This window comes from Hordeum vulgare, chromosome 1H, assembly GCF_904849725.1.
Source record: "Hordeum vulgare subsp. vulgare chromosome 1H, MorexV3_pseudomolecules_assembly, whole genome shotgun sequence".
Lineage (NCBI taxonomy): Eukaryota > Viridiplantae > Streptophyta > Magnoliopsida > Poales > Poaceae > Hordeum > Hordeum vulgare.
The window spans coordinates 481,452,857-481,524,630 of record NC_058518.1 but is presented as its reverse complement, the minus strand read 5'-3'; the positions used below and the strand labels follow the sequence as shown (position 1 = coordinate 481,524,630).

General features: G+C 45.4%; 4 protein-coding genes across 5 annotated transcripts; 1 reads left to right on the top strand and 3 right to left on the bottom strand.

The window, feature by feature from the left end:
- The first annotated feature begins 13,862 nt into the window (after positions 1–13,862).
- Positions 13,863–15,108, top strand: LOC123447570 (protein LURP-one-related 5-like). Its single transcript, XM_045124181.1, has one exon. The coding sequence runs from the start codon at positions 14,186–14,188 to the stop codon at positions 14,876–14,878; it is 693 nt and encodes a 230-aa protein (XP_044980116.1). The 5' UTR covers positions 13,863–14,185; the 3' UTR covers positions 14,879–15,108.
- Positions 15,109–15,569: 461 nt separating this feature from the next.
- LOC123447555 (outer envelope protein 39, chloroplastic) lies at positions 15,570–21,077 on the bottom strand. Of its 2 annotated transcripts, none has more exons than XM_045124165.1 (11): positions 20,911–21,077; positions 20,738–20,804; positions 20,602–20,637; positions 20,266–20,410; positions 18,849–19,007; positions 18,698–18,768; positions 18,539–18,617; positions 18,344–18,459; positions 18,124–18,271; positions 16,943–17,012; positions 15,570–16,205 (listed from the first exon to the last, which is right to left on the bottom strand). In XM_045124165.1, exons 1-11 carry the CDS (start codon positions 20,942–20,944, stop codon positions 16,042–16,044), a joined length of 1,089 nt encoding a protein of 362 aa, XP_044980100.1. In that variant the 5' UTR covers positions 20,945–21,077; the 3' UTR covers positions 15,570–16,041. The 2 variants fall into 2 exon arrangements, with proteins under 2 accessions (XP_044980100.1, XP_044980107.1); XM_045124172.1 differs by having other exon boundaries at positions 20,602–20,634; positions 20,911–21,023.
- Positions 21,078–52,915: 31,838 nt separating this feature from the next.
- On the bottom strand, positions 52,916–56,434 carry LOC123447545 (protein FAR1-RELATED SEQUENCE 3-like). The gene is made up of 5 exons (XM_045124154.1): positions 56,277–56,434; positions 56,039–56,140; positions 55,830–55,904; positions 55,377–55,439; positions 52,916–55,266 (listed from the first exon to the last, which is right to left on the bottom strand). The coding sequence occupies exons 2-5, from the start codon at positions 56,090–56,092 to the stop codon at positions 53,140–53,142; spliced, it is 2,319 nt and encodes a 772-aa protein (XP_044980089.1). The 5' UTR covers positions 56,093–56,140; positions 56,277–56,434; the 3' UTR covers positions 52,916–53,139.
- A 5,086-nt stretch (positions 56,435–61,520) lies between these two features.
- Positions 61,521–62,429, bottom strand: LOC123401317 (E3 ubiquitin-protein ligase ATL6-like). Its single transcript, XM_045095100.1, has 2 exons — positions 61,760–62,429; positions 61,521–61,705 (listed from the first exon to the last, which is right to left on the bottom strand). Exons 1-2 carry the CDS (start codon positions 62,427–62,429, stop codon positions 61,521–61,523), a joined length of 855 nt encoding a protein of 284 aa, XP_044951035.1.
- Between the last annotated feature and the right edge of the window lie 9,345 nt (positions 62,430–71,774).

The following is a 71,774-nucleotide window of genomic DNA, read 5'->3' as shown; positions in this document are numbered from 1 at the left end:
CAGTTTGATTGCGTTAAATCTTTTGTTGAAACAAACACTTTTAGAGATTTTAGCGCTAAGTATGGACTTGACTGTGAGATAGTAGCTTCTCTATGTGAATCTTTTGTTGCTCATGTTGATCTTCCCAAAGAGAAGTGGTTTAAGTATCATCCTCCTGTAGAAGTCAACATAGTTAAACCCAATCTAGTTGAAGAGAAAGTCATTGCCTTCAGTGATCCTATTGTTCCTTGTGCCTACGGTGAGAAACCACCTTATCCTGCTAGGAAAAAGGATTATTCTAAAGCTCCAACTATGATACGTAAGGGTTACATTAGACCACTTGCACCCCCTGAGGAAGTTAGAGTTGAACCTAGTGTTGCTATTATCAAAGATCTCTTAGCCGAAGACATAGACGGGCATGTTATCAAATTATGTGAGGACTCTGCTAGAATTGCTAAACCTCACGCGAAAGACAAATACGGACATGTAGTAGGCATGCCCGTTGTTTCTGTCAAGATAGGAGATCACTGTTATCATGGTTTATGTGATATGGGTGCTAGTGTTAGTGCAATACCCCGGTCTCTCTATGATGAAATCAAAGATGAGATTGCACCTGCTAAGTTAGAACCCATTGATGTCACTATTACGCTAGCTAATAGAGACACTATCTGCCCTATGGGAATTGTGAGAGACGTAGAAGTCATGTATGGTAAGACGAAGTATCCTACTGATTTCCTCGTCCTTGCTACTGCACAAGATATCTTTTGTCCCATCATATTTGGTAGACCCTTTCTCAACACTGTCAATGCTCATATTGATTGCGTTAAACAGACTGTCACTGTTAGTTTCGAGGGTGTGTCTCATGAATTTAACTTCTCCAAGTTTGGAAGACAACCCCATGAAAAAGAGACGTCTGGTAGGGACGAAATCATTGCTCTTGCCTCTATTGACATACCTCCTACGGATCCTTTAGAGCAATATCTGCTTGAGCATGAAAATGATATGCATATGGATGAAAGAGATGAGATAGATAAAATTGTTTTAGAACAATATCCTATTCTCAAGAATAATCTGCCTGTTGAACTGCTTGGGGATCCTCCCCCACCAAAGGGTGATCCTGTGTTCGAGCTAAAACAGTTACCAGATACTCTTAAGTATGCCTACCTTGATGAGAAGGAGATATATCATGTTATTATTAGTGCTCACCTCTCGGATCATGAAGAGAAGAAGTTATTAAAAACTTTGAGGAAGCACCGTGCGGCTATTGGATATACTCTTGATGATCTTAAGGGTATTAGTCTCACTCTATGTCAGCATAAGATTAAAATTGATCCTGATTCTAAACCAGTTGCTGATCATCAAAGGAGATTAAATCCTAGGATGAAAGAGGTTGTGAGAAAAGAAATATTAAAGCTTCTGGAAGCATGAATCATTTATCCTGTTGCTCATAGTGATTGAGTAAGTCCAGTACATTGCGTACCTAAGAAGGGAGGTATCATCGTAGTTCCTAATGATAAGAATGAACTAATCCCATAGAGGATTATTACTGGCTATAGGATGGTGATAGACTTCCGGAAACTAAACAAGGCAACCAGGAAAGACCATTATCATTTGTCGTTTATCGACCAAATGTGAGAAAGGCTATCTAAACACACACACTTCTGCTTTCTAGACGGTTATTCAGGTTTCTCGCAAATACCTGTTGCACAATCTGATTAGGAGAAAACCACTTTCACCTGCCCCTTCGGTACCTTTGCTTATAGACGTATGCCCTTTGGCTTATGCAATGCACCTGCCACCTTTCAAAGATGTATGATGGCTATATTCTCTGACATTTGTGAAAAGATTGTTGAGGTTTTCATGGATGATTTCTCCGTTTACGGTTCTTCCTTTGACGATTGCCTCAGCAAACCTTGATCGAGTCTTACAGAGATGCAAAGATACCAACCTCGTCTTGAACTGGGAGAAGTGCCACTTCATGATTAATGAAGGCGTCGTCTTAGGACACAAAATCTCTGAGAAAGGCATTGAAGTTGATAAGGCTAAGGTTGATGCAATTGAGAAAATGCCTTGCCCCACAGATATCAGAGGTATACGAAGTTTCCTAGGTCATGATGTTTTCTATAGAAGGTTCATTAAAGACTTTTCTAAGATTTCTAGGCCTCTTACCAACCTCTTGCAGAAGGATGTTCCTTTTGTTTTTTATGAGGATTGTGAGGAAGCTTTCGAAATACTTAAGAAGGCCTTGATAACCGCACCTATTGTTCAACCACCTCATTGGAACTTGCCCTTTGAAATCATGCGCGATGCTAGTGATTATGCTATTGGTGCTGTTATAGGACAAAGAGTTGACAAGAAGTTGAATGTTATTCACTACGCTAGTATAACTCTAGACAGTGCCCAAAGAAACTATGCCACTACGGAAAAGGAGTTTTTAGGAGTCATGTTTGCATGTGAAAAGTTCAGATCTTATATAGTTGACTCCAAAGTCACTATTCACTCTGATCATGCTGCTATTAAGTACCTTATGGAGAAGAAGGACGCTAAGCCTAGGCTAATCAGATGGGTTCTCCTGCTACAGGAATTTGATTTGCACGTTGTTGACTGAAAGGGTGCTGATAACCCTGTAGCAGATAACTTGTCCAGGCTAGAGAATGTCCTTGATGACCCACGACCTATTGATGACAGCTTTCCTGGTGAGCAATTAAATGTCATTCGCACTTCACATAGTGCACCGTGGTATGCTGATTACGCAAACTATATCGTAGCCAAATACATACCATCCAGTTTCACCTACCAACAAAAGAAGAAATTCTTCTTTGATTTGAGACACTACTTTTGGGATGATCCTCACCTTTATAAGGAAGGAGTAGATGGTGTTATTAGATGTTGTGTGCCTGAACATGAACAGGGACAGATCCTGCAGAAGTGTCATTCCGAGGCCTACGGAGGACACCATGCTGGAGATAGAACTGCTCATAAGGTATTGCAATCAGGTTTCTATTGGCCCACACTCTTCAAGGATGCCCGTAAGTTTGTCTTGTCTTGTGACGAATGCCAAAGAATAGGGAACATCAGTAAGCGTCAGGAAATGCCTATGAACTATTCACTTGTCATTGAACCATTTGATGTCTGGGGATTTGATTATATGGGACCCTTCCCGAGTTCCAATGGGTATACTCACATCTTAGTCGCTGTTGATTATGTCACTAAGTGGGTAGAAGCTATCCCCACTAGAAATGATGATCATCACACCTCTATTAAGATGCTTAAAGAAGTCATTTTCCCAAGATTTGGAGTCCCTAGATATTTGATGACTGATGGCGGTTCACACTTCATTCATGGTGTTTTCCGCAAGAAGCTTGCTAAGTATGATGTCAACCATAGAGTTGCATCTCCTTATCATCCTCGGTCTAGTGGTCAAGTGGAGTTGAGTAATAGGGAGATCAAATTGATCTTACAAAAGACCGTCAATAGATCTCGAAAGAATTGGTCTAGCAAACTTGACGATGCACTATGGGCTTATAGGACTGCTTATAAGAATCCCATGGGCATGTTGCCGTATTAAATGGTTTACGGTAAGGCCTGTCATTTACCTCTTGAGCTGGAACACAAAGCTTATTGGGCAATCAAAGAGCTCAACTACAATTTCAAACTTGCCGGTGAGAAGCAGTTGTTTGATATCAGATCATTAGATGAGTGGAGGGCCCAGGCATATGAGAATGCCAAGTTGTTCAAGGAAAAGGTTAAGAGATGGCACGATAAAAGAATACAAAATTGAGAGTTCAATGTAGGTGATTATGTCCTGCTATACAATTCTCGCTTAAGATTCTTCGCATGCAAGCTTCTCTCTAAATGGGAAGGTCCTTACGTTGTCGAGGAAGTATATCGTTCCGGTGCCATCAAAATCAATAACACGAAAGGTAATTTTCCTAGAGTGGTAAATGGGCAAAGAATCAAGCATTATATCTCTGCTACTCCCATAAATGTTGAGACCAATATCATCAATATCATAACTCCAGAGGAGTACATAAGGGATGTTTATCAGCCTGTTTCAGACCCTGAAAATGAAGAGGTGTGTGTTTCGGTAAGTAATTGGACTCTGAAACTATTCTAGTAGGAAATTTTCTCTGTTTTGGAATTTTTGGAAAAATAGAAAAATAAAAAGCAGTCCGGAGAGCGCACGAGCTTGGTAGCCGACACCTGCCGCCCTGGCGACGGCTACACGGCTTGTGGGCACCTCGTGTGCCTCCCAGACTCCGTTTTCTTGCGGAGCACTCCTTGTGGTCCATGAAAAATCATTATATATACGCCCGAGGGTTTTGATCTCCGTATCGTGCAGTTTTCCTTTGTTTTCGTTTCTAGCATGTTTTCTGCCGCAGATCTAGGTCAAGATGTCTTCTCAGGATTCAGAGGGGGAGAGCTATGTGGCTGATTACCTTGCTAACCCCAAGGTCTATGGGGACTTGGAACCATATGGCTGGACCACTGATGAGGAAGAGGACTATGATCCAAAGGGGAAGGAACAAACGAGTTCCGACGAAGAGGAGGCTCCTCTACCTCAACCTGGACGCACTCATGTGGAGTTCAAGAAGTCAAGCCTCCCTGCCCAAAGGAAGAAGCCTAAGACCATGTTTATCCCTTCTCGTTTCTTGCAGGAGAGTAAGCAGGAACTTTGCCATAGAGTGTTGAAGCTTGAGGAGGAAAATGACGATCTGAGGGAGCAGAACTTTATGCTCAAGTGGAAATTAGACAAGCTCAAGACTGCTTCAACAACTCCACCACCATCACCACCAAAGGAATACAACTAAGCATCGGTATGGGCAATCCCCTTGGCTTGTGCCAAGCTTGGGGAAGTTGCCCTGGTATCGTATCACCTTTATATCTTTTGCTTTTACCTTTGTTTTAGTTCTTTCCTTTTCAGTTTTTATTTCTTCTCTTAGTGGAATGAGTCTTTAGTGTTTAGTTTGAGTCTTTTGCCTTGTGTCTCCCCCGATGTATTTGAGCTTGCGAGTTATATAATAAAGAGTATCTTAGTCAAGGGCTTTGTTTTGTGCCATGATCAAAAGTATTAAAAGAACGATAGCATGAAAGATCATAAGATGATCTTATGGAAAGTGATAGCTTCACATATAACAAGCATGATGATTGAAACTTGTTGAGAATAGACCAACATAGACCCCAGTCATTGTTGCAACTAATAAGAAGTGATAAGGAAAGAGAGGTTCACATATAAATATATCATCTTAGACACTTTTTACAATTGTGAGCATTCACCAAACTATTACATGCTTAGAAGTAGATGTTGGACAAGGAAGACAACATAATGAATTGTGTTTGCTTGGTTCCAAACAATGTTATATGCTTAGAGATCCCTTAGCATGTGACGATTGCTTCCACCTCATATTAGCCAAAACTCCCGCACCAAGTAGAGATACTACTTGTGTATCCATAAACCTTCAACCCAGTTTTGCCATGAGAGTCCACCATACCTACCTATAGATTGAATAAGATCCCTCAAGTAAGTTGTCATCGGTGCAAGCAATAAAATTTCTCTCTAATATGTATGATCTATTAGTGTGTGGAAAATAAGCTTTGTACGAACCTGTGATGAGGAAGACATAAAAGCGACAGACTGCATAATAAAGTTATTTATCACAAGAGGCAATATAAAGTGACGTTCCTCCGCACTAAGAGGACACGCATCCAAATCTCAAAAGTGCATGACAACCTCTACTTCCCTCTGCGAAGGGCCTATCTTGTACCTTTACTTTTTGCCCTTGAAAGAGTCATGGTGATCTTCACCAATTCCTTATTTTGCCTTTGTCTTGGCTACCGTCACATGCTAGGGAAAGATCTATATTCATATATCAACTTGGAGATGAGTACTTATGCTTTATTATTGTTGACTTTACCCTTGAGGTAAATGGTTGGGAGGCAAAATTATAAGCCCCTATCTTTTTCTGTGTCCAACTGAAACTTTGATACCATGAGTACCACGTGAGTTGTAACAATTGTGGAAAACAAAAGAGATGATTGAGTATGTGAGTTTGCTTTACAAGCTCTTATTTGACTCTTTCTGATGATATGATAAATTGCAATTGCTTCAATGACTATGGACTGTTGTTGGCTACTTCTCGGTAAGGTTTTCGTTTCATACTTTGCTTTGTGAAGGAATTGTTACTTTCCCATAAGAATCTTTATGATGTATTGTTGTTCTATGTGTGATCATGATGCCCTCATGTCCGTATAATGTTTTATCGACACCTTCATCCCTAAACATGTGGACATGTTTATGGATCTTGGTTTTCGCTTGAGGACAAGCAAGGTCTAAGCTTGGGGGAGTTGATACGTCCATTTTGCATCATGCTTTCATGTTGATATTTATCGCTTTATGGACTGTTATATTACTTTGTGGTACCATACTTATGCCTTTTCTCTCTTATTTTGCAAGGTTTATTTGAAGAGGGAGAATACCGGCAGCTGGAATTCTGGACTGGAAAAGGAGCAAGTTTGAGTCCTCTATTCTGCGCAACTCCAAATGCCCGGAAAATCAACGTGGATTTTTTTGGGAATATATAAAAAATACTGGGCGAAAGATGTGACAGAGGGGCGCTACCAGGGGCTCACAAGCCTCGTAGCCGCCCCCCCCTGGTGGCGGCTACAGGGCTTGTGGGCACCCTGGTGGCCCACTGGCCCCCTTTTTTGCTATATGAAGGGTTTCGTCCGGGAAAAAATCAGGGTGGAGCTTTTTCGTGGATTCTCCGCCGCCACGAGGCGGAACTTGAGCAGAACCAATCTAGAGCTCCGGCAGGACGATCCTGCCAGGGAAACTTCCCTCCCGGAGGGGGAAATCGTCGCCGTCATCAGCACCAACACTCCTCTCGTCGGAGGGGAGTCATCTCCATCAACATCTTCATCAGCACCATCTCCTCTCCAAACCCTAGTTCATCTCTTGTAACCAATCTCCGTCTCGCGACTCCGATTGGTACTTGTAAGGTTGCTAGTAGTGTTGATTACTCTTTGTAGTTGATGCTAGTTGGATTACTTGGTGGAAGAGTTTATGTTCAGATCCTTGATGCTACTCATTACACCTCTGATCATGATTATGATTATGCTTTGTGAGTAGTTACTTTTGTTCCTGAGGACATGGGATAAGTCATGCTGATAATAGTCATGTGAATTTGGTATTCGTTCGGTATTTTGATATGTTGTATGTTGTCTTTTCCTCTAGTGGCGTTATGTGAACGTCGACTACATAACACTTCACCATATTTGGGCCTAGAGGAAGGCATTGGGGAGTAGTAAGTAGATGATGGGTTGCTAGAGTGACAGAAGCTTAAACCCTAGTCTATGCGTTGCTTCGTAAGGGGCTGATTTGGATCCACTAGTTTAATGCTATGGTTAGACTTTGTCATAATTCTTATTTCGTAGTTGCGGATGCTTGCGAGAGGGGTTAATAATAAGTGGGATGCTTGTCCAAGTAAGGGCAGTACCCAAGCGCCGGTCCACCCACATATCAAACTATCAAAGTAACGAACGCGAATCATATGAACATGATGAAACTAGCATGACAGAAATCCCCGTGTGTCCTCGGGAGCGTTTTTCCTCTTATAAGACTTTGTTCAGGCTTGTCCCTTGCTACAAAAGGGATTGGGCCACTTTGCTGCACCGTTGCTATTCTTGTTCCTTGTTACTTTTCACCTGCTTCGTTTCACCTCAGTACACCATCACTTGTTACCGCTACTTTCAGTGGTTGCAGTTATTACCTTGCTGAAAACCATTTATCAGAGCCTTCTGCTCCTCGTTGGGTTCGACACTCTTACTTATTAAAAGGACTACGATTGATCCCCTATACTTGTGGGTCATTAGTGTGGTAGACTCTAAGTTTCACATACAATGGGTGCAAGACAGTTTTGCACACGCGGAACACTCGGGTTAAACTTGACGAGTGTCATGGTATTTTCGGAAAAATGCCAGGGGGTGACTTAATTCATGGACTGGGGCCGATGGGCGCCGACGGCGTCTCGGAGCAGGTTTAGGCGTAACACACATGACGCCGATATACCCAGGTTCGGGGCCCTCCAGTGAGGTAAAACCCCTAGTCCTGTCTATGTGACTATAAGAGAATCACAATACAAATGGTGCTCTTTGAGCTGTTTGGGAGGAGGGAGATGGAGCACTAGCTGCCTGTCTTGGTACCTCAGTTGTGTTCTACTGGTGTTGTGGGTGTGTTTGCAGTAAGCGTATGCCTCGGTGAATCTATTTGTGCTTGCCTCTCTCGATGGGCAGAAGTGATGATTTATACTGTAGCCATGGGGGTACAGTAGTATGCATGGGAAAGAAGGTGGGACCCGGCTACCAACCTCTCGGCTGGCTGTTGGGCCCACCGGCTCTCGAGTCTTGTCGCGGGGCCCGCTGACCGTGTGCATTAGCGGCTAACACGTCGAGTCGTCAAGGCGCATGCGCATGAGGGATCGTGGCTACAGGGCCGCCCCGCATGGTCGGTGTCGGTGTCGTCTAGGTACCCCGTAGCCCCGCTAACCCCACCATCATCATGTCGTGGCCATGCCGCATGTCAGCGCGTACTGCTGTCGTGATGGGCTCTGAATCATCTATCTTGTCTTGTCTCGATACGATGGTACGGCCCGATGGGAAGGGGCCGGCCGTCCGGCTGGCAGTGGGCCAGCCAGCCGGTCGAACCCCGCCAGTCGGACGAGGTGCGTCGAATAGGTGGGTCGGTTATCGCCAACTCGCTGGGGTGCATCAGTCAAGAGGGTCGGTTGTCGCGAGCTGGCCATGTGCACGTGGGCCAACGGGGATGGCTATCGCCAGCCGACCTGGGGGGCAGGCGTCCCTCTAATGTCTTGGAGACGGCTAATCTTTAGTAGACCCCGAAACCGTTGGGGTCCTGAGGCCTCTGGGCGAGGGGGGCCAGCGGTTTTACCCCCTACACCCGAAGGAGTTTGTTGAGGTCGGCCGGCTGGAACCGGCAGGCATCGAGGTGTCCTTTGTTCCGCCGTGGCGGCAGCCTGGCGAGGCCGCAACTGGCCGTAATTCAGCCGGCCACGACGCCTCGGGCTCCGTGATACGTCCATTTTGCATCATGCTTATATATTGATATTTATTGCATTATGGGATGTTAATACACATAATGGTACAATACTTATGCATTTTCTCTCTTATTTTACAAGGTTTACATGAACAGGGAGAATGTTCGCTGCTGGAATTCTGGACCGGAAAAGGAGAACATCTTGGAGACCTATTCTACACAGCTTCAAAAGTCCTGAAAACTTAAGGGGAATTATTTTGGAATGTATAAGAAATTTTGGGCAGAAGAAATAAGCGAGGGGATCTGTATGTTTCATGTTATGGTTAGATTTATCTTAATTCTTCTTTCGTAGTTACGGATGCTTGCGAGAGAGGTTAATCATAAGTGGGAGGTTTGTTCAAGTAAGGGCAACACCCAAGTTCTGGTCCACCCACATATCAAATTATCAAACTAACGAACGCGAATCATATGAGCATGATGAAAACTAGCTTGACAGAAATTCTCATGTCTCCTCGGGAGCGCTTTGCTTTATATAAGAGTTTGTCGAGGCTTGTCCTTTGCTACAAAAAGGATTGGGAAACCTTGTTACACCTTTATTACACTTGTTACTTGCTACCCGTAGTTTAACTTCAAAAAATTGCATATATGTAGTTTGCACAGTATGGTCCTTCTCAAAAAGCTATTGTTTATGGTCTCATGCCTCCGTGTCATGATTCTTCGAATCTGAAAGACGTAGAGAAACATTACTTGTTTTGACAGGGTTTTTTTACACTCATATTTAAGGCTACAACACGTAAGTCTCAGGGAGGAGTGAAGATGATACCTAAGTAATTGAGGACATTGCTTTGTTAGGGGTTCTCTTTGTACAACAATGGCACGTTCTTTCTCGTGTAATATATTGTCATTTTTCTGCTCAAACACCAACTGGACTATGTATCTTTCTCTCGAAGTAAACTGTAACCTGCCTTTTGGTTTGAATCTCAATGCTTGACCATGGTGCTAAAAAGGGAGCCGCGCCCCAAGACCTATTTGGAATTCCAATATACTTGAAGAACGAAGCAAAAGTTGAGGACCAACAAGTATGTCGTATCGTGGACGTCTCCCTTTATAGCATTGTTTTGTGAAATGCATTAACGCTTCTGAAAGGTGGCTTTGAGTACATTTGCATAATTGTTAAAATAAGTATGATTTGATATATTTGTTACATTTCTTATGAAATTTGCCAACGACATGCAATGAACCTTGATGTTTTGTACTCAACCATTAGGAAGTGTTTAGTACCTCGTGCTTTTTGAGATGCTTCCTTTGTAGTGAGTTTGTTTTTGTTAGGACTTTAGCCTATATTGGGTAGCTGTCATATATGATATGCTAGAAACTTTATTTTAGACTAGTGCTTGCTCTTTCATGTTTGCACTCTTAGTAGTAGACTTAATGTCAAGAGGTTACCTTTTATGGTCTTGTGAATGCATTGACCTCGATGTTGCCTTATAATCTCATGACTTTGAACTCAATGATGTATATTTTTGTTACAATTGTTGTCCTATTTAATACGTACGCGGATTCTGACTAACTTGAGCATTATCTGCTTGATCACGTCGTTTGGACCGACGCCCTTGCGTCAAGACGCATTACTGATGAGTATGTTACTAGTTTATGTTACTATCTCTATAGCTTATAAACTCATTTTATTTTGACATGTTATGTTATTTAATTTGTTTTTCAACATTACTTAAGCTCCGACGTCATTTTTTTACTTAGGTATCATCTATATTCTCCTTCCATGGGTAGGTAGTCTTACACGTGGTCACCCGCGGTAGAAAGTGGATCAAAACCTGCTTAGAATGGGTGTAAACTTTTATATATGTATTTATTTTACAGATGTAAATTATTGATCATTTTTTTATTTTCTGTCTGAAATGAAAACAACGACGCCAGGTATGTATCCTAAACCGATGAGAAACGGAGCACAAACATTGATCCAAACGCGGCCTTAGGCCAACTCCACCGCGCGACCCCATCTTGTCCGGGTGCGTCTTTTTGGGGGAGAACGGACGAATAGCGCGGCCCAACATGCGGACCCAAACGGACAAATATCCGGATTTCGTCCGTTTTCAACCCATCCCCGGCCCAAACTTGTGCCTAGTTTGGGGGAAACGGATATCGCGTGGACGCGCTCGCCGCACGCCCTTGTCCATCCGTGGCCCGCGTGTCAGGGACACAAGTATTCCCATTCGATTCCAACGCCTCCACCCCCTCTCCCGCCCCGCCCCGCCGACAGCGCCGTCGCTATTCTCTGGCCGCCTCAGCCCCCAGTCATTCATAGCAAACCACGTCTCGACATGGCCGCCACCACGCCCGCGCTTTCGCCGTAGTTTAGGCATCGATCAGAGGAGGTTTGGTCCTCGCCGTCGTAGCCGGCGGCTGAGTGGATACGACCGCAGGCGACGTACCACGACGGCCACGGCAGCTTCCGACGAGTGCTCCAGAGCGGCCAGTAGTCGGTCACCAACCACCCCTGCATCGAGGTGATCATCGCGGCCTCTTTGCCACCACGATCGCAAGGTGTTCGAGACTTTGCCCGCAAAGGTATGGACAGTGGTGATGAGTTTTTCTTCCACCGCTTCATTTGTTCATCGGACGATTCGTCGTCGGATGATGAAGATCTTGTGGTGGCTGCACTGGTGGTTCACAACCACATTCAACGGCATCTTCCTTGGTACAGGGGGTCACTCCCTGGTCGTGCTCCCAACCTGAACCGCAACAGGGAGAGAGGCCAGGCCCTGCTCTATGTCGATTACTTTGTGAACACCCCGCTCTTCAAGCCGGATAAATTACATCGCCGTTTTCGTATGGCAAGGCATGTGTTCAATCGTATCCGAGAGGGAGTGGTTGCTCATGACCCATACTTCGAGTGCAAGACGGATGCCCTTGACAAGCTAGGATTCTCCTCTTACCAGAAATACACCGCGGCCATCTGCATGCTTGCATATGGAATTCCAGGCGATCTGGTGGATGAGTATGTGTGTATGAGTGAGACAACATGTCTGATGTCAATGTACAAGTTCTGTCAGGCTATGATCGAGGTGTTTGGCCCTGAGTACTTGAGGCAGCCAACTGTCGCTGATACAGAGAGATTGTTGGCGACCAATGCAGCTAGAGGCTTTCCAGGCATGCTTGGCAACATAGATTGTATGCACTGGGAGTGGAAGAACTGTTCATTTGCTTGGCAGGACCAGTACAAGGGGCATGTCAAAGCGGGCACAGTCATATTAGAAGCGGTGGCTTCGCATGATCTTTGGATATGGCATTCGTTCTTCGGCATGGCAGGTTCTCACAATGATATCAACGTGCTGCAGCGTTCTCCAGTCTTCGCAAGGCTTGCAGAAGGCCACTCCCCACCTGTCAACTTTGACATCAACGGCCACCAGTACAACAAGGGATACTATCTAGCTGATGGTATATATCCTCAGTGGTCAACTTCTGTGAAGACAATCTCGAACCCCCAAAATGAAAAGAGAAAGAGATTTGCCCAAATGCAAGAGAGTGCTAGAAAGGATGTGGAACGTGCTTTTGGTGTGCTTCAATCCCGATGGGGTATCGTTCGAAACCCTGCACTGTCATGGGATGAAAGGAAGCATTGGGAGGTAATGATTGCTTGTGTGATCATGCACAACATGATCGTCGAGGACGAGCGTGATGACAGTATCTTCGACTAAGGATTTGATTATCAAGGTGAAAATGTTGAGCCCCTGCATCAAGAACCGGCCACGTTTCAACAATTTGTCCAGTTCCATCATGAGCTGCGTGATTGGCACACTCATTTGGATCTTCAAAATGACTTGGTTGAGCACATGTGGAATCATATTGACAACCAATAGATGTATTGGTTCATTTTATGTTCATTCAAGACAATTTCGATTTGGTTGTAAAACTATTTTATTTAAAGACAATTTTGATTGGCTTGATGTGCAAACTTGCTTTGATACGAAAATATGGACAGGCCCCGACAGATAGGATAGGTTAAAGGGATGCGACCACGCGCTGGACGCACGGCCAGCGCATCCCAGAACAGGCCCGGACACGACCTCATCGTCCTACCCAAACGGACAGAATCTGTGTAAAATGAACGACCGTTTGGGATCGCGCGGTGGAGTTGGCCTTAGTCTACACCGAGTCTCCGAGCCGAGAGACAGCACCCAACCCAAGGTCCGTCCGGACCACGCGGCCGCCGTGCCGAGTGCCGACGGGGGCGGCAGCTGATCGGATCCTTTGCGTGGGTCTCACCGTCTCAGGCGTGTGCGAAGAAGAAGCTGTCCTTCCGAAGCCTCCGTCCGCCCATCCATCCATCCATCCTCGCACCCAAAAGGAAGAATCGAATCGCCGAGCCGAGCGTTGCGGTGTCGCGCGCACTGCCCGGCGTCGGCGTGCTAGCTAGCCCGTCCATGCACACGCGTCACCACGGCCTGGGCCTCGATAGTTTAGTCAGTTGGCATCGGCGATGAACCCTACTCGTAGGCTGATGCGCAATCTCACCCGCGTCATACGTACTTACGTGCTACAGTGATAAACAATCTTATCCGAACATCTCTCGCTCATACCTGGCGCCCTTGCACGATGCGATACGGTACGGTGCCGTACGACGAGGAGGAGGAGGAGAAAAGCAAAGAAACATGATATTCCAGCTCCAATTACGTTGTGGTTTACGATCGCGATCGCCTCCTAACTACGTTATCTTTCACCATCCCGCCGACCCCATTATTCCTTTGCTTGCTTTCTCCCACGGTTCCAGTCGGGCTCGGGTCCCTTTCCCTCCCTTCCAAACCCAAACCCAAATCCAAAACCAAAAGCTTCGACAACGAACTTGCCCACCGCCCCCGGGCGCACGGCGCACGCCCATCGCCTCCTCCCTATCCAGCCATCGCCGGCCTTCGCCTCCTCCCTCCCTCTCCTCACCCGGCCACCACCTGCCTGTGGTGCCCGTAGGCTCCTGGGGTGGGGCCGCGGGGGGTGTTGACCTGACCCCACTAACCCGTAACCCGCGCGCCCCACCGCCCAAGCTATTTACCACCTCGCTCTGCGCGCGGCGAGAGCAGGCACACACATACACATACACATACACATACACGAGAGCAGAGCAGAGCAGCACAGAGGGAGATGAAGGGGAGCGGCGGCGAGGCGGCGGCGGCGGCGGCGGTGGTGGGGGAGGAGCACTGCGAGGAGGAGGACAGGGAGCTGACGGTGCGGAAGACCACGCTCTTCTCCCCGGGGGACGGGCTGGAGGCCTACGACCACCGGACGGGCGACCTGGCCTTCCGCGTCGAGACGTACGGCCGGGGAGGGGCCTGCGGCGGGGGCGCGGCGGCCGGGGACCTGGCGCTGCTGGGGGCCGCGGGGGACCCCGTGCTCACGGTCCGCCGCCGCCGGCCCAGCCTGCACCACCGCTGGGACGGCTTCCTCGGCGACGGGGTCGCCGCGGGCGCCAAGCCGCTCTTCTCCGCCCGCCGCTCCTCCATCCTCGGCACCGGGTCCGGGATCCTCGTCGACCTCCTCGCCCCCGGCACCGCCAAGGAGCTCCGCGTCGACGGCTCCTTCCCCAGGCGGTGCTGCCGCGTGGTCGTGGCGGAGGAGGAGGGGGAGGAGGAGACGGTGGTGGCGGAGGTGCGCAGGAAGGTGGACGAGGGCGCGCACGTGCTGCTCGGCCGGGACGTGTTCGTGCTCTGGGTGCGCGCCGGCTTCGACGCCGCCTTCGCCATGGGGATCGTGCTCGTGCTCGGCCGCATCACCGGCGACGAGGTCGACGGCGTCCTCGGCGAGGAGCTGCTCCTCGAGGCCACCTCGCCGGTCTAGTAGTGCAGCAGTAGGCTCCACGCTCCCTTTTGGTTTCCGCACGCACGCACGCAGGGACGTCGCTTGCCTCCATTGTTGCTTGCTTCGCTTGGTCGGTGATGCCTCCTGGCTGGCATTGTTGCCTAGGAGCAAAGTTTGGATCTTGATTTGCACGCCACAGTGGATTGACCTTGTAGCTTTGATGAGTGAACGAACATGGACAAGATCCCCACTACACTGTTTGACTATTACTCTCTATTTGTTTTGATTGATAATTACATACCAGTACTGGTATCTGGAATTATTTAACACATAATAGTGTCATGGGAAGCCTTGTATGCCTAGAGAAGATTCGGGTTTCGTTAATGATCTTAGCATCCATGCGATTGGATCTAACAGCTCCTCGCTCGTGCAAATCAAGAGATATAAAACGACACCAGTAGACTATTCGAGTACAGTATAATCTTGGTGATCCACCTGAACGACCTCGCTGCGAGATGCGTAGTTTTCAAAAATTCAGAGTCACCAAGTTGGAAACCGGAGGCCAGTTTGTGTGGCAGCCGAGTGCAGCTGGTGCTTTCCAACGTAGAAAACGGGCAATCTCTTCCGTGGACAATAATCAAACTGGGAAAATAAGGACAACATTGCACCATCTAGTTCCCTTTCGGCGAGAGCGGTGCACTTGACCTGACCTGACATGACATGGCTTGGCTACCATATAGCAACATGAGCTTATCACAACCACAAGCCAGGTCAGATTAGCGATGATCGTGACAGCATTTCGGGCCGAAAATTTCGTGGCGGCAAATCAAACAGCTCCTCCTAACACTGTACAGTTCATGAAAAAAAAAAGAGGAAAATAGAGGAAAAGAAAACATATTTCTCCCTCGACTAAGGGGCCGAATTATTTTTGTACGAAAGAATAAGACGGCGTGACACCTTCGACCGACGACGCTGTGCAGGCCACACCTTTGTTCTCTGCAGATGTCGTCCCATGGCATGTCCGTGCAGCATCCAACAGCAGCAGAAGAAAAAGAAGATAACGATGAACTCGAATGTACAGCCCTCGAATGCCTCCGACACCGGCTTGTTGCGTCCAGGCACGTTGGAATGGAAAATTGCTGGGAATGATCTCATGTCATGGCTTGTAAACTCTATGCTATGTCAGGTATGTGCTGGATGATCTATGAGCCAGCACCACCACTGTTGATGCTGAAATAGAAGGTCTTGCGACTGAAGGCGTTCATGGCGTAGTCGACCCGGATTTGACCTATGTCCGTGTTGAAGTGGACACCGTACCCGAACCCAACACCGAATCCCGGTTTCCCCTGCCGAAGAGCTGGATTGCCTGCCATCATTTAGTAAATGATGAATGATCATTGAACAAAATAAGTATACAGTGCAGGATGGGATGAGTATGGTCAAGGAAATGTCATACTGAGATATCAAATAAGTATAGAGTGCAACTCAACATTGATATATTGCATCACTAAGTGTTTCATAACCGAGCATGCATCCAAAAAGATGTTTCACGACTCTACTAGGACTCTTTTCTGATTCTATAGTACAACACACTGACGTCGATTGCATTGTCTTTCTGTTAATAAAGGCTAGCTGCTTCAGTCAAATCAGATGATGTGTTAATTTACTTGTTTCAATTTGCATTGGTTGATACATCACATCTCTGAAATATTTGCGTGATTTTCCACTGCAGACACATCTTGATCTTGGCTATCCCATACAGAATGCCAGAATTTATTATTTAAGCTTTTACTGTATTACAGAATTTTGTAATTCCAAATCAAATTTAATAATAAGCTCTGACTATTTGAAGAATGTGTGTGTGCTTTCCACAGAGACACAAAACTGTAAATTTAGTATAGCTGGGTAGTGAGCAACTGTAAATTAAGCCCCTCATTTTTTACTTTAGGAATTATACTGCTAATTTTAGAAGCATCAGAAAAGCTTAAGTATATCGGCCTCATTTTCTTCTAGTTGCAATCAGATTTCTATTTTATTTTGAGAAAAGAGGCAAATAGAAATTACTAAGTACTCAAGTATATAAAGATGAAGTGAAGCCCTTACCAGGAACATGACGAGCAGATCCTAAATCACTACCGCGGTCCATGAACAGTGAACCTTCGAGATTCTTTGCCTTCACAGAAACAGACGTTTTAGTATTTTATTGGTATCCAAGCGGGGACAAGACTACCACAAGAAGATAAACCAAATATCAACGGGTATGGATTTCCGGTGGTGGTGGATGATTTAATAGTCAAATACACCTCTAGAGAAAACTTAAAGTGACAGCACTAACAAGAGTTCACTTTCTACCATAACAGTCACAAATGTTTCCGTCTAGCAGTCTAGCTAGAATTTGCCAAAGCATATGTAAATTCAATGAAAATTTTGTATTCTCATAGAGTAGTTCCAGCCATAAGTGGTATGTTCCCTATGCAAAATCCTAATATTGATCAACCAATGGGGTGTAACTCTCTCCAACAAAACTCTATCACAAATTTAGCAACCACAGGAAATGTCCTCATTGTGCTGGTTGCATTTAAAGAGCTGAAAATGATATGCCACATGATTTCTTCAGAACTTTGGTTCCATTTTATGCAGACTTGATGAAACTTGCACCGGTCAACTACCATAGAAATATAAAATGGAGAAATTCATCTACTAAGCACCAAAATCCATGTTAATTTATTTTAGAGAGATAGGACTTGCTTATTCTCGAAGAAGAACCAATTGTAGGCCTTTATGTTATAGATAATATAGTTTGAATGTCTCATTTTCTCTTTCTTCCAGTATCAAGATTAAGCAGGTTTATTAGAAGAGATAAATTCCTATGAATGCTAACTTCTGAATTTCAGCCCTAAATTTGTACCCTTAAATCACAATTCCTCATCACAGTACTTTGCAGTATCTGATATATTTCTCTTGCATTCAGACACTACCTATTAACTATTATCCCATTAATTGACCCGTATATGCAACAGGAGAAAAGGTAACAAATCAAAATGAGGAAAGGAGAAGAAGAAAAAGGCGAATATTGCATAAAGTACATAACGTAAGAATGATGACAAAACAAGAGAACAATATATGTCCAAGTAAATATGAACATGTCTATGTGATTGCATCTTGTTATCCGTTCCATGTTTGGATGCAACTTCTAGTTACTTCTGGTTCTTCGGTTACCAAGTTTGACTTACAGACTGCATAAATTGTTTTGGGGATTATATATGGATTGTTGTTTTACATACCAAAGGGACCGTATATTCGCAGTTACCAATTAGGCACAGTCTTCCTGAACCAACTGCACCCTCGCCATAACCCCGGACACTACCAAGTCCACCTATTGCAAATGCTTGATACGGTGCCATGTCGCCCACAATGGAACCGCCTGTCAAGCTGCAGCATAGGAAGAGATTAACTAACTTTCATAGTAGAGTTTTGCTGCAGTACAGTAGGCATATGCAGTACCTAGTAACCAAAAATGTTGGCCCCAATTTAATGCCTTTCGAAACAGTACATTTCACTCTGTTAAAAGTCAGTGATTTTGGTACAAGTGGCAATCCTTGTTCCATTTGGAAATTAACCTGTCATTGGGAACTATAGGATAAGATGGAGTTACAGTCAAGTCAAGTAAAGATGGAGATGAAATAGAGACAAACTTACTCTTAAGAAGCTATTATCCTTAACATCTGCGTAGCCAGACTCTTGCTTCAAGATAATCATGTTGTCATGGAGGTTACCACTGCATCATGAAAGAACATTAAACAAATAGTCTTCTCTTTACTGTATCAAAGGGCACGTTCGAGAAAGTACTCCTATTACCTGCATGTTAGGGGAAAGCCATCGTGGTCCCTGGATATGGAACGCCCATCATTATTAACAGGACGGATATGCTGGAGGGAAAGGACAACTGATAAGAGAAGTTGTACAGACTGAAAAAGATGCAAACAACTGAATTTTACTAGATGCTCACCTCAAACTTAACACTGGTTCCAGAAGTCCAGTTTGATGTTGTCGGTTCATTAATCTCCACGCCAAGCGACAACCGACTTAGATTTACCCCTCTGCTCCCTGACCGTGTGAAGTTGTCAGCAGGAAAACCATGCACCGCAACTTCTGGTGTCATCGAGTGCTGATTGCTCAAATAAGCAGGGAAACAAGAAAATGTGTGAACAGAAAAGACAACTTACAAATCCTAACCACTTTTCGAAACTACTCCCTCCATAAAGAAATATAAGAGCGTTCAGATCATTAGGTAGTGATTTGAAACATAACCCAACCAAATTTCATCATAGTAGCTGAACATTCATAATGGAAACAATATGACAAAGGTCAAGCTCAGTGTAGACTACGAGCACATTAATAAGGGGTTTGGTTTGAGGAACAACACCGTGAATGGACCATCCAATCTTAACTCCAAACATAATCCACTTGTTCGGTTCGAAGAATGGAATGAATTGGTCCGTCACCACCTCATCCCTCACAAGCAGAAAGTCCAGGGATGGTGTCTTCCCACCAATACTAATAGTTATGGGACGGTCTTATGATGAGCAACTCTATTCTGGGATAAGGTTCATCATACCTACCACTTCACAAGATAATAGAACCATTAACTGCTCCAATTACTATGGCAAATAATGTCTTCTGCTTAATACTTCATTATAAGTTCAGACACTGGTGGATCCAACGCCCCAGCATGCCAAGGCGGTTACCTCGGGTCGGTAGGAAGCACCAAGGGATTGTGATTTGTGATGGTCTGGCAACAAGTGAAATAGACTGGCAAGTGGCAACATGTAAAGTAGCACAGGTCCACAGCCCCACACATGCAACATAAGAGAGGACCTAGCTACTAATTCTCAATTCTAATCAAGAACAAGACACATCATTGAGTATTTGAGTTGCAGGCCCATCACACAATATATACAGGTGTATTGTTGTACTTACTTTGTTTCTGTTTCAGTTTTTTCAATGTTTTCAGTAACTCAAGACCCTATTTCAATTTTGATCAAAGAAGCCACGATATCTCTCCTTGCTCGGGAGAAGAAAATTAACTTGAGACCTTCAATTTTTGTACAGTGATTAGTGTTAAATATGTCATCCGGTGTTTGGGTTTAATGTTTCCCTATATCTCGTGAACACTAGGATCAAAAGATCAACTATCGCTCTAATAAATCTCTTTTACCCATTTCTAGTGCAGAGAACACGACAGATTTAGAATATCAATGGAAATGAGAAATGAGTACTGTTAACAAGATCAAAGGAGTATAAATTGTTTAGCAACAATTTAAAACGCTATAACATGTTTTTGCTATAGCAGTGCAGCATGCTTATTTAATTTCAGACAGAAGGCCCAGCTAAGAAGCCGAGATAGAATCAAACAGAATGCAGACCTGAATGACAAACGACTGCTGCGATAACCATTCGGGCCTTGGGCGCCTGAAGGCAACAACGACATTAGAGTCATTGACACCCTTATCCAGTACCACGTCCAACTTCTCGCTCCTCCCAAACAGGCTCGGGTGCTTGAGGGAGATCCTGCAGACCAAACTTGACAGCTCAGAACAAAACGGTGCAAAGTTGAAGCAGTAATCATTCATAAGCCCAGACAGGTGTTCCGGGACGCATGTCAAGTGAAACACAGCAACACGCGCACGAATCAGCCGAATATGCCCGCGTGAATCCTGGAAGGCGCGTGAAAATAAAATTATAGACTTAGGAATGAGAACCTTCCGACGATCTGCGAGATGGTGGCGCTGGAGCTGCTGGGAAAAGAAGCAGGCCAAGAAAACAAGAGAGTCAGCAATCGAAGGTCTGCAACGAAACCAACCAATGGCTTCTAGTGAGGGGCGAAAGGGCGAGCACCTCAGGGGCGGCAGCAGGAGGGCCTCGCAGAGCATGTGGGTGAGGTCGACGTGCAAATCCACCTTGGCTGCGGCATTCACACAAACACGTCAGGCACGCGCGCGCGGGGCGACGAAACGAGGGAGCGGGCGAGGGGGAGGGAGGGAGGGGAGGGGAGGGGAGGGGGAACGGACCTTTGCCGGCATTGACGCTCTGCTGGGCTCCCATGGCTGCGGACGCCGGTGGGGCTGGGAGGCGGCCCGGCTCATGCGGCGGAGTGGCGTCCCGGGTGGGGTGGGGTGGGGTGTGGGGGATTTTTGAGTGGGAGGTCGGGTGCCTTGCGTGGGGCGGAGGGAGAGGCCGCCGCAGTGGGATTGCTTCGGTCGGGCTACCACCGCACCGCACCCTAGCGTCCTGCCCAATTTTTAATCGCTTTCCTCTTTCTTTCTCTTTTTCCTAGGGGCTCGTGGTAAAGCGTAGCGGCTCCCGATTTTCCTTCTCCTTCGTAAAATTATAGAAGCTGAAATTTGAGCAAAATTCATAAAATTATAAAAGCTGGAGTTGAATCGAAATTACCCATAATTTTGCTCTAACTCTAGCTTCTATAATTTTATGGAGCACCTCCTAGCTTCATAAAAAACAAGAAATTGGACCCTAGATTCTAGTTTAGGATTTTATGAAGCACCTTGTAAAGAGCTTCTATAATTTTATGGAACACCTTCTAAAGAGCTTCTATAATTTTATGGAACACCTTCTAAAGAGCTTTTAACCCGTCGTCCGTAGGGGTTGACGGAGGAAGGGAAATCGCAAAAGGGATGAGCACAAGTTCTCGAGAGAACATCGGAGCGTATCTTCAGAGTCTTCTGACGAATCAATCCATCGTCTGGAATGGGGGTCTCTCAGAGAGAAATTAGTTACGAGAACCTAGAGTTAGAGTTAGTAACATCTTTAACCTGAAAGAGAAGAGAGAGTAGAACCCAGAGTATAGAAAAGAAGTTAAAGATACTAATACCACCCGATTGAGATGTGGGCCATAAGCCACAACATCAAAGTTATTAAGGTTTTCAAGTACTGGACTCAACTTCGGCTAAGGAGTTGGGAAGGGGGCTACCTACAAGCAGTCGGCTCTGATACCAACTTGTGACGCCCTCGATTTGATCGTACGCTAATCATACATGCAAATGTGTACAACCAAGCTCAAGGACTCACGGGAAGATATCAAAACACAACTCTAGACACAAATAAAAAATACAAGCTTCATATTACAAGCCAGGGGCCTCGGGGGCTAGAATACAGAAGCTCGATAAACACACAAGTCAGCGGAAGCAACAAATATCTGAGTACAGACATAAAATATGAGGTACCTTAGAGAAGGCTAGCACAAAAGATACAACGATCGAATGAGGCGAGGCCTCCTGCGTGGAAGCCTCCTAACTACTCCTGGTCTTCAGTGGCCTCCACGTAGTAGTAGGCACCGTCAGGGTAGCAGTCGTCGGAGACGGGATTGTAAGTGCATTTAGTGCCCCTTAGTGATTTTGGTGGTTTGAAGACTTATAGGTTAAGTATCTAATGCGTTCATGAGTGTACACATGATCTATAAGTCGCTGAGGAGTTTGAAATATTCGATGAATATCGACCCCTAAAAATGTATATCTTCGGTTGAAGAAATTGGTCTGAAGCTGAAGATTTGAATCGCGAAGAATTTGCGATGAAATTGATATTCCTCATGAAGATATTGAAATTGAGGAATTCGGTGTGTCCTGAAGAAAATCATTCTGAAGACTTTGAAGCATGAAGATTTACTCTTTTTGTTTTATTTTCTTCACACTTGAGTAATAGGAACACCGTACTGTTAAAGAGGGTCGAGGTAACACATTGGAATGAATTTCCTCATGATGCTTAACCCAAGACTAATCCTACCAAAAGCCTCAAGTGAGGAATATGAGTGACATGAGGACTCTCACAGTTGAGGGTCCCGACCGTTTCGATAGCCACGCCACATCATTGGTCTTATCCACACCAACGGTCATATTAGTTGAGGGCATTAATGTCAAATCATGTCGGGATGCTCCCAGGCTATAAATAGCCGCCCCCACAACCATTAGCAGGTTGGCTGCTCCGTTAAAAACTGATGTTGGAATTATGCCCTAGAGGCAATAATAAATATAGTTATTATTATAATTCCTGTATCAAGATAATCGTTTATTATCCATGCTGTAATTGTATTGAATGAAGACTTATATACATGCGTGGATACATAGACAAAACACTGTCCCTAGCAAGCCTCTAGTTGGCTAGCGAGTTGATCAAAGATAGTCAGGGTCTTCTGATTATGAACAAGGTGTTGTTGCTTGATAACTGGATCACGTCATTAGGAGAATCACGTGATGGACTAGACCCAAACTAATAGACCTAGCATATTGATCGTGTCATTTTGTTGCTACTGTTTTCTGCGTGTCAAGTATTTGTTCCTATGACCATGAGATCATATAACTCACTGACACCGGAGGAATGCTTTATGTGTATCAAACGTCGCAACATAACTGGGTGACTATAAAGATGCTCTACAGGTATCTTCGAAGGTGTTCGTTGAGTTAGTATGGATCGAGACTGGGATTTGTCACTCCGTGTGACGGAGAGGTATCTCGGGGCCCACTCGATAATACAACATCACACACAAGCCTTGCAAGCAATGTGACTTAGTGTAAGTTGCGGGATCTTGTATTACGGAACGAGTAAAGAGACTTGTCGGTAAACGAGATTGAAATAGGTATGCGGATACTGACGATCGAATCTCGGGCAAGTAACATACCGAAGGATAAAGGGAATGACATACGGGATTATATGAATCCTTGGCAGTGAGGTTCAAACGATAAGATATTCGTAGAATATGTGGGATCCAATATGGGCATCCAGGTCCCGCTATTGGATATTGACCGAGGAGTCACTCGGGTCATGTCTACATAGTTCTCGAACCCGCAGGGTCTGCACACTTAAGGTTCGACGTTGTTTTATGCGTATTTGAGTTATATGGTTGGTTACCGAATGTTGTTCGGAGTCCCGGATGAGTTCACGGACGTCACAAGGGTTTCTGGAATGGTCCGGAAACGAAGATTGATATATAGGATGACCTCATTTGATTACCGGAAGGTTTTCGGAGTTACCGGGAATGTACCGGGAATGACGAATGGGTTCCGGGTGTTCACCGGGGGGGGCAACCCACCCCGGGGAAGCCCATAGGCCTTGGGGGTGGCGCACCAGCCCTTAGTGGGCTGGTGGGACAGCCCAAGAAGGCCCTATGCGCCATAGGAAGAAAATCAAAAAGAAAAAAAAGAGGAGGTGGGAAAAGGGGGAAGGACTCCTCCTTCCAAACCTAGTTGGATTCGGTTTGGAAGGGGAGGACTCCCCCCCCCCCCTTGGCTCGGCCGAACCCCTTGAGGGTCCTTGGACCCCAAGGCAAGGCTCCCCCTCTTCCCCCTATATATACGGAGGTTTTAGGGCCGATTTGAGACAACTTTGCCACGACAGCCCGACCACATATCTCCACGGTTTTACCTCTAGATCGCGTTTCTGCGGAGCTCGGGCGGAGCCCTGCTGAGATTAGATCACCACCAACCTCCGGAGCGCCGTCACGCTGTCGGAGAACTCATCTACCTCTCCGTATCTCTTGCTGGATCAAGAAGGCCGAGATCATCGTCGAGTTGTACGTGTGCTGAACGTGGAGGTGCCGTCCGATCGGCACTAGATCGTGGTACTGATCGTGGGACGGTTCGCGGGGCGGATCGAAGGACGTGAGGACGTTCCACTACATCAACCACGTTCACTATCGCTTCTGCTATGCGATCTACAAGGGTACGTAGATCGAATATCCCCTCTCGTAGATGGACATCACCATGATAGGTCTTCGTGCGCGTAGGAAATTTTTTGTTTCCCATGCGACGTTCCCCAACAGTGGCATCATGAGCCAGGTTCATGCGTAGATGTCTTCTCGAGTAGAACACAAAAGTTTTTGTGGGCGGTGATGTGTGTTTTGCTGCCCTCCTTAGTCTTTTCTTGATTCTGCGGTATTGTTGGATTGAAGCGGCTTGGACCGACATTACTCGTACGCTTACGAGAGACTGGTTTCGTCGCTACGAGTAACCCCGTTGCTCAAAGATGACTGGCAAGTGTCAGTTTCTCCAACTTTAGTTGAATCGGATTTGACCGAGGAGGTCCTTGTATAAGGTTAAATAGCAATTCATATATCTCCGTTGTGGTGTTTGTGTAAGTAAGATGCGATCCTACTAGATACCCATGGTCACCACGTAAAACATGCAACAACAAAATTAGAGGACGTCTAACTTGTTTTTGCAGGGTATGCTTGTGATGTGATATGGCCAACGATGTGATGTGATATATTGGATGTATGAGATTATCATGTTGTAATAGATAATATCGACTTGCACGTCGATGGTACGGCAACCGGCAGGAGCCATAGGGTTGTCTTTAAACTAACGTTTGTGCTTGCAGATGCGTTTACTATTTTGCTAGGATGTAGCTTTAGTAGTAATAGCATGAGTAGCACGACAACCCCGATGGCGACACGTTGATGGAGATCATGGTGTGGCGCCGGTGACAAGAAGATCGTGCCGGTGCTTTGGTTATGGAGATCAAGGAGCACGTGATGATGGCCATATCATGTCACTTATGAATTGCATGTGATGTTAATCCTTTTATGCACCTTATTTTGCTTAGAACGACGGTAGCATTGTGAGGTGATCTCTCACTAAAATTTCAAGACGAAATTGTGTTCTCCCCGACTATGCACCGTTGCTACAGTTTGTCGTTTCGAGACACCACGTGATGATCGAGTGTGATAGACTCAACGTTCACATACAACGGGTGCAAAACAGTTGCGCACGCGGAACACTCGGATTAAGCTTGACGAGCCTAGCATGTGCAGACATGGCCTCGGAACACATGAGACCGAAAGGTCGATCATGAATCATATAGATGATATGATTAGCATAGGGATGCTTACCACTGAAACTATACTCAACTCACGTGATGATCGGACTTGAGCTAGTGTAAGTGAATCATGAACCACTCAAATGACTAGAGAGATGTACTTTTTGAGTGGGAGTTTAGCGAGTAATTTGATTAAGTTAAACTCTAATTATCTTGAACATAGTCTAAGTCCACTTTGAACATATTTGTGTTGTAGATCATGACTCACGCGACAGTCACCCTGAATTTTAATACGTTCCTAGAGAAAGCTAAGTTGAAAGATGACGGAAGCAACTTTGTAGACTGGGCTCGTAATCTTAAGCTAATCTTACAAGCTAGGAAGAAGGATTATGTCCTTAATGCTGCGCTAGGAGATGAACCACCCGCTACGGCTGACCAGGATGTTAAGAACGCTTGGTTAACACGTAAGAAGGACTACTCAGTAGTTCAATGTGCAGTCTTGTATGGCTTAGAACCGGGACTTCAACGTCGCTTTGAGCGTCATGGAGCATTTGAGATGTTCCAGGAGTTGAAGTTCATCTTTCAGAAGAACGCCCGGATCGAGAGGTATGAGACCTCTGATAAATTCTATGCTTGCAAGATGGAGGAGAACTCGTCTGTCAGTGAACATGTGCTCAAAATGTCTGGGTACTCAAACCGTCTAGCTGAGCTGGGGATTGAACTCCCGCAAGAGGCTATCACTGACAGAATCCTTCAATCACTGCCGCCAAGCTATAAAGGCTTTGTGTTGAACTACAACATGCAAGGGATGAACAAGTCACCCGGCGAGTTGTTTGCGATGCTGAAAGTCGCAGAGTCTGAACTCCGTAAAGAGCATCAAGTGTAGATGGTGAATAAGACCACTAGTTTCAAGAGAAACGGCAAAGGCAAGAAGGGTAATTCAAAGAAGAGCGGCAAGCCTGTTGCCAATCCAACGAAGAAACCCAAAGCTGGACCTAAGCCTGAAACAGAGTGTTACTATTGCAAGGGTATGGGTCACTGGAAGCGCAACTGCCCCAAGTATCTGGCTGATAAGAAGGCGGCCAAAGAAAAATCAGGTATATTTGATATACATGTTATTGATGTGTACTTAACCGGCTCTCGTAGTAGTGTCTGGGTATTCGATACCAGTTCTGTTGCTCATATTTGCAACTCGAAACAGGAACTACGGAATAGACGAAGGCTGGCGAAAGATGAAGTGACGATGCGCGTAGGAAATGGTTCCAAGGTTGATGCAATCGCCGTCGTCACAGTTTCACTTCAGTTACCATCAGGATTAGTTATGAACTTGAATCATTGTTATTTAGTGCCTGCGTTGAGCATGAACATTATATATGGATCTTGTTTATTGCGAGACGGTTACTCTTTTAAGTCAGAGAATAATGGTTGTTCTATTTCTATGAGTAACATCTTTTATGGTCATGCACCCAATATGAGAGGATTGCTCATATTGAATCTTGATAGTGATACACACATACATAACATTGAGACCAAAAGAGTTAGACTTAACAATGATAGCGCCATATTTTTGTGGCACTACCGCTTAGGTCATATTGGTGTAAAGCGCATGAAGAAACTCCATGTCGATGGACTTTTGGAGTCACTTGACTTTGATTCACTTGACACGTGCGAACCATGCATCATGGGCAAGATGACTAAAAACCCGTTCTCCGGAACAATGGAGCGTGCAAGTGACTTGTTGGAAATCATACATACCGATGTGTGCGGTCCGATGAGCGTAGAGGCACGCGGCGGATATCGTTATTTTCTCACCTTCACTGACGATTTGAGTAGATATGGTTATGTCTACTTAATGAAGCACAAGTCTGAAACATTTGAAAAGTTCAAGCAATTTCAGAGTGAAGTTGAAAATCATCGTAACAAGAAGATCAAGTTCCTACGGTCTGATCGCGGGGGTGAATATCTGAGTTTCCAGTTTGGTGCTCACTTAAGACAATGTGGAATTGTTTCACAGTTGACACCGCCTGGAACACCACAGCGTAATGGTGTGTCCGAACGTCGTAATCGTACTTTATTAGAGATGGTGCGATCTATGATGTCTCTTACCGATTTGCCGTTATCGTTTTGGGGTTATGCATTAGACACAGGTGCATTCACTTTAAATAGGGCACCATCAAAATCCGTTGAGACGACACCATACGAACTGTGGTATGGCAAAAGGCCAACGTTGTCGTTTCTTAAAGTTTGGGGATGTGATGCTTATGTCAAAAAGCTTCAGCCTGAAAAGCTGGAACCCAAAGCGGAAAAGTGCATCTTCATAGGTTACCCAAAAGAGACAGTTGGGTACACCTTCTATCTCAAATCCGAGGGCAAAGTGTTTGTTGCTAAAAACGGAGCTTTTCTCGAGAAGGAGTTTCTCTCGAGAGAATTGAGTGGGAGGAAGATAGAACTTGATGAGGTTGTCGAACCTCTCATCCCTCTAGATGGTGGCGCGGGGCAAGGGGAAACCTCTGTCATTGCGACGCCGGTTGAGGAGGAAGTTAATGATGATGATCATGAAACTCCAGTTCAAGTTCCTGTCGAACCACGCAGGTCGACGAGACCACGTGCTGCTCCAGAGTGGTACGGTAATCCCGTCATGTCAATCATGTTGTTAGACAACAATGAACCTGCAAATTATGAAGAAGCAATGGTGGGCCCAGATTCCAACAAATGGCTAGAGGCCATGAAGTCCGAGATAGGATCCATGTATGAGAACAAAGTATGGACTTTGGAAGTACTACCTGAGGGCCGCAAGGCTATTCAGAACAAATGGATCTTTAAGAAGAAGACGGACACTAACGGCAATGTGACCGTTTATAAAGCTCGACTTGTGGCAAAGGGTTTTTCACAAGTTCAAGGAGTTGACTACGATGAGACATTCTCACCCGTAGCGATGCTTAAGTCCGTCAGAATCATGTTAGCAATAGCTGCATTTTTCGATTATGAAATCTGGCAGATGGATGTCAAAACGGCGTTCCTTAATGGTTTCCTTAAGGAAGAGTTGTATATGATGCAACCTGAAGGTTTTGTCGATCCTAAGAATGCTAACAAGGTGTGCAAGCTCTAGCGATCCATTTATGGGCTGGTGCAAGCATCTCGGAGTTGGAACAAACGCTTTGATGAGGTGATCAAAGCATTTGGGTTTATACAAGTGGTTGGAGAATCTTGTATTTACAAGAAAGTGAGTGGGAGCTCTGTGGCGTTTCTAATATTATATGTGGATGACATATTGCTGATTGGAAACAACATAGAGTTTTTGGAGAGCATAAAGGATTACTTGAATAAAAGTTTCTCTATGAAGGACCTAGGAGAAGCTGCTTACATTCTAGGCATTAAGATCTACAGGGATAGATCGAAACGCCTGATAGGACTTTCACAAAGCACATACCTTGATAAAGTTTTGAAGAGGTTCAAAATGGAACAGTCCAAGAAAGGGTTCTTGCTAGTTTTACAAGGTACGAGATTGAGTAAGACTCAGTGCCGAGCAACTGATGAGGATAGAGAGCATATGAGCACCGTCCCCTATGCTTCAGCCATAGGTTCTATCATGTATGCAATGTTGTGCACTAGACCGGACGTTAGCTTGGCCATAAGTATGGCAGGCAGGTTCCAGAGTAATCTAGGAGTGGATCACTGGACGGCGGTCAAGAATATCCTGAAGTACCTGAAAAGGACTAAGGAGATGTTTCTCATGTATGGAGGTGACGAAGAGCTCGCCGTAAAGGGTTACGTCGATGCAAGCTTTGACACAGATCCGGACGACTCTAAGTCGCAGACCGGATACGTATTTATTCTTAATGGGGGTGCGGTAAGCTGGTGCAGTTCTAAGCAAAGCGTCATAGCAGATTCTACATGTGAAGCGGAGTACATGGCTGCCTCTGAGGCGGCTAAGGAGGGTGTCTGGATGAAGCAGTTCATGACGGATCTTGGAGTAGTGCCAAGCGCACTGAATCCAATAACCTTGTTCTGTGACAACACGGGTGTCATTGCCCTAGCAAAGGAACCACGGTTTCACAAGAAGTCCAGACACATCAAACGACGCTTCAACCTCATCCGCGACTACGTCGAAGGGGAGGACGTAAATATATGCAAAGTGCACACGGATCTGAATGTAGCAGACCCGCTGACTAAACCTCTTCCACGGGCAAAGCATGATCAACACCAGAACTGTATGGGTGTTAGATTTATTACAATGTAATTCGTATGATGATGTGAGGGCTAGATTATTGACTCTAGTGCAAGTGGGAGACTGTTGGCATTATGCCCTAGAGGCAATAATAAATATAGTTATTATTATAATTCCTGTATCAAGATAATCGTTTATTATCCATGCTATAATTGTATTGAATGAAGACTTATATACATGTGTGGATACATAGACAAGACACTGTCCCTAGCAAGCCTCTAGTTGGCTAGCCAGTTGATCAAAGATAGTCAAGGTCTTCTGATTATGAACAAGGTGTTGTTGCTTGATAACTGGATCACGTCATTAGGAGAATCACGTGATGGACTAGACCCAAACTAATAGACGTAGCATATTGATCGTGTCATTTTGTTGCTAATGTTTTCTGCGTGTCAAGTATTTGTTCCTATAACCATGAGATCATATAACTCACTGACACCGGAGGAATGCTTTGTGTGTATCAAACGTCGCAACGTAACTGGGTGACTATAAAGATGCTCTACAGGTATCTCCGAAGGTGTTCGTTGAGTTAGTATGGATCAAGACTGGGATTTGTCACTCCGTGTGACGGAGAGGTATCTCGGGGCCCACTCGGTAATACAACATCACACACAAGCCTTGCAAGCAATGTGACTTAGTGTAAGTTGCGGGATCTTGTATTACGGAACGAGTAAAGAGACTTGTCGGTAAACGAGATTGAAATAGGTATGCGGATACTGACGATCGAATCTCGGGCAAGTAACATACCGAAGGACAAAGGGAATGACATACCGGATTATATGAATCCTTGGCAGTGAGGTTCAAACGATAAGATCTTCGTAGAATATGTGGGATCCAATATGGGCATCCAGGTCCCGCTATTGGATATTGACCGAGGAGTCACTCGGGTCATGTCTACATAGTTCTCGAACCCGCAGGGTCTGCACACTTAAGGTTCGACGTTGTTTTATGTGTATTTGAGTTATATGGTTGGTTACCGAATATTGTTCGGAGTCCCGTATGAGATCACAGACGTCACGAGGGTTTCCGGAATGGTCCGGAAACGAAGATTGATATATAGGATGACCTCATTTGATTACCGGAAGGTTTTCGGAGTTACCGGGATTGTACTGGGAATGACGAATGGGTTCCGGGTGTTCAACGGGGGGCAACCCACCCCGGGGAAGCCCATAGGCCTTGGGGGTGGTGTACCAGCCCTTAGTGGGCTGGTGGGACAGCCCAAGAAGGCCCTATGCGCCATACGAAGAAAATCAAAGAGAAAAGAAAAAAAAGAGGAGGTGGGAAAAGGGGGAAGGACTCCTCCTTCCAAACCTAGTTGGATTCGGTTTGGAAGGGGAGGACTCCCCCCCCTTGGCTCGGCCGAACCCCTTGAGGGTCCTTGGACCCCAAGGCAAGGCTCCCCCTCTTCCCCCTATATATACGGAGGTTTTAGGGCTGATTTGAGACAACTTTGCCACGACAGCCCGACCACATATCTCCACGGTTTTACCTCTAGATCGCGTTTCTGCGAAGCTCGGGCGGAGCCCTGCTGAGATTAGATCACCACCAACCTCTGGAGCGCCGTCACGCTGTCGGAGAACTCATCTACCTCTCCGTCTCTCTAACTGGATCAAGAAGGCCGAGATCGTCGTCGAGCTGTACGTGTGCTGAACGCGGAGGTGCCGTCCGTTCGACACTAGATCGTGGGACTGATCGTGGGACGGTTCGCGGGGCGGATCGAGGGACGTGAGGACGTTCCACTACATCAACCGCGTTCACTAATGCTTCTGCTGTGCGATCTACAAGGGTACGTAGATCGAATATCCCCTCTCGTAGATGGACATCACCATGATAGGTCTTCGTGCGCGTAGGAAATTTTTTGTTTCCCATGCGACGTTCCCCAACAACTGACACTTGTCATAAGAGCAACCCAAATTCCTCAGAGTCTTCGAGAGTAATTCATCAGTGAGGAAATACCCCAAACACCAAACCACAAACCAAAAACCAAGTGATTGAGCATCACTGAAGAAGTTGTTCCTGTGTGGGACTGAAGCCTTTTACCTTTGAGGACTGTGCATCCTCTAAACGGTTAGGCGTCATGGTATAAAGCAATCCAGTAGTCAATTGTGGATCGCCGGGTGACCAAGTTTATGAGGGTTTGGAAGTCTGCCCTGAAGACTTACCACGAGTGTTGGGCGAGGACTGTGTGTTCTTAGCCCAAGGAGAATACGGTAGGGACTGTGTGTCCCGGGATTGTGTGTCTTTTGGTTTTAATACCAAGCCACTCCAAACCAGATGTACAACTGTCACAGCAGTTGGAACTAGGTCATCAACTACTGTCTTCGCTGTGAAACGGATTCTAATTCCTCAACTCTTTATATTCCTCAGATTATGTGTTGATGATTTTCACTGTCACTATTTGAAGAATTTGCTGAAGACTTTCTCTGAAATTCCTCAACCCCAAATTCTTCACGCAAGTTAATCCTCATCTGTTTTCTGCGTGCCTGCTTACTGTGCAATCTGTTTTCACATTCCTCATCCTGAAAAATTGTTGTGGTGAAACTTTGCACTCCTGATCCTTTACTGTTTTCGCTGTAAGTTAGTCATCAGTGAGGAATTTCTTCAAAAGGAATTTCCTCAGTGATGAAATTCTAAAAATCTCCTATTCACCCCCCTCTAGTCGATATAACGCACTTTCAATTGGTATCAGAGCAAGGTACTCCCTTGTTCTGTGTGATTTTGGTTTAACCACCTGGAGTTTTAAGTTATGTCAACTGCAGGCATGATTAAGGTTACTGCAGCATGTCCTACTTTCGAAGGAAAGAACTTTCCCTTCTGGAAGACCAAGATGCAGATGCATCTACAAGCTATTGACAATGATCTCTGGTATATTGTGGAACATGGTGTCCCCATCATCTCTGCTAGTATCTCTGCTGCTGATGTGAAGAAATTCAAGCAACTTGATTCTCAAGCGAAGAATATCATCTGTGGCCATCTGAGCCCAGGCCAGTTTGGCAGAGTGAGTGCTTTGGGCTCAGCGACACTTATCTCGGAAAGACTGTGCAAAGTAAATGAAGGAGTATCAACCCAGCGTGATTCTCGTGTTGATGTTCTTCGCAATCTCTTCAATCGCTTCAAGAGGTTTGACAATGAAAGCTGCCAAGATACCTTTGATCGCCTCACTGACATATCAAATGAACTGCAAGCACTGGGAGCTCGAGACATTACTGATCATGAAGTTGTGAAGAAACTACTAAGATCTTTGGATTCTTCATTTGATACTTTAGTTCTGATGATTCAAGAAAGACCAAACTACAAGATGCTTGATCCAGCTGATATACTCGAAAGACTCAATACTCATGAATTCCAGCAAGAAGAAAAGAAAGATCTATATGGACCAAGCTATTCTAGACTACGTGCACTGAAGGCTAGAGCAATTTCCTCATCTGAAGAAGAAGACTCGGATGATAGCATTGGTGATCCTGAAGAATTTGGACAAGAGCTTGCAATGCTCGTGAGGAAATTCCAGAGGTTTACACGACGTGGCCAGTTCGGTAAATCTTCAAGAGATATGAGGAAATCAGAATCTTCATCTGAGGACTACAAGAAAAGAACCTGCCACAAATGCAAGAAATCAGGTCACTACATTGCTGATTGTCCCCGTTGGGGAAAGGAATCAAAGAAGAAGAATTACAAGGATGACAGTTCTGATGACTCGAAGAAGAAGAAGAAATCTTCAAAATCCTCATCTTCAAAGCCCTCATCGCACAAGAAGACTAGTTTCAGAAAGGCTCGGGCACTTATTGGCAAGGAAATGGATTCCGAGGTAGAATCAGAGGAATGTGATGAAGAGGAGGGTTCTGATGAAGACTCGGAATTCGGACAGGCTAGTGTTGCACTTGCAACCACTTTCGTCAGCAAGTCAATCTTCAACCTTGAAGAAGATGATAACACCATCCACACTGATGACTATGTTGATGACTTCGCTCCAACCTATTGCTTCATGGCAAAAGGTTCAAAGGTACCGAATGATGCTTCCTCCTCTGATCAAGTGATTGTGAACCTGATGAATATAAAAAATCTAGTTACAGTAAACTTGCTATCATTGCCACTAAACAACAAACTGCCCTGGAAAAGCTTCAAAAACTGCTAGATAGAAGCGATGATCTGTTGAATGATGAAATGAATCTTACCCAGATCCTCACTAATGACATGAAAAGTCTTCAGTCTAAATTTGATAATTTTCAAGATCGTCATGTTACACTCCTCGCTGATCATGAGAAACTTTCCTATGAATTTCTTCAAAGGAAGCTTGATCTAGAGAAGTTGAGGATTTCTCATGATGATCTTTGAATGGAAAATGATTCATTACTAGCTCAAAAGATCAGCGCTGCTCAAGCTGAATTCATTCCTCCATGTCTTAAATGCATTGAACGTGAAACTGCTAATTCTTCACCAGAATCATCAAATGCTTCAATTGCTCTTGTAGTGTCAAATTCCTCACTTGAGGAAAACACAAATGTCACTGATGAAAATGCAGGGCTGAAGGAATTGTATGTGACAGGCATATACAAAAGCCTCAAAGGACATCAAATCCTTTGTGATGTGCTCAAAAGCAGATCTTGAACAGGAACCCGAGGAAAGAAGGAATTGCCTTTGAGAGGAAATTGAATGTTGATGGATCTTATTGGAAACCTGAGCAGTATACCAAAACCTCATGGGTTGCTGCTACTGGGCCTCCTTTTGATCCATCCAATCTAACTGGCTTTTCATGTGAATTATCCTATTCCTCAGATGAGTCATTTGACTCCAACTATAAACTGTTCAAAAATCAATCGGGTGAAGTATTTGCTCGATATGTTGGAACTAACTGTAGGAATGGCCCTCCCATGAGGAAAATCTGGGTTCCCAAAAGTTGTCTTGAAAATCTTCAGGTGAATGTCCTCATGACATCACCGATGAAGAATTTGAACCCCAGATCAAATTCCTCAGGAGGACCAAAGTCTTCAAGAGGACCAAAATCCTCAACTAGTCAAAGTTATGCTCGTACCCGTGCTAATGCTTCTAACATGTAGGGAAACTACAAGGAATATGAATATGAGCGTTACTCTTCAAATCATTATGTTCATAAATCCTCAAACCAGTTCTGTGCATATTCATATGAGTACTTTAACCCCCCTACTGCTAAGAGAAGTGCATTAGCTTCAATGCCCCCTTTCTCATATGGTGCTCGCAGGATAATGAATGCTTTACGACCCCTTCAGATGTGGGTGGTGAAGAAATTGAACTAATCACTTCTGCAGGTCAGGTCTCTAGATGAAAATCATCATCTGAAGAATTTGTTGGAGACCTGAGGAAATGATTGATAGGACGCAAGCTAATATTGATGAAATAGAAATATTTCACACGTCTTTATAATTCTGTTATGATGAAATTCCTATCTGATGAAATTGATATCATATTCTTCAAATCTGAAGCATATGAGATGGTAAGCTGTACTAATTCATCTGTAGGATGACAAACCCAAGAGTACTGAGTGGGTTCTTGATAGTGGCTACACACATCACATGACTGGTGATAAAAGCTTGTTGATGAATATACCACTAATTCCATCACCTCTGAAGCAAATCACATATGCTGACAAAGGTAAAAGCAAGGTATTGGGACTTGGCAAAGTGGCTATTTCCAAGGATAGGCATATGGACAAAGTGATGCTTGTTGAATCCCTTGGATTTAACCTCATGTCAGTCTCGATGCTTTGTGATCTTGATATATTGTTATCTTTGGTAGATATAGATGTGTTGTGACCATGGAATCTGACAAATCCAAAGTCTTCGAAGGTGTCAGAAGAGGGGATTTGTACATTGTTGATTTCTCTACAGGTCCTCAACCAGCCACTTGCTTACTAGCAAAAACCTCAGAAGGGTGGTTGTGGCATCGAAGACTCGGTCATGCAGGCATGAGGAATTTGCACACGCTCACGAATAAGAAGTATGTCATCGGCATCGAATCAGTCAAATTCCTCAAGGATCATCTCTGTGGTGCATGTGAATCTGGGAAAATGACGAGATCCAAGCATCCCTCGAAGACTATCATGACCACTAGTCGTCCATTCGAATTACTTCACATGGATCTATTTGGACCTACTCACTATGCCACATTAATAAATGCAGCATCTTTATATGGCTTCGTCATAGTTGATGATTATTCCAGATATACATGGGTGCATATCATCTTATATAAAACTGAAGTGCATGAAATCTTCAAACGATTTTCTCCAAGGGCCTCGACGAACTTCGGCATCAAGATCAAACATATCAGGAGTGATAATGGAACAGAGTTCAAAAACACTGGTCTTGATGATTATCTTGATGAACTTGGTATTACTCACGAATTATCTGCTCCTTATACTCCTCAACGGAATGGTGTCGTCGAAAGGAAGAACAGGACTCTGGTTGAGATGGCAAGAACCATGCTTGAAGAATATCAGACTCCTCGTCATTTTTGGCCTGAAGCAATCAACACTGCATGCCATATCATCAAGAGGGTATATCTTCACAAATTCCTCAAGAAAACCTCATATGAACTCCTCACTGATAAGAAACCCAATGTAAGTTATTTCAAAGTCTTCGGTGCAAAATGTTGGATTAGAGATCCTCACCATAGCTCAAAATTTGCACGTAAAGCACATGAGGGTTTTATGCTCGGTTATGGAAAGGACTCGCACACCTACAGAGTCTTCAACAACTATCACAACAAAGTTGTTGAGACTGTGGATGTGCAGTTCGATGAAACTAATGGTTTGCAAAGAGAGCAATTGCCTTCTGATCCAGATAAGCTGTCTCCTGAGGAAGCAATAAAGCTCAAACCTACTGAAGACATTGTTCCCACTGAGGAAATTGATGAAGAAATCACCCCCATCACTGATGAAAATCAAGAAGGTGCTCCTGAGGAAAATGCTCCAGAACCAATTCCTCAGCCCAGACGAAATCCTCAACCAGCTCATCCGAGGATTACAAATGAAGTGGAACTTGACAAAATCCTCAATGACATCAACGCGTCAGGTCCTCTCACTCGCTGAAAAGCTTCACACTTAGTTAACTTTTGTGGGCATTTCTCCTTTGTATCTATCACAGAACCCTCAAAAGTTGTTGAGGCTTTCCTGGAACCGGAGTGGATCCAAGCTATGCAAGACGAACTTCTTCAATTCAAGCTGAATGACGTATGGGAGCTCGCCAAATGACCAGATCCTCGCAAGCACAATATCATCGGAACCAAGTGGATTTTTCGAAACAAGCAAGATGAGGATGGTCAAGTGGTGAGGAATAAGGCACGACTTGTAGCCCAAGGCTACACCCAGGTTGAAGGAATAGATTTCGATGAAACTTTTGCACCTGTTGCTAGACTTTAAGCTATTCGAATACTACTTGCTTATGCTAATCATCATAACATCATCTTATATCAAATGGATGTGAAAAGTGCATTCCTCAATGGTAAGCTTGAGGAAGAAATATATGTTGCTCAGCCCCAGGTTTTGAGGATCCAAAGAATCCAGACAATGTCTTCAGACTCAAAAAGGCGCTCTATGGTCTCAAGCAAGCCCCTTGGGCATGGTATGATACATTGAAGGAATTCCTCATGAAGAAAGGCTTCAAACCTGGTTCACTCGATCCAACTCTTTTCACTAAATCCTATGATAGTGAGCTATTTGTGTGCCAGATATATGTCGATGAAATTATATTTGGCTGTACTGACAAACGATACAGTGATGAATTTGATTACATGATGAGTGAAGAACATCAGATGTCTATGATGGGGGAGCTGAAATTCTTCTTAGGTCTTCAAATTCGTCAACAACGCAATGGAATCTTCATATCACACGAGAAATACCTCAAGGATGTTCTGAGGAAATTTGACATGCATGAATGCAAAGGTGCCAAGACTCCAATGCCTACCAACGGCCACCTCGGCACTGAAGAAAATGGTAAAGAATTCGATCAGTAGGTATATCGCTCTATGATTGGCTCTTTATTGTATTTATGTGCATCTAGGCCAGATATAATGCTTAGTGTTTGCATGTGTGCACGTTTTCAAGCAAAACCGAAGGAATCACACCATAAGGCTGTGAAGCATATTCTTCGATACTTAGCTCACACACCTACACTAGGATTATGGTACCCCAAGGGCTCAAATCTTCATCTGGTAGGGTATTCCGATTCTGACTATGCTGGTGACCGTGTGGATCGCAAGTCAACATCTGGCACATGCCATTTCCTCGGAAGATCACTAGTTTGCTGGTCCTCAAAGAAGCAGGACTGCGTATCACTCTCCACTGCCGAAGCTGAGTACATTGCTGCTGGTTCATGTTGTGCTCAATTGTTGTGGATGAAGCAAACCCTCAAGGACTACGACATCAACATGAAGAATGTGCCTCTCTACTGTGACAATGAGAGTGCAATCAAGATTGCATACAACCCGGTACAGCACTCGAAGACCAAGCACATCCAGATTCGTCATCATTTTCTTCGGGACCATGTCCTCAAGGGCAATATCCTCATCGGCCATGTGAAGACTGATGATCAACTAGCAGATATCTTCACTAAGCCCTTGGATGAGAAAAGGTTTTGCAAGTTGCGGTGTGAGCTAAATATCTTAGAATCTTCAAATGTTTTGTAAAAACAGGCACACATCCTAACACTTATGCAAAATTGATGACTTAGATGTGCAACACATGATGAATCGATTTTCTTCAACTAATGAAGAATATCACTCTGAGTGTGAAGAAATCAACGAAGAAATTGATTCTCAGGGTCCTACGACAATTGTACGCGGCGTTTGTAATCAACATTCTTATATGGTGGGTCACGCCACCGCCAAACGTGAAATTCCTTAGTTGATTTTCTTCAAAGTTTCATATCTTCAAAATTTGATTTTCTTCAAAACAATTGTTCCTCAAAATCGTTTTCTTCAAAACTGAAATTCATCATAGTGATGATTTATCGCAAAATCCTCAAGTTATACAAATCTTCAAAAACACTTGATGATTTTCGTTTACCTAGATAGACTGTGAGTTCAAGTCCTCAACAACATTCACTTATAGCTATTTCTTCAATTTGATATTTCATCTAAGTGAATGTGATCGGACCCTACTTTCCCTCTGTGCTACTCTCACCAGTCTATTCAATTCTTCATATGCGTTCTACTTGAAACTTTGTTCAAAATCCTCACTACATTCTTGTGAGCTGATGATTTTGTAACAAAATCCTCAAATCTTCAAAAATGTTTTTTAATAGCACAGTAACTGAACCCCACTTTCCTCGTTCGGATAACCACGATCTCCATGATCTCCACCGCTTCTCTCGTGAGCTACACGTGTCCTGCGGATTTGTAGAGGCAGGGGCTATTTGGTTCGATATTTTCACGCCAACAATTACCACATGGCTATAAATATGTCCCCATCTCCCTCGGTAAAATCTTCTTTGTTCCATCGCTCTCTTACTACAGCAAAGCTCAAAACCCTAGCGCCACCGCGGGAAGTCTCGACGCCGGTGAAGAAGAGCTTCACTGCCTCGACTTTTCCATCACCGGAACCACGCCGGAGTCGGACCATCCTCATCCGCCGCCGCCGTAGACGTCCTCTGCTGCCGAGTTAGGACGCATTGGACATGCACCGAGAGAGCTTCTCCTGCTACTCTTCTCTGTTCTTCGTGCGCGCCATCTAGGGTAAATAAAAACCCTATTTTTACAGGAAGTTTGATCTACTAGTTTACCTCTGAGATGTGAAATCTGTTTTTCCTCAAGAATCCATCCGTTACTTTTCTTCAAACACTGCCTATCCCCAAACTATTGATGAACTTCACTAAGAATCTAAGATTTTCACGAGATTCCTCAGTTGTGCGAATTTTTGGATCTGTACAACTCTGGAACCCAAGAACAGTATGCTTAGGCAAATTTCTCAACCACTGGTCAAATTCCTCAACTGTCAAAATTTTTCATTTTCTTCAAATCTGAGAACGCATATGACCTCTCCAAATTCCTCGCAACTATACTCTGTTCACAGGTACACACATGTCAGCTGATGAATCTCTCGGTTCTCATCAAATTAACTCATTTGCAGCGTTTCTGGAAGAAAATCTTCAAGTCTCATCAGAATCCTCAAGAGTTCAATCTCATCAGCAAAATCCTCACCTGAAGAAAATGGAGGATGAAAGGAAGCAAAAGGGAGGCAAGAAACTTGAGCAGAACACTGCCATAGATATCCCTGAGGATATATACCTGGATTATTGCACTCCTGATGAAAATGAAACTATGCCCAAGAGAAAGATTCAGCTTCAGAAGATAGAACGCCGATGGGCTAAGGAGTGGAAGGAGTACATATTCGTCACTCCCAAATATGTGAAGAAATTCGCTCTGAAGCCTCCTGGCAAACGGGCTCCACTTGAGGACTTTCAAGCAGCAGATCCCTCAAGCCTCAAAACACTTGATGATTATCCTGATGAAAAAGCAAAACACTTGTCAAAGCTCAAGAAGCAGGCAGAGGCTGCTGTGAGGAAATTCAACGAATCATCTGCTGATGCTTCAATTGTCGCTACTTCCTCTGCTACTGAGACTTCTGGTACGGAAATTCCTCAACAAAAGTCTGTGCCACCAAAACCAAAGGCTTCAAAGCCTCAAGAGAAAACAGCTCCAGCATCAGCACCAAAACCATCAGCGCCAAAACCCTCAACACCAAAATCCTCAGCACCACCACAGGCTTCAAAACCTGAACAGAAGCCGGTAGTGAAGCCACTGCCAGCTGCCTCTAGCTCCTCACTCCCATCTGCAACAAGCTCGGAGACAAAGTCTTCACCAACTCCTCTGAAGACTAAGGTGACTGCTGGGAGAGGAACAAGACCCAGCCCAAGCAAAATCATCACGGTCCCTTCTGCATCAGAAGGTAGTGATGAATTTGATGATGAAACTCTGCAAGCAACGATCAGAAACAAGCGAGAGAGGGTAGCTCAAGCTTCTGGCAGCTCCATTCCTCTGGCCATGGACCCAAAAGTCCTCCTCGACTACATCAACATTTGGTATGAGGACCCCAACACTCCACTTGATGACTTGAAACTTCCCCCAGGCATCAGCCACATGGTGGCCACATTCATCAACGAGGCCAAGTGGAAGGAGCAGCAAGCCAAACAGGCCAAGGTTGCTAAGCTCAAAAGGGAGAAATTCCTCAGGCAGAATCTCCTCAACCTGACGCCTGATGCACTGGTGTCAACACAGGCTGAGTTGAAGACTTTGACAGATAAGTACTCCAAGCTTTCTGACCGTCAAAGTCTCAAAAGAAGTTTCATCAAACTTGCCACTCAAGCTGTTGACAACTACAACAAGAAGGTTGCCCCTCCAGTACCATCTCCTCAGCCTCTGATTGAAGAACCAGCTGATGAAACTGCTCTTGCTGAGGAAATCCCTCAAGGAAGCCGTGTGGATGAACCGGCAATTGAGGAAATCACCACGGAAAATCCAGCTGATGAATCTGCTACAGCTGGTGAGACTGACTCTGCTCCAGCTGCTGCTTCAAAGCCAGCTGATGAATCTGTTCCAGTTGTTGCTTCAAAGCCAGCTGATGACTCTGTTCCAGCTAGTTCCTCAAAGCCAGCTGATGAAAATGTCTTTGCTGAGAAAACACCTTCACCAAAAGCTTCAAAGGTGAAGAAGATGACTCCGTCTGCATCAGACGTGAAAAAGACAAGGGCTGCTGAAAAGGAAGCCAAGAAGAGAAAAGCCTCTTTAGCAGAAGAACACACCGAGGCCAAGCGCCTCAAAGCACTTGAAGAAAATGCTCCTCTGGATCTTGTGCCTCTTAACAGCGCTCCTTCTTACCAAATGGTTACCTTCGCAAGCGAAGACCAGGAGCAAGGGCCAGATGAGGAAATGAAGGATGCTGAATCTGAGGAACATACTGACGAGGAAATTCGCATTGACGACAATTCTCAGTCTTCCATCCTCATGAAGAAACTACACAAGGATCAGCTGCACCAACTGATGAATCTGGCTCCATCACCAAGCAAGCTGAGGAAGAACACACTGAAAATCCTCAGCCTGATGAACGTCACAGTCCTGAGCAAAATCCTCAACCTGAGGATCAGGCTGACCCAACTCCTCCTCCTCCTGAGCAAACTCCTCAAGCTGAGGCTCAAGATGAACCCATTCCTCCTCCAGAGGAAAACCCTCAACAGGATGCTCAAGTTGACGACCCTCCTCAGCCTGAGGCTCAGCCAGACCACATTCCTCAGCCTGAAGCACAACCAGAGCATGCTCCTTAGCCTGAAGCTCAAGCTGATGAAATTCCTCACCCTAAGGACCATGCTGAGGAAAATGCACCAGACCCTGACAATGCCTTCGTCGTGCTCAACCCAGAGTCTGCAATTGTTGTATCCCCTCAAGTCCAACAGCAAAACCTTCAGCCAATGCAGCGTCAACTGTTCTCCAAGCGACCAAAGTTTCAAAAGGAGTCCTTCTTTGAAGAATGCATGTTCGTCATCGGAGAAAATCCCTATGACAAGCCTCGCATCAGGCATCGGAAGTTTTGGACAAGGACACAGTTCAATTACTATGCCTCTGTGCTGTGTGAAAGAAACAAGATTTTCCATCACAGGCATATTCCTCATGTTGAGCTTGAAGAAATGCCATGCCTTGCTCCAGTCCTCAACGTCCTTCATGAAGCTGGAATCCTCCCAATGTGCTCGGATATCTGTGATTGGAACAGTGAGCTCATTCTTCAATTTTATGCAACTCTTCACATATCAGGAGATCCCACGGACATCAACACATGGGTGTTTGACTGGATGACGCAAACAACACACTACAAGGCTCGTGCCATTGAGCTACTGCATGAACTGCCAATATCAATTCCCTCAGAGCAGGCCGTGAAGCTTTATGATGAGCGTGAGCTGCCTAACAAGATGATGGAAGTCCTCATGAAGCCTTTGGCTAAGGGAAAACCACCAAGAAAAACCTTCCTCATCCATGAGCTCAAATATGAACCAAGGACTGTTTACAGAATCCTCTGCAGCATACTTGCGCCGATCAAGGGCCATGATGATGAAGAAGATGTCGTAGGCATCATGAAGAATATCCTCTTCAATATCATCCATGGTATTCCTATCAACATCCATGATTTCTTCTTGAGGACTTTGGCCGACAATGCAATGTGTCCTTCTGACCACAAGATATATGCTACATGGATCATGAGATTCATCAAAACAAGGTCAGGCATCAACTATCATGCTGATTTCAACAACCATGTTGGTTATATGCCTTCTATCAGGGTCAACAAGAAGACTTTCGAGCCTGTTGAAGGAAAAGGCAAGTTTGTCATTGATGAAGGCCGTAGGCCCCTTGATGGCCAATTCAGAGAGCCCGAAGCATATTCTTCATGGGATGATACTGAGACTCATCCTCCAAGTCCTGTTGCTCCTCGGGTATTGAATACCAGAGAGCTTCTTCTCAGTCTTCACCAGAAGGTGGATCGGAATCACAAGTGGGTCAAACGCCAGTTCGGTGCCATTGTGAAAACCCTCAATGAAACACAGAATGCTATGAAGATTAACCATCATTATCTTCATGAGGTCTTTGATCGCACCTAGGCTACACTTGCTCATCTGAAGACTCCGGCAGAACTTGAAGAATTGGAGTTTGTGCGAGACTTTGACTGGCCGTGGCCACCAAAGAAGAAATTCAGGCCAATCCCAGCTCCAGACCTTGAGGACAGTTCTTTTTCTTGATTCCGCACTGCTAAATCTGATGAAGAACAACAAGATACCGCCATCGGTCCAAGAAGGAAGACTGCTCCCAAGAATCCTCATGCGTCTTCATCAACTACCAAGGAGTGAAAGTCTTCACGGGCGTTAGTCCTCAGTTTTTCCCTTTTTGTCACCTGATGACAAAGGGGAGAAACTTTGAGAGTTAGTCTTCACGCGGGATATTTTGGGGCTTATGCACTATATTTAAGTTACAAACTATTGGCTCTTCTGAAGTGTTTATGTAATGAGTTGTAACTTAAGCCCGATGGTACTCTGACGCTTTTGAACGTTTTTCTTCGCATGCTTATTCCTCAAAATTTTAATGCACGCATGCTGGAATTCGTCAGATACCATTTTTCATCATGCATCCTCAACTTCTTCATACTATATGTCGTATGTATGCATGATTTACAAGACTCAGGGGGAGATCTCCATGATATAAATCATCAATGTGCATTCGCTGTGAAAAGCAAAATCCTCAAGATATGCACATCTTCAGGGGGAGTCTCTCTGAATCTTGATTTCAAATTCCTCAAATGAGTATTTACACTTCATATTTTTATCCATGTTGAACACTTAACCTAATTGTCATCAACCACCAAAAAGGGGGAGATTGTAAGTGCATCTAGTGCCCCTTAGTGATTTTGGTGGTTTGAAGACTTATAGGTTAAGTATCTAATGCGTTCATGAGTGTACACAGGATCTATAAGTCGCTGAGGAGTTTGAAATATTCTATGAGTATCGACCCCTAAAAATGTATATCTTCGGTTGAAGAAATTGGTCTAAAGCTGAAGATTTGAATCGCGAAGAATTTGCAATGAAATTGATATTCCTCATGAAGATATTGAAATTGAGGAATTCAGTGTGTCCTGAAGAAAATCATTCTGAAGACTTTGAAGCATGAAGATTTACTCTTTCTGTTTTATTTTCTTCACACTTGAGTAATAGGAACACCGTACTGTTAAAGGGGGTCGAGGTAACACATTGGAATGAATTTCCTCATGATGCTCAACCCAAGCCTAATCCTACCAAAAGCCTCAAGTGAGGAATATGCGTGACATGAGGACTCTCACAGTTGAGGGTCCCGACCGTTTCGATAGCCACGCCACATCATTGGTCTTATCCACACCAACGGTCATATTAGTTAAGGGCATTAATGTCAAATCATGTCGGGATGCTCCCAGGCTATAAATAGCCGCCCCCACAATCATTAGCTGGTTGGCTGCTCCGTTAGAAGCTGACACTTGTCATAAGAGCAAACCAAATTCCTTAGAGTCTTCGAGAGTAATTCATCAGTGAGGAAATACCCCAAACACCAAACCACAAACGGAAAACCAAGTGATTGAGCATCACTGAAGAAGTTGTTCCTGTGTGGGACTGAAGTATTTTACCATTGAGGACTGTGCATCCTCGAGACGGTTAGGCGTCATGGTCTAGAGCAATCCAGCAGTCAATTGTGGATCGCCGGGTGACCAAGTTTGTGAGGGTTTGGAAGTCTGTCCTGAAGACTTACCGCGAGTGTTGGGCGACGATTGTGTGTTCTTAGCCCAAGGAGAATACGGTAGGGACCGTGTGTCCCGGGACTGTGTGTCTTTTGGTTTCAATACCAAGCCGCTCCAAACCAGATGTACAAATGTCACAGCAGTTGGAACTGGGTCATCAACTACTGTCTCCGCTGTGAAACGGGTTCTAATTCCTCAACTCTTTATATTCCTCAGATTATGTGTTGATGATTTTCACTGTCACTGTTTGAAGAATTTGCTGAAGACTTTCTCTGAAATTCCTCAACCCCAAATTCTTCACGCAAGTTAATCCTCATATGTTTTCTGCGTGCTTGCTTACTGTGCAATCTGTTTTCACATTCCTCATCCTAAAAAACTGCTGTAGTGAAACTTTGCACTCCTGATCCTTTACTGTTTCCACTGTAAGTTAGTCATCAGTGAGGAATTTCCTCAAAAGGAATTTCCTCAGTGATGAAATTCTAAAAATCTCCTATTCATCCCCCCTCTAGTCGATATAACGCACTTTCAGGGATACACCATCTCCTGAAGTGGGCGGTCCTCAAAGTTTACGAGATGATGGATGCTTCCGAAGGCAAATTTTTACGAGATGTGTCAAGTTAACTGCATGGGCAGTCCTCAAAGTTTACGAGATGTGTCAAGTTGGTCCCAGATCTATGAAAATGCACGTCATGGTGGATTCTTTTGCGGATTAGGTTCGTCCAAATATTATGTCGATGGCAAAATTGCTCGTTTTGATGGATGTGAAGCACACACTTGGTCGCCTTTGTGGCTTAGGGATTTTATGCAGCAGCTCAGATATTCTCAGTCAGCAAATTATAGTTTGTACTGGCTGCTGCCTGGAAAGAACCTAGGTACAGGCCTCCGCATTGTCGACAGTGACACTGACACTCTAAGCATGATCGTTGTGGTTCCAAAGTTTCTGTTTTTCCAGTTGTTTGTCGGCCACAAAGATATGGCATATCACAATGTACTCGATGTCATTCAACTTACTGGCACACCAAATCTTTCTTCAATGCTGAGCCCCAATTATGCTACATGTAATGTACAAAGTAGCAGTAGCAGGGTTCCACCAATGCAACAAGAGAAGCAGCAACAGAATGTTGGGCATGAGCCTAGAAGAAGCGAGCGGAGAAAAGCAGCAGAAGGAGAAGCTCCCATTGGCTTAGATAGTGGCAGTGAAGACACTGATTGCGACTCGGACTGGGTTGACTCTGACAATGAGATTGGAGCAGATGATGATGATCTATTCAATGAGTGGGTGGATGAAAAATTGATGAAATCAAAAAGAACAAATATCAACTGGAGCAGGACAGTGACTATGATATAGATTTGAAGGAGTTGGAAGATTCTGACCTGGAACCTGCAGATTCAGGTGATGATGTTGTAGTAGTTGACAAGAAAGGAAAGAAGAAAGTAATGAAGAAAATGAAGCTCAAAAGGTGGAGGCCAGAGAACACGAAAGAAGTGGAATTCTACATTGGCATGGTGTTTCTGTCTGTTGTTGAGCTCAGAGATGCAATTCAAGAGTATATTATCAAGCAAAGGGTGCAGGTACACTACAAGAAGAGTGATTTGCAGAGGGTCAGGGCCTGCTGTATGGGAGAGGGATATTGTCCTTGCTACTTGTATGATGCACCTGACAGCGGGACTAATTCATGGATAGTGAAGAAATATGTGGGAGAACACCAATGTGTTAGGGAATGGCAGCTGAAGCAGTTCACAACCAAGTATTTAGCTGCCAAATACCCGGAATCTTTTAGAGCAGATGACAAAATGTCACTCAAGAATTTTAAAAATGTTGTGCAAGCAGATTTCAACATGGAGCCTAGTAGAAGCAAGCTTTCAAAGGCTAGAAGAATTGCATTGCAGAAGATACATGGAGATGAGTTGGAGCAGTATAATTTACTCTAGGATTTTGCTGCTGAAATTAGAAGATCTAATCCTGGGAGCACTATGTTTGTTAGTGTAAAAGATGGACTGTTTGAAAACTGCTACATGTCATTAGATGCATGTAAGAGGGGGTTTTTGGCAGCATGCAGGCCCATTATATGTACTGATGGGTGCCATATCAAGAACAAGTTTGGTGGAGTGATGTTGACAGATGTTGGTGTTGACCCAAACGATTGCATATTTCCTATAGCCATTGCAATTGTGGAAGTAGAAGATACCAATAGTTGGAAGTGGTTTCTAAGCACATTGAAACAAGATTTAGGCATAGAAAGTACAAGGGCATGGACTCTGATGAGTGACAGGCAGAAGGTAAAATCCTGATTATATTTGTTTACTTGTTGCCCTGTTTATTGCCCTGCAGTGATCCTAGAGTGTGGACTGTTATTTATGCTTATTTGTGGATTGTTATCTGCAGGGATTGATAAATGTTGTAAATGCATTGTGGCCTGATGCACAACACAGATTTTGTGTAAGACACCTGCATCAAAACTTTGCTAAGAACTGGAAAGGTGACATCTTCAAAAACAAATTGTGGCAAATTGCAAGAGCTACCCGTGAGGCAGATTGGCAGAAGTACATGGAGGAGATGAAGGTGCTGGATGAAAAAGCATGGCAGTACTTGGATGCAATTGACCCAATATATTGGTGCAAAGCTTTCTTTGATACACTTTCAAAGTGTGACTTGTTACTGAACAATAGTTGTGAAGTGTTCAACAAGTGAGTACATTTGATCTCAGTTAACTGTAGCATTTCAGTAGTTGTAGCTGTTCAGTAACTCTATCTTTTCATAAATTCCAGGTATATTCTTGATGCTAGAGAAATGCCCATTGCTACTAGTGTGTTAAAGATCAAGGACTAGTTAATGACTAGATTTTACACCAAGGCTTTAGAGCCAGAGGAGTGGTGTGGAAGCATCTGTCCAAAAATTAAGAAAAAGTTAAACAAAAATATTGACTAGTCCAACAATTACCAAGCACTACCTGCTGCTGCACACATTTTCAAGGTTATGGGGCTGCATGGTGAGTATGAAGTGAACTTGCTGAAACTAGAGTGCACATGTAGGGCATGGCAGCTATCTGGCTTTCCTTGCAGACATGCATGTGCATGTTTAAGGCATGAAAGGATAAAGCCAGAAGAGGTGGTGAACTCATGTTATAACATTGCTGCATTCAAAGCTGCATATGGTCAAGTGATAATGCCCTGCAGTGATCCTAGAGTGATCCAATTCAGATAGTGCTACCAGATGACGAACCAGAAGAAGCTCCCCATATGACACAAACTAGACAAAAACTACCAGTCAAGAAAAAACCAGTGCCACAATCCAGGAGAAGTGCTTCCAGTGTTGTTGCATCCTCATGCACCCTTGATTTGTCCACAACTAGTATCATTGACATTATCCAAGAGCAGGTGAGTGCATATAACAAGTCCTGCAATTCTGCAAGAACAACTAGTATTTAATGTCCCATTTTCCTTTTCTTTCTAGACTGCATCCACTCAGCAATCTCAGACTCAAATTCCATGTCCTCTACCTGAGAGCCAGTTTATTGCAGGTTGTAGAGATGCTCTACCCCCTCCCGGGTCAACAACTGCAACACTGGGCTTGAAAAGGAGGAAGAATGTGCCCACCAAGAAGAAAGAGAACATAGTCCCTTAGCTGTAGATGATGAGTGACACATAGTTTGGACATGGTTTACCTTTTGGCTAGAAACTCTAGTGAAACTCTAGTGAAACCTGATGGTTAGGATATATTTTGAATGGTGGTTTGTACTGAAACCTGATGTCAAAATGTGGTGACTGGTTTCACACAAACCATCAGTGCACTTCTACATTATGTGTAATGTGGATTTGCAAAGTATCGGATGTCATTGCAAGTTCCTGAAAATCATTGTCGATACATAGTCTTATTCATTGCAAGTTCATGATACATAGTCTGCGACATCGAAAGAGATCACATTCTTGCAATCAACAACACCAAAGTAGTAACATTCATTGCAAGTTCCTGATACATAATCTACTTAGCTACAACCACATACAACATTATTGCAATCAACAACACCAAAGCAGTAATCACAGTCCTACACAGCACAATTAACTGATCCATCTTATTCAGAAATTGTTCCATTTTCGGAACCAACTGGTTCATCTTCAGTCCAGTGCCTACTTCCACCAGCGATGAATGCATTTGCGATTAGGAAATCAACATAGCTGTCCTCCCCATCTTCCTAGTGGTAGTGATTGCAAGGATTCACCCCCTTCTTCAGAAAGAAAAATTCAAAAAAAATCAATGGATGCAATCAGCATTCAAATCCAAATGAAAACCCAAATTTTGTTGTGAGAAACTTACACCATGATTAGGGCACTTGTAGAACACACGTCCTGGATTAGCTTCTGATCTGGAAACACACCGAACCGTGCGACACATTTGACAACACGGAAACGGAACTAACGACAGCGGTGACCCGAGAGGTGCAGGTCGTCTGGGTCCTAAAGCTACTGGGAGCGGTGCAACCAACGAGGAAGCCTTCAATCTCTTGCCACCCGACGAGCTTCCGGCGAGAGACATGGCGGTTGGAGAAGAGAGCCGAGGGAGAGCAAACCTAGGGACTAGGGAATAAAAATACAAAGTCTTATAAGGGTTCGGATGAAAATATCCACGACTCAGACGAGAAAAGGACCTGAAATGAATCACTTACGTAACATTTAGGACCCAGACGTGCATTTTCATAGGTTTGGGACCAACTTGACACATCTCATAAACTTTGAGGACCGCCCATGCATTTAACTCATGGAACCGCCCAAGTCATCGTCGGCGGGATACGCCTAACAACAGTACAAAGACATGGATGCTTTCGAAGGCAATTTTTTTAAACTAGAGCATCGTTGGGAATTCCTCAAAAACTGCGACAAGTGGGCGTTGATTGACACAGAATCCCCACCGAAGAGAGGTTCATTTACGGACATGGATGAAGATGAAGATGATGATGGCCCAAGAAACTTGAACAAGCCCGATGATGACAAAAAGACAAAGGAGAAGATCAAAAGGGAACATAAGCATCAACCTTGTGGGACAAGATAGATTCCATGCTGCAACCAAATGAGGTATTGCTAGCGAAGTCTTTGGAGGCAAATATACAGTTGGCCGAGAAGAGGGCGCGAGAGAAGCAAGAGAGGTGGAAATTTCTCAAGGAAGTTGAGGAGAAAAAACACGTGCCGCTGACAACAAAACCATGCTCAACCGCCTTGTCGAAGAGAACAGGATCATGACTTTGAACCGCAATGACATGGACAATAAGAATGGCATGATATGACAAGGAGAGAAATCTTGAAGAGGAGGATGCTTGCATGTTACAATGGCGGCGATGATTTTCGCTACCGGAGTAGGGACAAGTGCTGGAGTAGGAACAAGTGCAGGCGATGGATTCGGGGGAGTCGATGGATTCGGGGGCGGCGATGACCTCGATGGTGCAAACTCAAGAACAACCATGATGCATAAAGTCCTTTTGCGTTTGTCTTTTAAACTATGCTTTCATTTCGCGCGCGAACTATGTTTTATTGTTTAAATTCGAACTCATTTACCGAAATCGCTGTCAAATTCCAACTATGTTTTATTTGAAGGTTTTCTGGTTTGCGGGTCGACGTGGTGGCGCCCGAGCAGACCCCGCATTGACGACCCGTATAATAGCATCTTCTGCGAATATACTTTTATATGGGTCCGTTTTGAGGGGTCTGCCTTTGTCCGCATCCGTGCCGGTCCGTATAAACCATTTTTGGCGAATTGTAAACATTTTTTACGGATCGGCATTATAGAGGGTCTGCTAGTGATGCTCTTACCATGCTTTATTCAACTAGAACTAATAGTGGCAGGTACGTAAAGTTTGGGGGATGTAACAGCCACAAGTGGCGTCCTGAATCAAAATTTACTCATCATGAACTTCCCAGATATGTTCTCTCTTTTCATGCAAGATTTGTGCTTCTTCAAATTCAGCCATCAGACGCAACCCGGCGACACGCCGGCGAGAGCACCGAGCCGCAACCCGGGAGCCCGTCGACGCCGTCACCACGACAGCAGCCACCGGCGACGCTGCGCCATTAGAAGCAAAGCACGCACGCAGAGGAGCCTCTGGATGGCTGGAAGGGGGCGCCACCCCGCCCCGATGCGTCGACTAGAGCACCGGGCCGCAGCCCATGGAACCGCCGCCGCCGTCGCCTCGGCAACCGCCACCGAAGACGCAGCCCTGGAAGCACCGCCGTTGTAGCCATCACGTCGCGTCGCAGGAGGGCGAGCCTCCCTCCCCCACGAGATCCTGTCGCGGGGCAAGGAGATACCCCGCCGCCGCCATCCATCGCGTGGACTTCGTCCGGCGACCTCCTCCGACGGCGACGAGGAAGAGTCGGAGATGGGAGAGGGGCCAGCGGCGGCTCGATCTAAGGTTCTGCCCGAGCCGCCCCTAGAGGCGATGCGGGGGACGGGGGATTTTTTTGACCCAGGAGATCAGTTGTACTACTTCATACTCCCTCTGTTTCTAAATATAAGTCTTTTTAGAGATTTTACTAAAAGACTATATATGAAGTAAAATGAATGAATCTACACTCTCTAAAATATGTCTATATACATTTGTATGTAGTTTTTAAGTGAAACATCTAAAAAGACATATATTTAGGAATGGAGGGAGTACAATCCTAAGTTTGGTGCCTGCATGGTTGGCTGTTGTGATATTCAATTTGGCCATAAACATGGTTCACTTTAAGTTGTAGTGTTGCACTGCTTTTGACTGGAATACTTTACTTGCTTCAGTTTCTCTTGAGCCTTTTCAGTACCAGATCTGCTTTGTCGCTAAGGCATTTGTCGCGGATATTTTAAAATGTATGTTGAGCTACAATTTATTTATTTATTTTGATAGTTGTGTCATTCTGGCACATAACAGTCTGAAGCGCAGGATGGTGAAGCACAGACTGTTAAAAAAAGACTCAGTGTGTGCCATTTGATCTGATTGCCAACCATATGTGTGCCATTTTACCTAAGCAAAGGAAAAGTGTGTTCTTCAGTGAAGTGCCAAAGAAAAGAGTGCAAGATGTTTTGCTGCAAGGCATTGTTGAACGACGTTCTCAGGATTTACTACCTTTTTCTGTTGTTGTACGGCGTTCTCAGGATTGCTGTATGGTCAGTCGCTGGCAGGATAGGGTGAGAAGAAAACGAGATGGTGTTTGGTTGCCTTCTACTCCCTCTGTAAACTAATATAAAAACGTTTAGATCATTATTTTAGTAATCTAAACGTTTTTATACTAGTTTACGGAGGGAGTACATTTTGTTTTGGGGGGCAAACAGGTTGCCTTGGACATGTTTCACATTAGTTTGTAGTGCTGCAATGTTCTTTTGTTTCCTGAGTAACCGTGCTGCAACGTTTTTTACTGGAAAGCAGGGCTTCAATTTCTCTCGAGCCTTTTCAGTGTCAGATCTGCTTTCTCACTGGTTTAAGGCATTTGTCGCGGGTTTTTAAAAAAAATATCTTGAGCTATATTTTTTATCTTTGTGTCAGTCTGGCACATGACAGTCTGAATTTCAGGATGGTGAATCACAGACTGAAAAAAAAACTCAATGTATAACATTTGATCTAATTGCCAACCCAACGTGTGACATTTTATCTAAGCAAATGAAAGGTGTGCTCCTGAGTCAAGTGCCAAAGAAAAGAGTGCCGTTTTATCAAATTCCTCGATAACGGCCGCAATCAGGACACACAACCTGAACGGAACGACAATATATGCTGCCAGATAGGAGGAACAGAAGATGAAACAGCCAGCGGCCAAAAATGCTGGATAATCAGAGGAGGTATCCAATCCCCATCGATATCAAGTCTCACATACAAGACTGCCTGCCTGCATCCCCTGGAATCTTGTCCCTAACCATATGCTAAATCGGAACATGCTAACTATCCTACTTCTCCCTGGATAAAGAAAAACATCCGAAAAATAAACTCGCTAGCTCTCATTTGCACCGCAATACCTGCCATCTAATCATTTCCTAGGGTTTACTTCTGTCGTCGTCGCCAATCTTTCCTGCACCTTGTCTAGCTCGAGCATGAAGCCACCGCATTTCGCACCGTCCATGCATATCCCCTTGCCAATGCCCGCCATTTTACCCAACAACATCGCACATCTCATTTTGTTTTCTGCTCTCTTCGAGCATTTCTTCTCATGCTCCTTCAGCCGCTCCTCTCTGAATTCACGGGCCCATCTTGGCACTATATACTGCGCTGGTATTTCGGTGACTCCGAGCTGCGTGAAAACTCTGAATATGTGGCAGCATAAAAACCCATCCCTGGTAAACTTTGCGCATTGGCATTTGAATACGTGGGTGCCAGGTTCAGCTAGCACTTCGAAAGAGTTTCTGTCAAACTCCGGGTTCTTGTAGTTGAAGACCTTTTCAAGTCTGTAAGCCGATCCTCCTCGTATCTCATAAGCGTTGAGCGCCGTAGAACAGTATAGCTCTTTCTGTACTCTCAGAAATATTTGCCTCGTGTATATGCGCGCTGCATGCCTTTCTATTGGCTGCATGGAGAAGTATGCCGGTTCAGTTGCTGGCTGCAATGTATCCTCTTCCTCTGTTTTCACTATGCTCTCTTGTATTCTCTCGTATTGCTCGATAAACTTCTCGACACTGTCCTGAAGAAGCACATTGTCTTTGAATAATAAGTTTGTCCTCTCAACATGTCCAGCTGACTCGACAAATGGATAGAAATCTGCTTGGAAATAGATAGGCACCCAGCGTTTCCTAATTTTCCACATCAGTCGGAGGTACTCATTTTCACTTGCATCGTATCTTTCAATGAGCACAGCCCAACCTTCTTCAAATTCCTTTTCTGTCAGTGAGTTGTCTACCAAGCCATGCAGCTCTGCATTCATGTTGCCCCTTGCTGCCATGAAGGCTCCTAGCATTTCCTGTGCTTTTCGCATCACACTGAACTTGCAAAGCCTGGGCCTTACTTGTGGCATGACCTCTGCAATTGCTTTCACCATACCTTCATCTTGGTCGATTATGATTGTTTTTGGCAGTTTCCCTCCCATCACATGCAAGAAAGTTTGGAACATCCATTTGAAGGTTTCAGCTTTCTGATCTTGTAGCAAGGCACATCCAAACACAAGGATTCTCCCATGATTATTCATTCCAATGATAGGGGTGAAAGGCATATTATGCCTATTAGTGCTATAGGTAGTGCTAAACGATATGAAATCCCCAAAAATCTCATAATCTAGTTTCGACCTTGCATCAGTCCAGAAAAGACTCCTAACTATGTTATCTTCATCTTTTTGCATGGTGTAGGAAAATCCTAGGTTCCGCAGCTCCAGTTCTTTGAAGCGCTTCAATGCGGTTTCAACATCTGAATTTTCTTTTCTCCATTGGTCTACACACTGTGAATTGCTCGTATCTTTCTCTTTTGATGATGATACATTTCCAAAGTTGCTTCTCATTCTCTGGAAAATATTCATAGCTTTCCTTGGATTTACCCTACTTTGTTGCAGAACTCTTAGAAATAACTTCTCTTCACTTGACAAGTATTTGTGATCCAAAAAGAAACTCGTGAGCGATGGGGATGGACATAATGGATGATTGTGCTCGTGCTTAACTCCTGTGAACTCCCATTGCTCGTTATGGAGCTTCACTATCACCTTTGCTTGGCACTGTGAGCCCAAAACATTAACCTTCCTCTTCCTCTGCAGGTCCTGAGCTGGTTTTAATTTACCACTTCTGTTGCATAGTAGGTGAAACTTCTTTCTCTTGTAATTAGTTCCCCTCCTTGCTGCAAAACCAGTTAGCAGAGCATGTGTGCTATAGAAACGTTCTGCATCTTCAAGGGTAGGAAATTTCATTCCAACTTCCGGTGGTCTTGAATTCTCCAATGCCTCGATACTAGGGTAAAAACATTTTCCTAGTTCAGTATCTAACTCACTCCCAGAGCTGCTACCTGAATCGCTTCCACTGCTTGTATCATTGCTAGACAAATCATGCCCTTCTGTAACACCAAGTAATTGGTCTTGTCCTTCAGCGCTCTGCACTGCAGGGTCCGCCGAGTTGGTTTGTTTATGCAACATATCTGCCAACAGTCCTTGCACAGTTGTGCCAATGCCATTTGATGCATTTTCCTGCAGGCAAGAGAACAATCAATCTCTGTTAAGCCACAAGTAATGTCGTATTAAATTCCACTTGTTTGACAGAGAAGCAGTACTTGTTATGTTTCATTTGGTTTATGTACCTGATTAATTTGACCAATCGGCTGCAGACCTCCTTCGGGGTTTGCTTGTTCGCCGACGTGTTCCTGCGCAAGTAATCATTTATTCCCTAGTAAAACCAAGCATGATGGCATTCTCAAAGATGTAGTCAGCACAGTAGTGATGTTTTTTATTAAGGGAAATGGGTCAAAGGGAAGGTCCTCCCCGGTTTCTACCACCAGAAACCCGTAACGTTACCAACCACATGTGCTGAGCAGAGGCTCAACCGCAAAAGGAAAACACAATAATTTCGCCGAATACCGGAATCAGTTACTGGCAAACGCCATTGTTTCCCCCGTCAATTTACTGTCATGTGAAATGTGATACATGCTGCGAGAGCAATTCACCGTTTGTTTCCGATGACTGTGTATTTCTCTTGCAGCATATCATCAACAGAGGAACGCACATTGTGAGCAGACGCGTGCAAGCGATGATACCTTTTCCACGCGCAGCCCTGCTGCTCCTGGGTGGCTCGGCTCTACGGCCCGGTCCGGATAGGTCATCATCACAACCTGCGCCAATTTCGTGGAAGTTCATTTCCAACTGTGGTGGATACACGCACATACAGTCCAGGATTCCAGGCGAGGTACACACACACAAAAAAAAAAAATCCCCCCAGACAAACTTGATTGGTGACTGCGCATACTTGTTCGAAATTGGTTGCGGGAACAGGTCCCCCGAGGTCACCTGCTGCCTGCATCTGCGCATCGGCGGCGGCTCGCTGTTCCTGATTTGGGGGATTTGGCACCTGAAAAGAAAGAAAAGAAGCTGGTAAATATCGGCCGCCGCGCCGGCGCCGTGGTGGCTGTGCGGAGAAGAGGGAGAAGGAGGGGGGAGATCGAGATCCTCGAGGGGAGGCGAGACGAGAGGGATTGGCGCTGGACCTGTGCGTAGTCTGAGCGGCTGCGACCTGCGAGGGGACGAGCGGAGATGGAAAACGGCTGCGGGAGGGGAGGTGCGACGGACGGCCGGCCGGCCGCTGGATTGAGAATCGGATGGGAGGGAAGGAGGGGGAGAGAGAGAACAGTTCCAGGGGGGAGGATCGAGTGCGGCCCGTGTATATGCGGTGAACGTCCGCCCATTAGCTCGCATTTTCTTTCTTTTCGGGGGTTAATTAATGGCGGCCGCTACAAATCAATCGGAAGAAATCATCCGCCTGCCCAGCCGTCAGATCAACGCGCTGGTGGCCACTAGATTCAGCAACGCTATGACAACAGATCAGCTTTAATGCAATGGGGTGCCAATTTCATTGCAACACACGACGCAACGCAACCATAGCTCCAATGCGGCGTCGACAACATCTGGTGAAGCTTCATTGTAGCTCCGGCGAAGCTGCAACGCAGCAGCTACGGCGTTTTGCGATGCTCCATTACAACTCCGGTGAAGCTCCATTGCAGCGCCACCAACTGCATCGCACGTTCGGGCCGCCTGTGAAAGACGGCAACAACAGGGCACTGCGACGTCGATGGGTGATGCAACACAGCATGCGCCGGCACTGGCGAACGTGAATGTAGCGATGCGGGTTTAGGCCGACGACGAGCTCCTTTCCTGCTTGCATCAATGGCAGCCGCAACCATGGCGGGATTGCAGCAGCAGGGTGCCCGATGAGGCAGAGTAGCAGCATGCGGCCGTCGGCGACGGTCCCTCCCGGTTCCTAGGTGTGGTGATTGGTGGTACTCGTCATGGGTTTGATGGCCTCTCCTCTGTCATTGACGAACAAAAAAGAAAGGGGAAAAGGGAGAAAGCGAGTGGAGAAGAAAGATAGCGAGGAGATAAGCTTGGAGCGGTGGGTGGACTCACACGGACACGTGTTGCACACAGGAGACGGCTTAAGAGTGGAAGAAATCATCCACCTAATTTAAATCGTTTTTCTTAATTAATACTCCCTCGGTATCAAAATATAAATATAAGTCACTACTTGACACTACGACAGTGTCCAAAAAGTCATATATACACAGAGAGTAACGATTGATTATTTTCCTTTTCACTAGCTGGCGTGCAAAGTGGTCGGTTTAAAAATTCATCGGTACACTTGATAGGATGGCGGACGCGGTAAAAACTCGAAAGTACGAGAGAGAGAGAGAGAGATCGAATTACCCGGGTTTAGACCCTTGTATTAAAGTAATACCTTGCATCATGCTTCTGATTTGTATTCCTGGTAGAGCACCTCGTGTGAGGGGGTTACCATGAAACTATGTATTTGACTATCAAAGGTATTTTTCTAAATTACTACTCAGAGTTGAGTCTACATTGTAGATGGGAATGGCTAACTCTAGCTCCGCCTTATCTTTACCTTAATAATAAAGAGGCTATCGCTTTCGTCGGAAAACCCATCGAGGTGATTTTACAAAAAAGCCCTTACTGTTTATGACATTAAACTCGTAGTATATATTAAATATTTTTTTTAAATACTCATATCTTTTAAACCGTAACTCCAAATTTAACATATTATACATGGACTTTGATTAGAAAAATATGTAGAATTTAAATATGATATTATTTTATCTGTTAAACGTTTAATAAAAATACTATCTAGGGTGCAATCTTAATAAATAAGTTATTATTCGTCTTTCTTTCATACCGGTACTCATCCGGGTTGGGAATGAACACGTCAACAAAATCAGGATTAGAGATGAAACTGAAGGTCACTTGACTGATTCTTTGTACGTATTAAATCTACATGCAAGCCGTGTTAAAATAGAAGACCTGTGAAATTTTGAAAACTGCATTTTTGTAGGATAAGACCATCTTTATTTGTATCGTAACTATAAATTCTCAAATTATAGACAATTTTTATAAATTAAGAGCGTGTGCCGTATGATATTTCTTTCTCCCGTTGCAACGCATGGGCCATTTTGCTAGTATAGATAACAATGTTAGAGTTTACATAGGGATATAAACGATCCCATGTTGATGTCTTGGCCTGCACGTATGATGATCTTCCAGCTCTATTCGGGCCACCGGGCTCCCTCCTTTCATGGGGCTCCATCCAGGCCGCATGGCCCAATGGCAGGCATTCCCCTCAAGAGGCTACCCGGATGTATTGCATCTCAATATGCTACCCAACTCGAATTCGTTTTTGGTATAGGCTAATTCTCATATGTTCGTTTCGTCTTCTTATTCGTACCAGAGATGCCCTCCAACACATGTCTAACCGTTTGCTTCCAGCCAACGGTCTCAGTGTGTCCAAGCCGCCCCATCGGTCTGTCGTCACCCCTAGTCATCGTCTAAGTCTATTCCTTCTCCGGTGTCAGTGGCCAACTCCCTTCCTACACATGTACTCCTTCATCTCCTATGTCGGCAACACCGCGGTATCCCCGTCTCCGCCCAGGTCCTGGCTCGGTCTCAAAGGGACACCCCGTTTGGCAGCATCGCCCTCGTCTCATCCTCTTATTTGCGGGGTAAAATGGAGCTTTATTCCAGAATAACAAGATTACAATCCGCTAATACAAGACTATGAATGAGGGAGGGGGGCGTCGCAACCAACACGCGGTACTAAGAACCGCATGAGCATAATTAGCGAGACAATGTGAAATGGTGTTCTATGATATCAGGATCTTCGTGGATTTGAACTCCCTCTACAACATATGGTTCTTGATCTCCTTAATCAGTTGACCATTAGGCAATTTGTCGACTGAGGCCCTGTTTGAAACCATAATAGATTATAATAATCTGGATTATGAAGATATATTATATAATCTGGTTTATAAAAATAATCGTAAACTAAGTCGATACATCATTATAAGACTGACGAAATTGTCATACATGTCTTTGTAGTCGACGGAAACGTTTTCTTCCATTGAACGCGCGTCGCCGAAAGGTCTGAAATGGTCCAGGAATACGCGAGCATCATCGTCAAGTCTAAAATTTAAACTTTGATGGACCGAGATACCAATGTCCTCCTAATCAGTCATCAACAACTTGGTTCCCCATTTTTTGAAGAGTTGTTACAAGGGAATAAGGCAGCCTATGAAGATGATGTACACCACATTGTAAATTATCATTAGACCCTTTTTTCTCAATTGTAATCGTGAGTAGTTACAAAAATTTACAACACATCAAATAAATGCTTAACCATGGGTAAACATTCCCCACTTTCACCTAGCCCTAGCGCCGCCGCTTCATTGTTCCATTATGCACCCGGCCTCCCCTTCTCCTTAACGAAGCACCGATACTTTAAAAATTTGTGCATCGCCGTTCAGTACTTCGTCGATACTCTGATACGTCAGATATGTCTTCTATACGGGTATCTCCGAAGTATCACCTTTTTCAATTAAAAATAAAAGAAAAAATGATGATACATGTATCCCCGAAGTATCGACCTTTTTAATTTAAAAATAAAAGAAAAATTGGCGATACGGGTATCCCCGAAGTATCACCGTTCAATATTGTTCATGCCTTGATGTAGCGCTGATATGTTCAATGGCTACAAGCCCGTCAAGCATGGGCGGCCCGGCATCGGCGCCACCCACTCCTCGAGTATAGTCATAATATGCCTACGCGTATCTGCGCATGGGAAACGAAACGAATACATTCGAATAACGTGTTATCCGTGTGCCCCCACACTCAAATGCCAGCTCCATTCATCTTTCCGCATTGGTAGAGACCCCAGCTTTTGAACCTTTTCTGTTCAAACTGCAGATCTCTTGAGTTTCAGTAAAATTCAGTACAGTTGTTTTAGTGTAACTCTGTTTGGCAAAAAAAAAAGAGTAAAAGAGTACACCATCTTTTTTGTACTGCAACTATATTCATGATATTTTCTTGAAGAAAATAAAGAACTCGTGGTAGAAAATGTCTCAGTAAGCTGACATCCATGGCAAATAGCATATCCACTAGCCTGATCATTATACAAAAGTTTGCTTTGTTCATAGCTGATTTATTTAATCAGTAAGAATTTACTAAGACGACGATGGCAAAAAAAGAAAAGGTACATGAAGTAGCAAGACAAAGTAAACGCTAGATGGCATGTGAACCGGCATTGAAGAAATGTTCAGTAGTTGTAATGTAGTACTTGTTCTGATTTCGTTTCCTTGAGAATGAACATGAATTATACTGAAGTGTGTATGATCAATTGTTTCTCAATTGTAATGAATGCTTGGATACTGGTAGCAGATAATTGACAGGTGAATAATTTTGTAATCAATAGTGGATTTGGTTCTGTGATGGATTGACCGTGCTTTTCTTACAACAAAGTTTCAAGGACACATTGTGTGTGTGTGTGTGATTTATCTTGCGGATGTTTCTTCATTCTCCATTGTGTTCTGTTATGTAAAAACTTTTTAAAATTTTGGAATTGCTATCTTCTTCACTCACCAATAAAAATAATAATAATAAGATTAACATTTTAATTCATATAATTTGCATAACAGTTTTAGTTAACAAAGGTCACATCAGGGAGTTTCATGCAATAAAGAACTATGGTTAAGAAGTTAGGGGGTTGTGGTATCTTGTATTTTTAGTATCCACTGGTTAGCATGTACGTGCAACGCACGACTAACCGAATAATTTATAAATTACTTTTAATATTAAAATTTTAGTATATATATATATATAGCTGCAAAAATATTGAAACACACACAATATACTAAATCGAGGTGCAAAAATTTTTTGTGTCGGGAAACTTATCCGCTGATTTCTTAAGCAGCGCAAGAACCTCCTCCCAGTTGTTCACACATGAATGAATCTTCCTTTCAATTCTTACTTGTATACTAAATCCATCATGAGGGAGACAGTGGAATAGAAAAGACAAGAAAAGGAAAAGATCGACCGACGCCCAACCAAAAACAGGAATCTCACAAAGAATGACGGAGATGCCGTAATGATTGAAGAGGCATCAATCACCAGCGGCACAATTTGCTCTGCCTTACGGCTCACGCTCGCAGCTAGCCAAATGCTCTTCCCACTAATAGCGTCTCTTAACAAAAGCTCTTCTAATCTAAACAAAAAATACCCCGCAAAGAAAAAAAACTTAAACAAAAAAAATGATCTTTTCAAAAAAGAGCAGCCTGTCATCTCATTCTCATCTGCAAGAGATATAAAACTGGCGCACAAGCTAAAAAATAAGCAAATTACACGCATTTTTTACAGTCAAGGTCTGCGCCGCAGTTTCGGTGGCGGCGTGGAGTTCATCATGGCCGCGCCACCGCCGGCGAAGCGGCCCCCTTTTTGCTCGACTCGGGATCGTCCCTTCCCCTCCACGTGGACCCTTCCCACCCCTTCCGCACCGACCCGTTGCCTCCCCCTCGGGCCCACGACATCGTCCTCGCCAGGAACGCCTGCCACCGCCGCCCGCCGCCGGCGTTGCAGAAGCTGCCTCCCCCGCCCGCGGGCCGGCCTCCGCGCACGCTCCCCTCGGGGCTCCGCCCGCCGCCGGCGTTGCCGAAGCTGCCTCCCCTGCCCGCGGGCCGGTCACCGCGCACGCTCCCCTCGGGGCTTGCTCCGGCGAGGTCGATCAGGCTGGTGGTGTGGCGCAGGCGGCGCGACCTGAGCACCTGCTCCCTCACGTGGTGCGGCAGCCGCAGGGTGAACCTCTCGTGGTCGCTCCGCTCGGCGGCCGCCGCCGACGCCGCGAAGAGCGAGTGCCCCATCGAGTGCGACCTCGACAGCCTCTCCGCCCGCCGCTCGCTGCGCAGCATCTCCAGCTCCATCGCCTCCTCCTTCCTGTCGTCCTCGTCGCTCTCCTCCTCTTCCCGCACCGATATCGCCACGGCGTGCGGCGGCGACGACGAAGGCGAAGGCTGACGCCGCGCCACCTGCTCCGGCGACAGGGACGCCACGGCGGGCGGCGGCGGAGGCGGCGGCTTCTCGAGGTTGGCGCGGTAGAGCGGGCACGTGATCCGCGCCTCCAGCCAGGGGTCGATGCACTCCGGGTGGAAGGCGTGCGAGCAGTTCGGCAGCAGCCGGAGGAGGAGGTGGAGCACGGTTTTTTTTTGCGGGGAGGTGCAACAGTTGGATCTATTTTTTTTGCTCGCTGTAGGAGGAGGTGGAGCATGGTCAGCCTTTGGTGAATTTGGTAACTGCACACCGTCGTGGTGCATGGATGGTGGAAGGCCGTTAGATTGGAATTTTTTGACTAATTGTGTGGTGGTGATTGATGTTTGTTTTTTGTGGGTGTAATAGTTGTGTGTACTTAGAGAAGTTCTTGTTTGATCTTTTATTAGTACTATAGATTAGATGGTAGGATCCTACCTCAAGCCTCAAATTGTTATTATATTATGAGGGCTGCTACAAATCAGCCGGATGATTCCTTAGTGAAATCATCAGCCCTTGGATCAGCGTGCTGGTGGCCGTTGGATCACAACAGCCCCATGACAGCAGTGAGCGCGACAGCTTCAACACATCGCCATTGAAGCCCTGACGGAGCTCCAACACAGTATCGAGGGCGTCTGGCGAGCTCGATTGCAGCTCTGGTAGAGCTTCAATACAGCACCGACGAAGCTCCATTGCAACTCCGGCCAAGCTTCAGTACAGCCCTGACGGAGCTCCAACACAGCGCCGGCGTCTCCGACGAACCTCCATCGCAACTTCGGTCGAGTTTCATTGCAGCTCCGACGGAGCTCCAACGCAACGTCGACGGCTCCAACGAAGCTCCATCGCAACTCCGACCGAGCTCCATTGTAGCCCCACCGGAGCTCCAACGCAGCGCTGACAGGCTCCGGCTCCACGGGTCACGTGCAGCTTGCCGCACTGTAGATCCGCCGGTGATTGGTTGGCTCCAACAGCGGTGGTTGCCACCGGTGACGACGGGTCGATGGCCGATGGAGGCTTTCTGTTTCTACGTATCTGAAAGGAGATGGGGATTTCCACAAGCTGATAAGATTTCAATGATGAGTGGTGAGAGACGAGGGAAACGATGGACACGCAAAGGGATAAGGTGTGCGCGTTGTTGGGTCCTTGCGTGACACACGTCGCCACGACGAGGCGACTTATGCGTCCCTATTATCATCAGGCTGAAGATAAACGATTTGCTTATACTATTGTTGATATGATGGCACATCGAATAGTTTTGGGCTAGCCAGTTTGTTCACATGATGTTCTTCTTTTATAACCTAATCAGAGAGTGAATGGATGTGAAAGGACGTGGATGCCGCCTAGGCACATCGAATATAATTTAATCGTACGCTAAACATACACGCAAATGCGTACGACCAAACCCAAGGACTCACGGGAAGATATCACAACACAACTCTAGACACAGATAAAATAACATCAGCTTCATATTACAAGCCAGGGGCCTCGAGGGCTAGAATACGAAAGCTCGATAAACACACGAGTCAGCGGAAGCAACAAATATCTGAGTACAGACATAAAACATGGGGTGCCTTAGAGAAGGCTAGCACAAAAGATACAACGATCGAACGAGGCGAGGCCTCCTGCCTGGGAACCTCCTAACTACTCCTGATCATCAGCGGCCTCCACGTAGTAGTAGGCACCATCGGGGTAGCAGTCGTCGGCGGCGGGGACCTCCATCTCCTGGGCTCCATCATCTGGTCGCAACAACGGATCAAGGGGACAAGGGGGGAGCAAAGCAGCGGTGAGTACTCATCCAAAGTACTCGCAAGTCTTACATCAGAACTATTCTATTTATGCATCAGTATCAAAGAAGGGGGTTATATGTGGACTGACTGCAGCAATGCGAGAATAGAGAGAGAAGGCCTAGTCCTATCGAAGACTAGCATATTCAGGGTCTTGCAGCAATAGACGAGAGTAGAACACGGGTAAAACATTAATAATCATATTGTTGCAGCAATATTAAAGTGAGGTCACGCCTAAAGATCCTCCCTCGACTCCCTGCGAGGAAGCAATCCCGAGGCAAACTAATTCCAGTTAAGTAACAATTGTAGTTGTAAAAGATCGGGGCACAACTCCAAGTCGTCCTGTAACCGTGGACACGGCTATCCGAATAGTTAATTTTCATCCCTGCAGGGGTGCACCACATGTCCCGTCATGCTCGATAACACTCCGGGTCCTGCCCGGCCTCGGAATATCGACACGTCGCAGCCCCGCCTAAGACTAATCAGAGAGGCCAGCCCGCCGGTCTAAATCCTAAGCACAAAGGGTTCGTGGGCCCAGTTCCCCTTCACGCTCCTGCACGTGGCGTGGGCGGCCGACGTCAGTCCTAGCATCCCTTAATCACAAGCGCGATGCATCTCGGGACCACTCGGGCGCGCGCCGCTACATTGCTGGCATCTGAAAAGCTTCGGCTGATACCGCGACGCCGAGTACCCATAATTCTTCCCGCGTAGCCGGTTAGTGCGAAAAGGTCTCCGACCAACCCAGATCAAATACCCAAATCCATTAGCATTTTAATTAGGCCAACAACACAGTCTCACGGGAAATCCACCCGTCTTACAACTAATCACCGAAGATCCCAGTAACATGGTCGAGTAACTGTGTGGTTGTAACATCGGGGGGGATCCGAGGTATCACCCTCGTTGGATTCCGAACGATGTACCCGTCAAGGTGGGCTTAGAGGAATCACCCTCGGGGATCCCACACTTGAGGGGTTGCACGACAGGGGCTTCATCGGGAATGGTGAAAGAGGAATCACCCTCGATAACCACGACCGACTAGCTATACTACAGAGATATCATCAGGAGTACTTAGCGAGGTGTCATCCTCGGTACCCGATAGTATCTCTGTAGCGTCGTACAACGAAGGGGGGTGAATGTGCCGTGTCGGGTCTGGCTCGTCGATCAGAGATCGAGATTTGAAAACAAGCGGGGCAACTGAACTACGGGGTCAGAGGGGATGACTGCTCCACCTATACTAAGCAGATTAAAGGTACTGGACTGAAAGTAGCAGTTCATCAAAAACAGGCTATGCATCAGATAGAGGAGCTAACTACAATAGTAGCAAAATACTAATGCAAGCAATAGGAAGAAAGACATAGGCGATATAGGAATGATCAAGGGGAGTTTGCTTGCCTTGCTGCTCTGCGACAAAGGACTGATCGGCAGGGTCGTAGATGTACCCGGCGGCAGCGTCAGTCTCGGGGTCTACCGGTAAGAAGAGGGGGAAGAAACAATAAATAATAGCACCGATGCAACACAAAGCATGACATGGCAAGATGCACGCTAGACATGAGCTAACGCAGCAACATCCGTCATAGACGGGTCGGAAGAATATCTGACGATATTTTCCGGGTCTCGGGCTACTACCGGTAAAACTGGAAACGATGGAAATGTTCCAAGTTTGCTATGCTAGGGACGCGTGACAAACGAATGGACCGTGTATCCGGTTTCGTCTCGTTCTGCTGATCAACTTTCATGTTGAAATTATTTTGATGTGACTTACGGATTATTTAATATTAATTTTCAAAGTTTAATTAATTATTTAGGAATTAAAAACAGATTTAGCTATTTTAATAAAATCCTATTATGACATCATCGCGATGTCATGTTGACATCAACATTTGACTGGTCAACTGACCAGCGGGTCCCGAACGTCATAGGCACAAGTTTTTATTAAGATTAATTATTAATTAATCAGATTAATTTAGTGGGGGACCCACGTGTCATACCCTAATTATTCTAATTAATTAATTTAACTAATATATGTATTTATTTATTTAATAAAAACATTATTTTTTATTATTTATATTAACTATCGCGTGGGGCCTTCTTGTCATAGACAGCGGGTGCATTGGCCCCACCGATAAGTGACCCTAGGCCAAAACACATTTTTAATCACAAATACATAACCATACAAATGTCGTATTTCTCCACATGCCTATATACGCAAATACATACATAAATACGGGTATCAAATACATACATACATACGGAATACAACATTTGTTTTTTTTATTTTCTCTCAAAACTCTCATCTCCCTCTTTGTCAACAAACAACACAGAAACAACTCTGTGCTAACTCAACATAGAAGAACCAAATGTTCAATCCTTCCTACCGGAGTCTACCGTCGACGGATCGGGGTCCCGTTTGTCGGAACGGAACCGGGAGGGCGAGGAGAACGACATGGTGGGAGGAGCCCGAGGAGGGGCTCACCGACGTTGACGGGAGGGGCCGGTGAAGCCGGAGTTCGCGGGAAGGGGCGGAGGAGACGGCGTGGAGGCGGACGAGGCGGTGACGGTGACGGTGACGGTTACAGCGCGGTTCCGGTGGTGATGCCGGTGAGGACGGTCGCCGGAGAAGTCGTGCCGGCGAGGTCTCGCCGAGAGGGGCCCCGATGAGGAGAGCCCCCGGGATGGAGCCGCCGACGGGGAGGGGCTCGGCCGGCGGGGCTCCTGGGGTCGGTCTCCAGGGGGGGTGGTGCCGCGGGGTGAAACAAGGGCCTCGGCCGTCGAAAGATCTGGGGGCCGCCGGCGGGAGGGACCCGACGGGAGGGGGGCTTCTCGGTGAGGAGAGGCAGGGGGGCCGCCGGCGGGAGGGGAGGAGGTGGAGAGGAGGGCCGGCGGGGGAGCTCGCCGGCGGAGAAGGAGGCCGGGGCGGAGGGGAGGATCTGAGGGGGGAGAGGGGCGACGGGAGGAGAGTCGTGGGGGAGGGAGATGGGGGCTTGTGGCGTGGGGGTGGGCTCTCGTGGGCAGGGAGTTGCGAGAGGGGAGGGAGTTACGGGAGAGAGAGGGGTGGGGGGCGCTGTCGGTGGGGTGTGGGGCCCCCCACGAGGAGGAGGCTGGCGGCGCTCGGTGGGAGGGGAGGGAGCGAGGCAGGGCTCCCTCGCCAGGGGGGGGGGGGCGCTAGGGTTTGGAGGGATGGGGAGGCCGGCTGGGCCATTTGGCCGAGTTGGGCCGGTTGGTTTTGTTTCTCTTTTTTTTTACCTTTTATTATTTAATATACTATTTAACTTTCTTTTTAAATACTTTTCTTATACTTTCTTTTACAATTTATTATACCTACTTCTAATTCTTTCTTTTATTTATTTATTTTCATTTACTATATTTCCTTTATTCATCTTATTCAATATCCACATTTAAATATATAGTGTTACCGATAATCCCTAAAGTGCCCGATTCGATATTATAATCCGTTAGGGAATTTTTTTGATAACTCTCCGACATTTTTATTTCAACAACACGAAAATCTTTTCTCGGCTGACTTTATTTTAAAGCTTCGAATTTGATTCGGTTTCAACCAACACGAGATCACTGATATCACTTCCGATGACGTGGCATCATTAGCGCGGGATCAGTGTCGCTTAATTACAATCATTACTGTAGCAAAAGTCGAGGATGTCACAATTCTCCCCTACTAACAAGAATTCTCGCCCCGAGAATTAAGAGGTAGAGGGAAAGAGCCCGGGGTATTCATCACGAAGATGATCCTCGCGTTCCCAAGTGGCTTCATCTTCAGAGTGATTTGACCACTGCACCTTAAGGAACTTGGTGACCTTGCGACGAGTCTTACGTTCAGCTTGGTCGAGAATGCGGACCGGATGCTCTTTATAAGAGAGGTCTTGTTGTAGCTCAAGCATATCGTGATCCACTGCTCGAATAGGGTCCTTGAAGCAGCGACGGAGCTGAGAAACATGGAAGACATCGTGAACCTGAGAAAGGTTCGCCGGCAGTTCCAATTGATAAGCCACTCTTCCACGCCTTTCGAGAACAGTGAAAGGACCAATATAACGAGGGGCTAACTTGCCCTTGATTCCGAAACGGTGTGCACCTCTCATTGGTGTGACACGAAGATAAGCCTTTTCGCCAGGTTGATAGACCATATCTTGATGATGACGGTCATACTGACTCTTTTGACGAGACTGAGCAGCCTTCAGATTCTCATGAATAATGCAGACTTGATCTTCGGCATGTTGAATAATATCCGGACCGAAGAGTGATCGTTCCCCAGTTTCTGACCAATTCAGAGGAGTTCGACACCTTCGCCCATACAATACTTCGAAAGGGGCCATCTTCAGACTAGCTTGATAGCTATTGTTGTAAGAGAACTCGGCATACGGGAGAGATTCCTCCCATTTCTTACCGAAAGAAATGACACAAGCTCGAAGCATGTCCTCGAGAATTTGGTTGACTCGTTCAACTTGTCCCTGGGATTGAGGATGAAATGCAGTGCTGAAGGACAGATGAGTCCCCATAGCCTTCTGAAAACTTTCCCAGAATTTTGAAGCGAACAAGCTGCCACAGTCCGAACTGATTACCAACGGAATACCGTGAAGTGAAACAACTCTTGACATATAAAGATCTGCCAGCTGACTAGCATTAATCGTTTCTTTGACGGCCAGGAAATGTGCAACTTTGGACAGTCGATCAATGACGACAAGAATAGCATCATTACCTTTCTGAGATCTGGGAAAACCAGTGACGAAGTCCATTTCAACGTGGTCCCATTTCCACTCGGGAATAGAGATAGGTTGCAGAGTTCCAACAGGCTTTTGGTGTTCTGCTTTGATACGCCGGCATATATCACATTCTGCCACATAGCGTGCAATGTCTTGTTTCATATTGGGCCACCAGAATCTTTGCCGGATGTCTTGGTACATCTTGGTACTACCCGGATGAATAGACAATGGTGTGTCATGAGCTTCTTCCATCACCTTCCCAGTCATCCTGAGATTTTCCTTCTTATTTGGGATGAATAGGCGACCCTTGAAATAAAAGGCGCCACCTTCATCAACAGTGAAAAAGGAGGGTTTACCCTTCGCAATATAGCTCTTAATCCTGTCGACATCATCGTCAAAGTCTTGTATATTCTTTATGGAGCTCACAAGATCTGGTTCAACCACTAGGTTACTGAGGGAACCCTGATTAACAACACGAAGGTTCATCTTTTGACAATCTTCAGGAGGGGGAACAAGGTAACCCCGAGGAACAATATGGAGGTTCAGCTTACGAAATTCCTCTTGCAGACGATCGTGAACCTGATGAACCTGGAGTTGGTTGCAGTATGACTTGCGACTTAATGCATCAGCCATTACATTAGCCTTGCCAGGGGTATATGATATACTACAGTCAAAATCTGCTATACGCTCCATCCATCTTTGTTGACGTAGGTTCAGCTCCGGTTGAGTGAACAAGTACTTCAGACTTTGATGGTCGGTGTAGATTTCACAGCGATTACCGACAAGGTATTGTCGCCATTCCTTCAATGCATGAATGACTGCGGCAAGCTCGAGATCATGAACTGGGTAGTTCTCTTCATGAGCACGCAGTTGACGTGAAGCATAAGCGATCACCTTGCGATCCTGCATTAGGACACAACCTATTCCTTGACGAGAAGCATCACAGTATATGAAAAAATCCCTTTTCGTATCTGGAGGAGCAAGTACTGGAGCGGACGTCAGTTTGTCCTTGAGTGCCTGGAAACTTTCCTGACATTTATCAGTCCATTCATACTTAACACCTTTGTGAAGCAGGTTGGTTAAGGGCTTCGCAATCTTGGAGAAGTTCTCGACGAATCGACGGCAATAGCTGGCGAGTCTGAGAAAACTTCTGACTTGCTTGACATTCTTCGGGGGAGTCCAGTCAAGAATAGCTTGAATTCGTTCGGGGTTGACCGCAATACCATCCTTGGAAATCACATGACCAAGGTAAGTCACTTCGTCTAGCCAGAACTCACATTTGGAATACTTCGCATAGAGTTTATGCTCCCGAAGCTTATCCAGTACAAGACGAAGATGTTCAGCATGCTCTTCTTTGTTCTTTGAAAACACCAGAATATCATCCAGATATACCACGACAAATTTGTCGAGGTAGTCCATGAATATATAATTCATCAGTCGAGAGAAGGTTGCCGGTGCATTGGTTAAGCCGAAGGACATGACGGTGTACTCGTATGATCCATATCGAGTAACAAAGGCGGTCTTTGGAATATCCTCCTTGCGAACACGGATCTGGTGGTATCCCAATCTCAAGTCGAGCTTAGAGAAAACGGTGGAACCAGCAAGTTGATCATACAAATCATTTATCCGAGGGAGAGGATATTTGTTTTGAATAGTGGCCTGGTTGATAGGACGATAGTCTTGGACCAATCGATTTGTCCCATCCTTCTTCTTAACAAAGAGAGAAGGTGCTCCCCAAGCAGAGGAACTCGGACGGATGAAACCCAGACGGAGCGAGTTGTCAATTTCTTGCTTAAGTTCAAGGAGTTCATGTGGTGGCATTTTATCAGGACGCTTGGCAATAGGAGTGGTACCGGGTACCAAGTCAATGACAAACTCGACAGCTCGAGCAGGGGGAATCCCCGGAAGTTCTTCTGGAAAGACATCTTGAAATTATCGGACCACTGGTATGTTTTCAATCCCTTCCAGAGGCGACGCATTTAATGCATTCAAAGCATACAGTCGTGCCTCAGCATTACGGACGAGATGCGCATGGTAGCTTATTACTTCATCTGAAGGGTGTAGGAGGTGGACGGTCTTGGTGGCACAAACGATCAATGCCGTATGAGCTTTCAACCAGTCCATCCCCAATATGAGATCAATGTTGGATGACTTTAGTAGGATGGGGTTGGCAAGGAATTCTAATCCTTCAATTTCAACTGGAACATGGGGGCAAACCACAGAGGTTCGACATTCGCCCCCAGGGGTGTTTACCACTATCGGGATGTTCATCTCTTCGCTCCTAATGTCATGCATGTATGCAAAATTTTCCGACATAAAGGAATGTGATGCTCCTGTATCAAACAATACAGAAGCAGGTACTGAGTTAACGAGAAGTGTACCCATCACGGTAGCAGGCTGGTCTTGAGCTTGACCCATATCAATGTTGTTGGCCTGACCACGAACATAAGCAGGCTTAGTGTTGAAGTTGCGGTTCTGGTTGTTGCCACTGCCAGTTGCGGGAAGTGCCAGCTGATTCGGATTCTGCCTGCAGTCTCTAGCACGGTGACCTGGACGACCACACTTGAAGCACAGCCCGTCCTCAGGATGGGAAGGAGGAACTCGAGGTGGTGGAGCTGGGAGCCTCGGCTGCCTAGGTGGTGGAGGAGGCAGGCGAGGTGCAGCATAGGACGGCTTCGGAGTAGGAGCAGGTGCATGGTACATGTTGTTGGGAATCCAAATCTTCTGCTTCTGTGCAGATGAGCCCATGTCACGGTTGCGCTTGCTGCTATCTTTGTATTCCTGCAGACCAGTCTCAACCTGAATAGCCTTGTTCAGAGGATGGCGAAATCAGCATAGTCCTGAACGAGGAGTGTCAGCTTGATATCAGGGTGGAGGCCTTCACGGAACTTCTCCTGCCTGCGTGCATCAGTCGCAATGTCTTCTTCAGCATACCGAGATAATTCCAGAAATTCCCGCTGATAAGCATCCACAGTCTTGTTGCCCTGGACCAAGTTGCGGAACTCACGCTTCTTCCGGTCCATGATTCCCTGGGGAATGTATCGAGCACGGAAAGCAGCCTTGAACTCTGCCCAAGTGATGATAGTTCCATCGGGCTGCGAGCGCCTGTGGCTGTCCCACCATTGAGCAGCGG

Coding starts and splice junctions, on each gene's coding strand:
- LOC123447570 (XM_045124181.1), top strand. CDS start 14,186: ATGAAGGGGAGCGGCGGCGAGGCGGCGGCGGCGGCGGCGGTGGTGGGG.
- LOC123447545 (XM_045124154.1), bottom strand. CDS start 56,092: ATGCAGGCAGCAGGTGACCTCGGGGGACCTGTTCCCGCAACCAATTTC. Junction 55,905..56,038: donor CCGCAACCAATTTCGAACAA/GTATGCGCAGTC, acceptor AAATTGGCGCAG/GTTGTGATGATGACCTATCC. Junction 55,440..55,829: donor CAGGGCTGCGCGTGGAAAAG/GTATCATCGCTT, acceptor TTACTTGCGCAG/GAACACGTCGGCGAACAAGC.
- LOC123401317 (XM_045095100.1), bottom strand. CDS start 62,429: ATGCACCACGACGGTGTGCAGTTACCAAATTCACCAAAGGCTGACCAT. Junction 61,706..61,759: donor CAGCTTCGGCAACGCCGGCG/GCGGGCGGAGCC, acceptor CGGGCGGGGGAG/GCAGCTTCTGCAACGCCGGC.
- LOC123447555 (XM_045124165.1), bottom strand. CDS start 20,944: ATGGGAGCCCAGCAGAGCGTCAATGCCGGCAAAG. Junction 19,008..20,265: donor AGCAGTCGTTTGTCATTCAG/GTCTGCATTCTG, acceptor TTGAGCAATCAG/CACTCGATGACACCAGAAGT. Junction 18,460..18,538: donor AGGATAATAGCTTCTTAAGA/GTAAGTTTGTCT, acceptor TCCCAATGACAG/GTTAATTTCCAAATGGAACA.